This window comes from Gigantopelta aegis, chromosome 8 (genome assembly GCF_016097555.1).
Source record: "Gigantopelta aegis isolate Gae_Host chromosome 8, Gae_host_genome, whole genome shotgun sequence".
Lineage (NCBI taxonomy): Eukaryota > Metazoa > Mollusca > Gastropoda > Neomphalida > Peltospiridae > Gigantopelta > Gigantopelta aegis.
Window position 1 is genome coordinate 33429309 of NC_054706.1, and position 57288 is coordinate 33486596.

General features: G+C 37.7%; 2 protein-coding genes across 3 annotated transcripts; both read left to right on the forward strand.

The window, feature by feature from the left end:
• Positions 1-13763: 13763 nt before the first annotated feature.
• On the forward strand, positions 13764-29290 carry LOC121379430 (solute carrier family 43 member 3-like). 2 transcript variants are annotated; one of them, XM_041508062.1, is made up of 10 exons: positions 13764-14159; positions 16352-16398; positions 17306-17382; positions 21320-21412; positions 22682-22934; positions 24305-24478; positions 24589-24690; positions 25165-25354; positions 25623-25737; positions 27941-29290. In XM_041508062.1, the coding sequence occupies exons 1-10, from the start codon at positions 13765-13767 to the stop codon at positions 28058-28060; spliced, it is 1566 nt and encodes a 521-aa protein (XP_041363996.1). In that variant the 5' UTR covers position 13764; the 3' UTR covers positions 28061-29290. The 2 variants fall into 2 exon arrangements, with proteins under 2 accessions (XP_041363996.1, XP_041363997.1); XM_041508063.1 differs by lacking the exon at positions 25623-25737 and having other exon boundaries at positions 27941-28036.
• A 24317-nt stretch (positions 29291-53607) lies between these two features.
• Positions 53608-54006, forward strand: LOC121379624 (large neutral amino acids transporter small subunit 4-like). The gene has a single exon (XM_041508272.1). The coding sequence runs from the start codon at positions 53608-53610 to the stop codon at positions 54004-54006; it is 399 nt and encodes a 132-aa protein (XP_041364206.1).
• Positions 54007-57288: the final 3282 nt, after the last annotated feature.

A 57288-nucleotide genomic window follows, 5' to 3' on the forward strand; every position in this document is an offset into this window, starting at 1 on the left:
ATTTACATATACAGATTTGACGTACACAAGTAGGTCGTTTGAAGTTGTTTCGATTCTACTCTTCAGCGAATATGCTGTTGAGCGAAGTAAAGCACCAAAGCTTTGTACTCGATGACTGACAAACATCTTGCTAGCACTGTATGGTCGTCGTTGTCCGATCATCCATCGGCATGCATTATTATAACATATGTTAAGATCCTTCATGGTATCGTGTGTATATTTCACCCATAATGCACCCGCGTACAAATTACTACAATAACTCACAAATAATTGTGTTTTAACGGATTCTGAACATTTTGCAAATCGGCGCAACAACATGTTTGCACGTACACAAATGGCTCTATACTGTCATTTAATGTCATCGTCTTTCATGTTTTTGCATATAATATGACCTAGATATTTATAGTTGTCAACAAATTTCAGTACATCACCACACAAATATATCGAAGGCACATTGATCAACTTCGGAGTTTGTGGCTCAATACACATACAAATACATACCGGAGGTCCTAGTTACCGAGCTCAGCCAAGCTAAACCGAGGACTACATAGAGCACACCGTGCTTTATTAAAGCTATAATAGGCGGAATATTACCCCTCCCGACATGGTAACATCGTTTTAAAAAATATATATATTCAGTCTATTATAGCTTTATTTATAAGTTTTATAATATATTATACTTAGTGACATATTCAGAATTATATATATTTCTTACTTAATGGCCATTTTATGTTTTATATTAATTTATATATCACTGTGTGCCTTGATAAACAAATTAAACACATTTTGATTGTAACTTGTTTTTATTTCTCCTTATTGGTTAGCTCATCAAGATTAACCCCGAATGCATGTGCAAGGTTTTTGCACTAGCATTCGAGATTCATCTTGATGAACTACTTACTGATTAGCTTGGTAGTTCTATACTTGCACTCGGTAATTATATGCATGCGCTCCGTAGTTGGTTGAGCTCGGTAGATAGTACGACCCGAACGAAATTCCAACTGAGGTCATCTTTTAAACATTTGATTGTAGCTGTTGTTTTGTTTCCTTTTTAATCCTTTTGTGGAGGTAGGTTTGTTTTGCTTTCCAGCTGTTTGTGAAAATTAACAACTTGTCTGTATAATATAATAATAATAATAATAGATTTTTATTTCAAATCAGTGATCCATAGAACATATTTAAACATCACTTACAAAACTGACTGCATAATATACAGTAGCTTGTGCCAGCGATTTACATATACAGATTTGACGTACACAAGTAGGTCGTTTGAAGTTGTTTCGATTCTGCTCTTCAGCGAATATGCTGTTGAGCGAAGTAAAGCACCAAAGCTTTGTACTCGATGAGTGACAAACATCTTGCTAGCACTGTATGGTCGTCGTTGTCCGATCATCCATCGGCATGCATTATTATAACATATGTTAAAATCCTTCATGGTATCCTGTGTACATTTCACCCATAATGCACCCGCGTACAAATTACTACAATAACTCACAAATAATTGTGTTTTAACGGATTCTGAACATTTTGCAAATCGGCGCAACAACATGTTTGCACGTACACAAATGGCTCTATACTGTCATTTAATGTCATCGTCTTTCATGTTTTTGCATATAATATGACCTAGATATTTATAGTTGTCAACAAATTTCGGTATATCACCACACAAATATATCGAAGGCACATTGATCAACTTCAGAGTTTCTGGCTCAATACACATACAAACAGTTTCATTGTATTATATATACTATCATAATCTTCTGCAAATTTCTCGCAAATTGTTAAAAAAAAATTTAATTCAGAAATAGATGGGCAAAGAAGTGACATATCATCAGCAAAACTGAAGTTATTTAGAAACACCCCACCAACATTACACCCAACTGCGCATTTTGACAACTGTAGGTCAAGGTCATCAATATTAAATAATAAGGGTGACATTACCCCCACCTTGACTGACGTCATTTGTTACATTAAACTTACAGTAAAAATATGTACCCCATTTTAGACTAAACAATTGAGTTAAATACCATGCTTTGAGAAAGCAAACTACAAAAGTAGGCACGCATTTTGTCAAAAGTGTCATATCTAATGTCCAGTGATTTACTCTGTCAAAGGCTTTATTTTTGCATCCAAAAAGCAAACATACACAAGACTACCTTGCAAAATGTAAAAGTTAATAACTTCCTTAAAAGCAAATAAACACAAATCGGTGGATGTCCCACTTTTAAAACCAAACTAATAGTCCGATGTACTCAGTGATAACAGTACATGTTCCATAACTTTTGATATCACAGTTGCTAATACAATTGGACGGTAATTGCCTTTATCTGTTGCGTCTCCGGTTTTGTTTTTCACAATAGGAACACGAATAACATCTGTCATACTACTAGATACATGCCCGTGTACAAGCATGGCACTGAAACAAACTGACAATAGAACGAATAATCTCTTGGACGCATATTGGAGGTGTTCTGCTGAGAGGCCGTCATTCCCTGCTGATTTCCCACTGCTAAGTTTAGAAACAAATTCCATTACCTCATTGGGATTTACGTTCATTTCAGCAACATAACTTGAATCATTAGCAATATACTCTTCAACATATGCTCGATGATGCTGACCCGAAATATTCAAGATGCCAATGACACATGTAAATATCATAATAGTGTACATACCGATACTGTCCCCAGCTTTTACCACTCAAATCCACAACCTAATGTACACACATATAATTATATCAACCCAAAACATGATTATGCTGATCCTGATTTAACTGTACCTAGTGATATAAAAGATGTCAATTGTACGTATAGTAAATATAATACTGAAAATGCAGATGCTACCCCAAGGTGTGTCCATACAAATACTGCATTAAGTTGCGAATACTCAGTTTGAATGTCTGTGGTTTGAGAAGTAAACTAATTATACCTGATTTCTTATTATTAATATCAAAATATGATATACTATGTTTTTTGGAAAGCAAAACAGATCAAACTGACTGCATGTCAAATCTTATTCCAGGATATACAACTTACTTCAATAACAGAAAAGGTATAAGGCCCTCTTGTGGCATTGTTATTAGTGTTAAAATTAATGAAACAAACCACTCACAGTATATGTCCTGGTTTAGTATCACAGGCACTCAGACTAAGAACGATTGTAATTGTCTAATGGTTGGTGTTGTATATATTCCACCTACTGGTTCACCATATTACAAAGATGACACTTTTAATATTATTGAAAATGAAATATTTGACAATGTGCAATCAGGAAAACCACTGCTCCTGCTTGGTGATTTTAATGCCAGAACTAGATGTTCTCCTGATTACACTACAGTTGATGATAGTATTTATATTGATGATACTGATATGGATAATTTTCTGAATGACATATCAAAACTTGATAACCGTAATATCCCTAGAGACAGAGCAAGCCAGGACCAAGGAAAAGTAAATCAGCATGGTGTGAAACTACTAGATTTATCCAAGTTACATAACATTTATATTCTCAATGGCAGATGTGGAAATGATAACAATATAGGTAAAGTTACCAGTAAAGATTGCAGTTTAATTGATTATGCTATAGGTACTTACCATGTTTTTAAAACTGTTACTGATTTTGAAATATGTGATTTTGACCCACTTCTGTCAGATATACATTGTGCACTGGTACTTACATATACTTGCAGATGTAACACTGACAATAACCCCAACAATTCGGCTGACAACAGAGAAAAAGTGCGTAAATGGGTCCCCTAGTAAACGTGAGGAATTTACTAATAATATAGACAACAATATAATTGAAAAAATCTCTCTAGCTCATGGCGACGCACCTGTTGATAAAAAAACGCGTGTTAATCAAGCAGCCGATATGTTTAAAAAATCTATTTTTAGACACAGCAGTCTCGACATTCGGTCACACGCGCATGTACACAAATAGCCGGAGTAAAAGGTCACGGAACAACAGGTGGTTCGGAGCAAGATGCAAATATTTACGAACTAAGTATCACGAAGCTCAAACTTTATACGCAAAACATAAAACTGCAGATAATAAAATGAGATTAATAAATGCTAGTAAATCTTATAAGAAATCTATATTTAAAGCATATTCACAAAATAAATTTAAGACAGAAAAGAAAATGAGACAATTACGTTCAGATGACCCAAAAGATTTTTACAAAATATTTAAGAATAAAGAACAATGCAACCTGGACAAAAACACCCCTTCTATAGATATATTTTTGATTATTTCAGTGATTTAAATAAAGGCGAACCCAATGATGATAACCAATTTCATTTTGATATGGACCAGGTACTAAACGAAGTAAACAATGATTGTTATTTTATTAACGTGAAATTCAGTGAAGATGAAATAATGAAAGCTGTAAAACGATTAAAAAAAGATAAAGCAGTAGGTGTAGACAAAATAACCAACGAATTTATTAAATCAACCGCCACCTTGATCATGCCAGTCTATGTAAAACTTTTTAATACTATATTTGATCACGGCGTTCTACCTGAGGAATGGCTTACAGGTATTATTATACCAATTTTTTAAATAAAGGGAACAGACTATTACCCGAAAATTATCGACCAATTACACTACTCTGCTGTTGTTCTAAGCTATTCACAACTTTAACCGGTTAAACTTATTTATTGAGGAAAACAATATCATTAGTGAGGCACAGACTGCATTTCGTAAAGGCTATTCACCTACAGACCACATACTCACATTACATAACTTGATCGATTTCTTGAAAAAAAGAAAAAAGAAATTATACTGTGCATTTACTGATTTTCAGAAAGATTTCGATATGGTACCAAGAACGCAACTTTGGCATGAGCTATTACAAAATAACATAACCCGTAAATTTTTCAGAATTATCTACCAGATGTATCAAGGTCTAAAATCATTAATCTCCGTAAATAATCAGCAATCAGCTTTATTCCCTTGCAACAACGGTATCCGCCAAGTTGAAAATTTATCCCCTCTTCTGTTCTCCTTGTATCTCAACGATTTAGAAGATTATTTATCCAACCAGGGATGCGAAGGAATCCGAAATAAAACAGATAATCAAGGAAAGGTTACGAGCTATATAAAGAAAACTTATTTCTTGAAAATTATTTTAGTATACTTCCTGAAAAGCTATGGTCAGTTATCATAAACTTTAGAACGTCTAACCATTATTTACCCGTTGAAACTGGTCGTTGGAATAAAACACCTATAGATGAGAGACTTTGTACACTATGCGACGTCAATGATATTGGCGATGAGTTTCATTATCTTTTTGTTTGTAATTTTTTTCATGACTTAAGAGTCCAGTATATACATTCATATTACTATAAACGACCAAGTACTTATAAATTTAAAGAATTAATGAACAGTAAGCGAATCGGAATATTAAAGAAATTGGCATATTTTGTAAAAGTAATTATTAGTAACTTTAAACGTCCCTAACCAAACAAAACAAAAATATATAACTATTATTACGATGACATGTTTGCTTATAAATACTTGGCCACACATGATGTATATCCAGATTATATTTATATGAACACCAACTTGTGGTTTGTTTTCGATGTTCATAAATATGTACATGTATCTAATGCATTTAGAGTTTTTGTTATACACATTGTTCTTATAGAATTCTATTTATTGGTCTTTGTATATGTTCATTATCAACCATCTTGTCACGTGAATGTTATAAATTGTATATGTATATATTCCTCCTATGCCGTTGTATAACGGCCCGATTGTAAATAAATTCTTGTCTTGTCTTGTAATACCAATACATCATCTGTTTATACGTTTTCTGCAACATAACCTCAGTTCCCTAAATGGTGCGAACTGTATGTGCCTCATGAGTGGTATGTAATGTCCTGTCCTGCCGAGGAAAATGCACATATTAAGAAGCAGTAGTATATGTGGCAGCAGCGGTGCTTCCCTCCCTCACTGATTACACCAACTGTGGAAATAGTTAGATACAGTGCATATATATATATATATATTACTACTCAAAAGAATTTAAGGGTCAAAAATTTATAACCAAACAAGTTTCAGAGTGTATTAGATTGATGATGTAAACTACACCAAAAATGTTATTTATTGTTCCATATTTACAAAAAAACACAAATAAACGTCACTGTATACAAGAAAGTCACATGACATGCTGTCAAAGTTGAAGGTTGTCAAACATGGATTTTACACATTAGAACATTCGTTTAATAGTGTGTGAATCCACCCCTGGCGCGAATACACTCGACACATCGTTGCCTCATGCTGTTGATCAGACGTCTGAAGAACTCTTGGGGAATGGCCTGCCACTCTGCCATAAGAAGTTGACCCAGATCATGAAGGTTGGCCGGAGGGGCATGGTTATCCCGAACTCTCCTGCCTAATTCGTCCCAGGCGAGCTCTATTGGGGCCAAGTCAGGCGAATATGCTGGCCAATCCATCCTGGCGATACCTTGTTGTCTGAGAAAGTCCGTTACCACCCTGGCGCGTTGGGGTCTGGCATTGTCATCCTGCAGAACTGCCCCGCCGCCAATCTGCTGAAGGCCTGGGAGAACCAACGGCCGGATAATCTCATTCAGATAGCGGATTCCATTCAGATTGCCATCCACCACATAGAGGGGGGTCCTGTGGTGGATAGAGATGCCGCCCCACACCATGACGCTGCCACCACCGAACCGGTGACCTTGTCTAACGTTAACGTCAGCGAAGCGCTCCCCAGGACGTCTGTAGACACGAACCCGACCGTCGTTGAACTGGAGACTAAACCTGGACTCATCAGTGAACATCACTCCACCCCACTGAACACGTTGCCACCGCAGATGAAGCGTGCACCAGTGACGTCTGGCCGTTCTGTGACGTGGTAGGAGTGGTGGTCGAACAGCCTGGCGACGGAAGCGTAGATTATTGGCTCTCAGACGATTGCGTATGGTTTGATCAGACACTCGAGTTCCAGTCGCAGTCCGCAGATTGTCACGTAATCGGCGTGCAGTGGTTGTGCGTTGACGTAGAGCCATATTGGTGATGTGGCGGTCCTCTCTATTTGTAGTGCTTCGGGGTCTTCCCGAACGTGGACGATTTCGAACAGAATTCGTTGCTTGGTACCGTTGCCACAGTCGGCCAACGACACTCTGACTGACACCAAGTCTCAGAGCAACATTTCTTTGCGTATTGCCATCCTGAAGCCAAGCAATAGCCCTTCCTCGATCTTCGATAGTCAGTTGAAGTCGTACCATTGTCAAATTTGGAGTGTGCACCGTACAGGAACGCAAGCTCCAATTATACGGAAATTCAGCATTGGGAACATGGAATACACGTGCAAAGCGTGCAAATGAAGCGCTTTGTGAAAAAGCAAGTTATGGGCACTTAGCAGACCTTTCACATTCGCCCTAATTTACGTGCAAATGTAAGCATATTTTCGCCATTAGAACTAGTCGACAGTGTCAATGACAGTGGATTTTAATTCATTTATGGGTTGATTAGACCCACTTTCGTCAAAATGGAACAATACCATGCGTGACATTATGGTCTAGCTAATATAATTGACATTCAGAAAATAATGTCGAAAATATCGTCTGACCCTTAAATTCTTTTGAGTAGTATATATATATATATATATATATATATATATATATATAGAGAGAGAGAGAGAGAGAGAGAGAGAGAGAGAGAGAGAGAGAGAGAGAGAGAGAGACAAAGAGCTCTATACTGTCAGAGAGAATGTCGTTATCGTCTTTCATGTTTTTGCATATAATATGACCTAGATATTTATAGTTGTCAACAAATTTCAGTACATCACCACACAAATATATCGAAGGCACATTGATCAACTTCGGAGTTTGTGGCTCAATACACATACAAATACATACCGGAGGTCCTAGTTACCGAGCTCAGCCAAGCTAAACCGAGGACTACATAGAGCACACCGTGCTTTATTAAAGCTATAATAAGCGGAATATCACCCCTCCCGACATTGTAACATCGTTTATAATTTCCTGTTCTGAATGCTTAAATATTAAAAAATATTCAGTCTATTATAGCTTTATTTATAAGTTGTATAATATATTATACTTAGTGACATATTCAGAATTATACACATTTCTTACTTAATGGCCATTTTATGTTTTATATTAATTTATATATCACTGTGTGCCTTGATAAACAAATTAAACACATTTTGATTGTAAATTGTGTTTATTTGTCCTTGTTGGTTAGCTCATCAAGATTAACCTCGAATGCATGTGCAAGGTTTTTGCACTAGCATTCGAGATTCATCTTGATGAACTACTTACTGATTAGCTTGGTAGTTCTATACTTGCACTCGGTAATTATATACATGCGCTCGGTAATTATATACATGCGCTCGGTAGTTTGTTGAGCTCGGTAAAAAGTACGATCCGAACGAAATTCCAACTGAGGTCACCTTTTCAACATATCATTGTAGCTGTTGTTTTGTTTCCTTTTTAATCCATTTGTGGAGGTAGGTTTGTTTTGCTTTCCAGCTGTTTGTGAAAATTAACAACTTGTCTGTATAATATAATAATAATAATAGATTTTTATTTCAGATCAGTGATCCATAGAACATCACTTTAAACATCACTTACAAAACTTAGTACATAATATACAGTAGCTTGTGCCAGCGATTTACACATACAGATTTGACGTACTCAAGTAGGTCGTTTGAAGTTGTTTCGATTCTGCTCTTCAGCGAATATGCTGTTGAGCGAAGTAAAGCACCAAAGCTTTGTACTCGATGACTGACAAACATCTTGCTAGCACTGTATGGTCGTCGTTGTCCGATCATCCATCGGCATGCATTATTATAACATATGTTAAGATCCTTCATGGTATCCTGTGTAAATTTCACCCATAATGCACCCGCGTACAAATTACTACAATAACGGATATTGGAGGTGTTCCGCTGAGAGGCCGTCATTCCCTGCTGATTTCCCACTGCTAAGTTTAAAAACAAACTCCATTACCTCATTGGGATTTACGTTCATTTCAGCAACATAACTTGAATCATTAACAATATACTCTCCAACATATTCTCGATGATGCTGACCCGTCACATAATTTAGAAGTTCTTTATAATGTTCTTTAAAGGCATACTGTCACGGATTTAAGGACCTTATTTCTCTAAAAATTGATAATAAATAAAAATTACATTAATTGTTGGAAACCAAATCTAGCTATTGCATCACCTTACCTGAACCATGATGGAATAAAATGCATGTCAACCCTCTCGGAAATTTTAGTTTTTGAATTATGGACGATTGCCATAATTCAGTTATTTTTACAAAATATCATTAATAAATGGAGTATGGTGGTTATCAAGATGATTGAATAAAGTACATTTAGGAACAAATCAAATTATTTTTGTTCAGGTAATACTTTGTCAGACCATTAGATAGGTCAGTGGTCTGTGACAATATGCCTTTAAACATACCTGCAATATTCTCTTCCCGGTCACACCATCCACAGTTGTTACCAAGAGAGTTCGTTTATTATTTTCTGTAGTAATATTTTTCCAAAATTCACGAAAGTTCATGTCGGTCAAATTTTGTGCTATAGCATCTGCCTTCATTCTTATCTTTCTCATTTTAACACATTCTAAGAGGTATTTAAACTGCGTACGTGTTTTGTTCATATTTTCACATGTAAGTCCTGTTCTAGGTTTACCATTGTCTCGCCATAAGAAGTAGGCCTCTAGAGCAATGAGATGCAGATATTTGTCGAAGTTATTCCACCCAGGCACATTTTTGTGATTGTCACTATTACTTTTAATCAAATGTTGAGATACCAATTTTAATGCATTAACAATTTCATTATATCTGACTCAGCTCTATACGTTTTTATATCATCAGCAGTAACTTTTGACCAGTTTACAGACGTTGTTGACAGTATGTGATTTTTGGCCAAATTGCATTTGGTCAAACCATTCACACTGATGGTGAAATGTAATGGCAGATGATCCCATGGCGCAATGTCATGTAGTATATTCATATTAGATATTGCATTGTGTAAGGCTGTAGTAGGCAAACAGTGGTCTAGCCATGACGTTGTCGCACGCGCCTCTCTAATATATGTGTACGTGTCTGTGTCTAAAAGAACAGTATCTGATAATATATATCCATGTTCTGAACACGTATTGTATAATTCAGCACCAAACCTTGACTGCCACTTGATATTGGCATTCCAATCATCGACTATGTACACATTTGGAGTGTTGGATTCCTCTGATATGGCATGCAATTTTCCAAGGTACGAGATGTAATCCTCCCAATTTTCAAGCGAATCAGTCGGTAAGTCACAAGATAAATACTTTCAATGATGCACAATTTAATTCTAATCCTATGATTCTACTATCGTGATATGTACACACATTAACTGAACTGCCTAGTGTCTTCCCTCATAGAATAGCCACTCCACCACATGGACGTCCAGCTAGTAAATTACTGCTAGTATCCATAGCAGACACCCCTCGAGTATAAAAATCATCGTGTATGTAAGAGAGTTTTGACAAATCATAGTCTGGTAACCAGTGCTCCTGCAACAAACATATATCATTAATTCACGAATATCTTGCGTCGATGTTTTAAGAGACCGACAGTTGTATGAGCATATCTTAATTTCTTCTTTCATAATATTCATAATAATGTCGTATCACATAAAACTTTCGAACTAAACCTTCGTTTGCCCACACGTTAGGATTTTATTTTTTTTTACTATTTTTTTATTTTTTATCCCAGTGCCCCTTTCCTTTCTCTCCTTTGAATTCCATCTGATTTCATCCCGATCTGGCAACTCCTCCTATCTTTCAACTTTCGCTGTCCACCTCCACATCCCAGTCCTTGTCTCTCCAACCGCGACAGGTGCTTGTCTTTTGTGGCTATCTGTGCCACACACCTGTTCCCCATCAGCTTTTAGCTGTGGGCTTAGTCTGACCACTTCGGGGAGTGTTCAGTAGTTACTTCTGGCATTGTTAAGAGGCACTTGTAACCATCTACTATGCACCCCTACTACCGGCGGTCGTTAGTTAGTGCCGTGGGTCAGACCAGCTTTATTAGCGGCAGAGGACGAGGATGCCAGGTGGGTGCAGGGATATACACAGAGACTGCACCCGTGGAGGAAGATGAGACAGGTAGGCGATGGTGTGGACAGCTCAGAAGACAGAGTCGGAGGAAATTGACAGAAAGGGTCGAAACAGATTGAAATCATGGGAGAAATTGGAAAGTTTTTTATATTAAGATAATGAGAATGATAGGCAGAGGGTGATAGATGAGAAAGATGAATGAATGTGTGAGCCAGCTTTGACGGGATTTGAACCACTGTCGTCAGCTTGATTGTCCAGCAGCTTATCCACTAGACCACGGAGCTCACTTTAGGACTTATTAGTTTGTCGATGTTTCTGAAGTCAACAAGGATTTTAAACGACGAATAGGTGTCATATCGTGTTCTGTGTTTTTCACACCAGACATCAGTCCCCAGCACTGACCTTACGTAATCAAGTACGCCCGACTCCTTAGTTCCCTATGTCAGTCTGGTTACGAAAACGGATACCGGTGTAGATTTGACTCCCCGCAATGCTGATGACTGTGCGGATCCTATTACTACTGGATTTTTTCGCTTCAGACCAACAGACTTAAATCCCTCTGAATCAACACCGCTTCTGTGCGGAACAGCTTTTCTTGTTTTCTGTTCGCTCGTCAGCTCCATGCCATTAGATGCCAATCCAGCAGCCATATCAGCAAAACTGCGCACAGTCCCTATTTGTTGAGACATCTCCCTAGTAACATGAGATAAAGGCTCATCTGGTCGTACTGGGCTCAATTGCCTGCTAGGGGTTTTGCAATTTCGTATCTGCTGTTTTGCATGTGTTATGCTGTCATCTAGTTCACCATCTTCTTTTTCAATTATTACATTTTGGCTTTGTTTCAAGATATTAATGTCGCTAGGTGTGATTGTTTCCGCCTCTAAACCAGTGTCGTGTACACAATCGTTCACGGGTGAAGTAGTCACAATATCAGTATCTTCATCATTTTCTTGGCTTAGATCAACAGCCAATCCCACTGAACATGCACAATCTTGTTTATTCTGGAATTTACTGAGACATATCTCAGCAGTGGCCATCTGGGCTGTTTGCAAAGAGACAATACTGCCTTTCATTATTTCAAGTTCCTTCAAAATAATGGCCATGTCCATGTGGTTGTAAAGAATTGGCGGCAGTTTATTCAGATCTTTCGCAGTGAAGCATGGTACATCATCTGGTTCATTGTTATGCAGCAAATTCAAAATATGAATGTTATTCTTTTTCTTTTCAACACCCTTTCGTTTTATCATACATACACAACTTTCTGTATTATAGCAAAGGTCAAATAAGATTGGATTAGCATCCCCAACTTCGTGATCTGTGAAAACATCAGAACACAATTTTACAATTGTATCATGCAATAATACATCTATTTTGTTTATTACAAAACAAAGCAGCTCGCTGATAATAACATTGTTTCCTGTAGTTCAATGTTTTGGAGATGTCGGCAATCCACTCCCATGTAAATCAGAACTGACTGGCATTTTCTATGGTGTACTTCTGTAAAAACGGCTTGCCGCCATGTTGGAACCACATGTATTCCCGTCCTTAACAACAGTTCTCTTCTTTTTCACCGATATTTCACTGCAACAGTATTATCGCATTCTTTACATTTACATGTATATGAACTAATAAAGAAATTTACATATTATAACTGGTTAAAAATTAAAACAAAAGAAACAGGATAGTACTTGAAGATATTAAGATTGGCGGAACTCCGACAAACCACATCATACCGTCTCGCTGGCACGGACAGCTCATGAATATAATGCATGAGTAAGTTTGGGACCTGTTTTATGCCCTGAGCAAGGGCTAGGGTATAAAATGATTATCAGAACGAGTTTACTAAATTATATGATCATTTATTTATCGCAAACTGTCATTTAAAACACACATTATGTTTGATTATATTTGCTACACAGTCGATGTTAATTACAAAGACGCTGATAACCCATCATGCGACAGTTATAATTAATTTTCATCCCCTCCAAACCTCTCCCAAAGTTCCCTTGACATTCTGCCTCATATTATTGCAGCAGCACACTATGGGTATTAAAGGGACATTCCTGAGTTTGCCAGCAACACATCATGGACATTAACCTGACAGATAATTTTACTCAATAGAACCATTAGAAGTATAGATACATTTTACTCAATAGAACCATTAGAAATATAGATACATTTTACTCAATAGAACCATTAGAAATATAGATACATTTTACTCAATAGAACCATTAGAAATATAGATACATTTTACTCAATAGAACCATTAGAAATATAGATACATTTTACTCAATAGAACCATTAGAAATATAAATACATTTTACTCAATAGAACCATTAGAAATATAGATACATTTTACTCAATAGAACCATTAGAAATATAGATACATTTTACTCAATAGAACCATTAGAAATATAGATACATTTTACTCAATAGAACCATTAGAAATAACCATTTTACTCAATAGAACCATTAGAAATATAGATACATTTTACTCAATAGAACCATTAGAAATATATATTTATTTTTCCTGCTTGCCAGCAACACATCATGGACATTAACCTGACAGATAATTTTACTCAATAGAACTATTAGAAATTAATTTAATTTCCTTTTTTCTTTTCTTTTTTCTTTTCTTTTTCTTTTGCCAATAGCACATCATGGGCATTAACCTGACGGCGAACCCTCGCCTGCGGATGCTGTACGTGGTGTGGGGGTTTATCGAAATTCTGCTGTTCGGCGGTCTCATCTTCGGCTGGGGCTCCCTCGTCTACGTCCTCAAAGACGAGGGCATCTACGCCTACCTCTGCGACTGCACCGACAACTGCACCTACGGCAACACCAAGACCACGTCCACGACGACGACGACTCCTGTTACTGCGACGAACCTGACCCCAACGATCGGCGGTGACGTCAAAGGGAAAGGGTGTAAAGAGCAGGACTCGATGCTGTCGCTGGTGTTCACGGTGGCGTCGTTCTTCTCGTGTGTGGGAAGCGCCGTCATGGGACACATCAACTACAAGTTTGGAACGAGAGTCACTCGCATTTGTGCTTCGTAAGTTATAACTGAACATACGTTTATATATTTATTTTTTAGGCGCCCAATAGCAAAATTACGAGCCATGTTTATATACCGATAGTATATGTATGTGTGTGTGTGTGTGTGTGTGTGTGTGTGTGTGTGTGAGAGAGAGAGAGAGAGAGAGAGAGAGAGAGAGAGAGAGAGAGAGAGAGAGAGAGAGAGAGAGAGAGAGAGAGAGAGAGTCGGTTTATATATTTCGTTTCTGTCATTACTCTACTGATAATGAATTCACTTGAACCAGGCACGGCACTAGGATTTGTTTAATAGGAGTGGGACCTAGCCCTAGTACTCTGACGGTAATGAGCGTCATAACTGTCCAAATATCCGTCTATCTCTCTTACACGGCTAGGGTGGGACCATAAGGTTAATGTCACATTTTTCATTGGCTTTGATAACCAAAACACCTTACTTTATACAAAGTGAAAAGTAATTACATGCCCCCCCCCCCCCCCCCCCCCCCCCCCCCCACCAAAAACAAAAAACAAACCCAAGTGGGGAGGCGGGGCTCTTGGGTCGCCGCCTAATTCTGCGCCTGCAGATGTCACAGTAAGAGTTGAAGTATGTTTTATTACTTTTTTATACTATTGTATCAACATTAAAACGGTAATCTTTATCATCTTAAACATTGCTAATTTTCCAAATTCGCCCACCTCTTGAAAGCTCGTCCCCTTTCAGATATCCTTTCCTACAGGGCCGATGATGTCTGTTTTTTGCAAGGATTCCCAGTTTGAATATCAAAATACCAAACTTTGTAAGTTATTTTAGGAACAAAATTATTTAATCTATTGCCCTATTTTGGAACTTAAAATAAAAGTTCAAATATTCTAGAGGTGTGTGCGTGTGGTGTCGTGTGGTGTCGTGGTGGTTGTGGTGGTGTGTGTGTGTGTGTGTGTGTGTGCGTCTGCGTGTAGTGTGGTGTGTGTGTGTGTGTGTGTGTGTCTGTCTGCGTGTAGTGTGGTGTGGTGTGTGTGTGTGTGTGTACATTATTGGTTTTGGTAACTTATGTGATATCCATCAATAATGTAAAAATGTAATAACTACTTTCTAGAGCAACTAAATTGAAATTGTTATTTAATACGTTTGCATTAATACATTACAGTAATTTAATTATATATGTAGACATAGTGCAGGGCGCACATCAAGTCAATTACTTTTCTTTATTTGCAGGGAGAGTTGCTTTCGTCTATTTAGCAAATTTAAAATGGCGGGCAAATGTTTTATGTTGTCGTTGTAAGATTTATTTTGTTAATAAAGATGCAAGTACTTCAATCGGGATTTAGTGTGAGTACGGTAGGTTATACATTTTTGGTTTGTGTGTCCATTTGTTGCACTATTTCGGTTGAGAAACGCTTGAAACATGGTGCCACTAGTTTTGAATACCAGGTAAATATAGGGTATGTAACAATATTCGGACGTAGAAAGAACCACACTTTCTACGTCTCTTCGGACTTCAGACATATTAGCAGCCGATAGTGCTTAAACTAATTAATATACACATGTTTTAACTGCCCGATCAGGGCCCTCTTTTTCTGAAGCGATCTTAATGCTAAGATCACCGGCCTCGGTGGTGTCGTGGTTAAGCCATTGGGCGTAAGGTTGGTAGGTACATAGTTCGCAGCTCGGTACCGGCTCAGAGGGTAGGTGTAAGGCCACTACACCCTCTTCTTTCTCATTAACCAGTAATATAACCACTAACAACTAATCCACTGCCCTGGACAGACAGCTCAGATAGCTGAGGTGTGTACCCAGGACAGCGTGCTTAAACCTTAATTGAATATAAGCACGAAAATAAGTCGAAATGAATGCTAAGATTACCTTAAGTGCATAGCTACCTTCAGCACTTAAGGTGATCTTAGCACTAAGATCGCTTCGTTTTAACGACTTAGCAGGTGATTAGTGACCCTCTCTTTTTCATACTTTTCGACTTACACTATTTGCATGGTCTAACTAAAATCATTACGATTTAGCGTTTCTGACAATATTACATTCTATAAGCCGTTTCTACAAGTCGCACAGTAAGAACATGCCATTAACAAAAGCACATCGTGGCTGAACATTAAGCAGAATCGAGATAGGGCTGGCGAGGGGCGGGGGTGGATGGGGGCGTATTACGTGTTTTAGGTTTTCTTATTCAATGTTGATAAATTTATAACCGTCTTTAACAGGTTGGCATTTGTTGCTGGTTGCTTGATGGTAGCTTTCGTCAGTGTCGGTAAGTTAAGAGAGCATGTGTACGTCAGAATTATTTTTAGTGATATTGGGGATTCTACCAGTGCCATGGTGGCAGAAAGTTTCTCTTATAGCACTCCAAGTGTTTTCAGAGGTATAACGTGGGCGGGGCCACAAAATTTTGGACAGGTGAAAGGGACTCGGGGAGTGCTAACGGTCCATTGGTTAGGGGGCGCAATACTTGCCTTGCCCCGGGCGCTTGCAACCCACGCTATGCCACTACAGGTGTCACAAATAATATAAAAGTACTGGTATGTGTAAATAACGTGAACTTATATACAGTAATCAGTGATTGTGACAATGAAGCTTTGTGACCATTTCTTGACTTCGATAATTCCTAGTCTAACAATTATCTATGATATAATCTATGTTATCTATAATATAATGAGCAAGTCCTTTTTAACAATAAACTGACCGCTTCTTCTTTTTTTGATTTGTTCTGCCCACCGCCTTCTTTATACTTACCCAATGCCGGACTTCGCAAATATCTTTTCTTCGCCCAGGTCCAGTCGACTACCTTGCACATATTGTTCTAAATATTGGGTACAAAGATGAATTCCATAAATACAACCGTACTGGAGGTCGCCATGTATGTTGCTTAACAAAGAAGTGGCTGTATACACGATCTCGGCTAATGAGGGTTGGCTATCTACACGATGATCATATTTGTGGGGAAAGGCCAATATACCCCATTCAAACTTTCCCGTGGATACCACGGATTACATCTAGTATATTATTTATTGTAGATGTATAGAGAGTCTCAGTGGTATATAAATAGATAGCATCCTAGGTGTGGCAACCCCCCCCCCCCCCACACACACACACACAAAATAAAAAAAAAATAAAAAAAATACCCCCAACCTTGATACTTGGATTTCTCGTTATTTCAGATCTACCATGGTTAATATTCCCAGGACTTTCACTGGTTGGAGCAGCAGGTATTCCCTGGCTATTCACAAATACACAGGTATGCGAAGCAATCGTATCACCCGCCTTGTTAGACTCCCAATACTCGGCACCATTCCTCAACACAAAAATAGAAACTGTCCTGTTAACTGTGTTATTTTGCAATCTCGGGTATATATTTAATAACATGTATATATTAATTAAAACATTTAGAATAGATCCTCGCCCAGTTGAGGTTATTTTCTGTAAGCCGCCATTCTCGGATTTATTATTATTTCCAATCTAGGTCATACAGAAACGCATTGATAGATATTACGGAACTGCGAGGGAAAAGAAAGCTTAAAACTAATGATTTCCTTAAAGATACTCGGCACCAGGGGCGTCCGCGGGAGGGGGGGGGGGGGGGGGGGGGGGGGGATCTAGACTGTCGAGTCATGGTTCTAGTGGGTAAAAGTCATGCTCACCTGACCCCCCACCCCTCACCCCCCTTGCAATCACGCCAGTTGAGCACATTTTAAACTTAGATCATTTGTTGTCTAACATATGGGTATTTCTCTATTTTGTTAAGAGAGGAAACCCGTTGCCGCCATACATAGTAAGCACCCCTGTTGGCATATCTAGGGGCTTTTTTTATTGTGGGGTGGGATAGGGTGTGGTCACGGACATTGGTGTTGGGGGGGGGGCAATCACACTGTCTTTGATTCGTGTTATGGGACGACTGGAAAATAGAAAAGGTGGTGATTAGGGGTGGGGGGTGGGGTGGGGCATGGCCATTGAACTAGTGCTCCTAGCAACAAATAAACGAGGGATTTTTCATCCTTGGCAATATATATATATATATATATCACGACTGTTGATGTAGCCTACTAGTCGTGGTTCAGTGGTTGGGACGGGGAGTTTGTCTTACCCTAAATATTATGTATGTATCTGTTCAAAAAAGACTAGGCAACGGGACAACAAAAAATACGTGTTTTGTAGGTCTAGGTCAAAATCATCATAATAACTTGCTTTTAACATGAGCAGGTTATTATGCAAAGAGCTGATTCAATTCATCCCAGCATAATATTTACAACAGCAACAAAACAAAAACAAAACTCTGTTCATGGGTGTCCCTATTATGCAGCCCTGGATCTATGATTTGTTTTTAAATAGGGGGTTTGTATCATAAACGTAATCTATGAGTTTTTAAATTGGGGGTTTGTAACATAAACGTAATCTACGAGTTTTTATATGGCGGAGTTATAACATAAACGTGATATATAGTTCGGTCACATTAATAAACAATACTCCTCATTCTATACAAAGGTAAACATTATCACATTGGCAAAAAACGGAGGTTGGCTGTGGAGGGCTAAATCCTCACCCGCAGTGTATCAGTTGATACTGAAAACACACGCTGCTAAAACTACTGGCATTTGTTTTCCATCAATAAACATTTTGACAATGTTACGGAATTGGGCTGCATATATCACTTGCGACATGATGTAAGGTAAGGTCAGGTCATAAGGCTTAACATGCACAATTAGAGCAAGCTGTTTTAGCGCACGCCTGTCATGGGCACAGGTGCCGGTCTCGACCGGCTCCCCCGTCCTATGATATTAACCTGACATAGTCGTATTATTAGTCCGTTAATTTCAACCCTGCAATTGATGACGGCAATCGTCAAGGCCGTAGAGATTGCCGTAGAGTTTGCATTGGATATTGTAATTCTCCACCGCACGTTTTTTCCATGTACGATATTCGATTTGGGTGTGGGGTTTTTCTGTAAACATTTTTTTAATTGCAGGGCTTGCATACAGTATATGAAAATAAAGTTACAACTAAAGAAGCCTATGATCTTACTTATTCAATATGATCATAGAACACTTGCGTATCATAAGTTATGAATATGTACTCCTTGAGCTATTTTTGTTGGATATAAATAGATATGATATGCCAATCACATTGGAAAGGAAATGTTTTATTTAACGACGCACTCATCACATTTTATTTACGGTTATATGGCGTCAGTCTTATGGTTAAGGACGACACAGATATTGAGAGAGGAAATCCGCTGTTGCCACTTCACGAGCTACTGTTTTCGATTAGCAGCAAGGGATCTTTTATATGCACCATCCCACAGACAGGGTAGTACATACCACGGCCTTTGTTACACCAGTTGTGGAGCACACATTGAGTCATCGGCTTTATCGTGTTAACAACGAATATGGAATCAAACCCAGCAAATATCACGGAGTTCTCAGTTGTGGTGTTCACAGAAAAAAACCCTACTCTAAATCATCAACTTGTTATTATCTTTTCCTGCGTATAAATACATAGCTGTAGCATGTTGCCAAAGACCCTCTACTTTATTTATATAATGTAATGTGCTGTGTCAGAGTTTGTAACATGTATTCAGGTAACTGTGTCCTTCATAAATGTACCGCTATATTTCTGTTTGGCTAAATGGAACTTGAATTGGGCTAAAACATTTCTTATTAAATTCTCCAGAACCCCATAAAACACAAAAACAAACAAAAACAAACAAAAACAAACAAACAAACCTGATTACTACACCTTGTCCCTTACTTCAGTGTTCTAGCTATCATCGTCAAATAAAAATACAAAATCTTGCTTTCCTCTCAAAGCGTGTACAGTGTTGTTACGAGTCTGAATTTCTAACTAAAAAACGTTTGACAATACATTGTTAGGCCACAGTTGTGAAAGCCGATAGCAGTAACGTGGTATGTTTTTTCTTTTCTATTGTTAGTCGATATGACTGCAGACGAGCGGACAGGCAGTCTTACAAAGCTTGAATGCGAAGTAATCCTCGCGCCGTCACGCACATAACCACACACAACCTAGCAAACACCTAGTTTAAAGTAGACCACCATGATAACTTCGACAGAACGTAAATGTTTTAAAGTAATTTTTGCCTTTGCAAATACCCAGACCAAGATACATATAGTTTTAACGGATGTCAGTAGTCCTTATCAATGACACATTGATTGCATCTTTATAATATGGCACAGAGTAAACTAGCAACACTGGTTATTTGGTCTATGTAGGCATAACTGTGTTTTGTTAAAAGCATGTCTGCAAAAGCTACTTAATGAAATCTATCTAGACCTTGACATGTAATAACAGCCATTTTTAAATGCAGTGAGCAACTTGTTACAAATATATCCTTTTTTTATTCTTTTTTTTTTATTCTTTTTTTTTTTTCTTTCTAATCATTCTCTTTTTTTCATTTGTTGATTTCTTTTAATTATTTAATTTATTTATTTTAAATTACATTTGGGCATTATATTAAATGGTATAAATACTATATATAATAGAAAAAAGAATAGGATTTTTTAGTTGATCCAACCTTTTGTAAAACATTTTAATAGTTAAAGTTTTATTTTATTTAACGACACCACTAGAGCATATTGATTTATTAATAATCGGCTATTGGATGCGAAAGATTTTGTAATTTTGAAATTTAGTCTTAGAGAAAAACCTGCTACTTTTTCCTTTAGTAGCAAAGAATCGTTTATATACACCATCCCACAGACAGGATAGCACATACCACGGCACATACTAGTCGTGTTGCACTGCCTGGAACGAGATTTTTTTTAATAGTGTTTGTATTTAGTACATAAGTACAATAATACTGCATACGGCGATGAATGTACTGTTTTATCAAGCATTCACAATAATATATTTGGGTTTAGAAATTGATTGCCACCCTCCCTCCAAAAACGTTTTGTAAATTAAAACCAGCATATATATTTCTACATATATGATATTTATGAATGTAAAAACATTCGATTATATCCAGTACTTGTCTCAAAAATAAGATTTTCGTGTAAAAAAATTCCCTACAATTAAATTAGCGCCCTGCCCCATCAAAATCCTAACTAGAACACTGCTTACTCCTTACCAACGCTAAATAATTTAATCTAAGTCTATGCATAAGAAAACAGTCCATCTTGTATATAATATATGTACGTATTTCGTATTTGTTTTTCGTTCAGATTTCCATCCTGTTCACGACTGGTAGTTCTACGGTGGTAGGATTGTTATGTGGCGCCTTCGACTGTTCAGCGGCCGTTCAACTTATCGTCAAGGTTATTTCATTCATTTCAACTTATTTTCGTGCTTATATCCAATTATGGTTCAAGCACGGTGTCCTGGGCACACACACCGTAGCTATCTGGGCTGTCTGTCCCTCACAGTGAGTTATATTAGTTGTTAGTGGTTTAGTGATAGAGAAGAGGGTGTACGTGTCTTATGCCTACCTACCGAGTCGTTAAAACTCGCTCTGGGTGGGAGGCAGTACCGGGCTTAACCATGACACCACCGATCGAGGCCAGTGTCAAGGTTGTTGACAACGTTGTCTTCAGTGGGGTTACTCTACATCTCATGACATCATCTTGAGGCTGAGTAACATCCAAAACTGGTTATGTTCAAAGTCTTGGTTTTCAGAGTAACAAAAAATTAAGCTTTTTGTGTGTGTAGTTTTTTGTGTGTTTTTGTTTTGTGTTGTTGTTGTTTTTCTTAAAAAACCTGTACAAATTTGATAAGAAAGTAGTGTTATTTATTTATTCAAATTATATAGCTTTCATTATCCCTGTATGTGCCTCAGAATGAACTACACACACACACACACACACACACACACACACACACACACACACACACACACATATATATATATATATGTGTGTGTGTGTGTATGTATATATATTTCTACATGTATATGCACATGTATATATATATATATATATATATATATATATATATATATATATATATATATATATATATATACATATATACATGGCTATATGAATGAATGAATGAATGAATGAATGAATGAATGAATGTTTAACGATACCCCAGCACGAAAAATACATCGGCTATTGGGTGTCAAACTATGGTAAAAGCAAAACAAATTTGACATGGCTATATATACATGTATATATATATATATATATATATATATATATATATATATATATATATATAAAGCAGCAAAATAGTGGACTAGAACCAGAACTGGTTATTAATTGTTCAGTCTTTTAAAAAAAGGTTCTAGTCCACTATTTTGCTGCTTTATATATATATAAAGCAGCAAAATAGTGGACTAGAACCTTTGAACAATTAAAAACCAGTTCTGGTTTTCAGCTGTCGATTCGTACATTCAAGTTTTATTAGTAGTTGAATTTGTAGCAATACCTCACCACTGATTTAACAGTAGATTGTAATTTGAAAACATAAACCGTACGATTTGAACATTGTAGGATTCTGTGTATGGGATTTTATTTGGTATAGTCCATTAATTAATTATTCATACTGATGCTAATTCTGGATTTTTAACGGTTTATCTGTTTAAGCTTGCCTATGAAAATGGTTTCTCTAGACGGAACTCCTACTTGGTGCTGGTTGGTCTGCACAGTATGGTTCTAGTGAACACTTTCCTCTTCCTGCCAAAGGATTTCATCTTGAAGTTGGACGCAGAGGTCGAGCACAATGTTAACCAAGACGGCCAGAACGGGACAGTGGAAGTGTTCGAAATGGAGAAGAAGAGCAAAACAGATCCTGAAGTAGGAGAGGAAAAAGAAGAAAATGCCATTAATAAAGAAGCAGGTAACGTATAGCCACGGTGGGGTAGTGGTTAAGCCACTGGACTTAAAGCTGGTAGGTACTGGATTCGCATCCTACTTCAGGCTTCCACACAGAGCTAGTTTTAACGGAACAATGGAGAACGGGGTAAGGCCACTACATTTGCCCCGCAAACCACCAACAAACATCCATGAACCCATTATTCTTAACAAACAGCCCAGATAGCTAACGAGCGTGCTCGAACTTTAAAATGAATGTTAAAATAATATGGATTTTTTTTGGTCACCAACAGCCAATATTAAGGTACATTGACTTCTCTCTCGCAAACCACCAACAAAGAACTATGAACTCATTATCCTTCACAAACAGCCCAAATAGCCGAGGTGCGTTCTTGAACCTTAAAATGAATGTTAAAATGATACGGGGTTTTTGTGCCAATATTAAGCTAGTGGTGTATGGTGTGCTTATAACATTTTCTGAATTTTGTTAACGAGATGTTTACATTTTTATAACTATGGATCTTATAAACTAAAACATTACTTCAATTACTTTTTTCAATCATCATAACTTTATAAAGTATAATTTAAATTTTGATATTTTTTTACCACTTCATATTAGAAGATAATGTTTTCTGTACAACTGATATGAGGATATTGTTTAAATCACACATTACATTTTACGATTAAGATCTCCATAAACAACCCCATGAAAACTGGTACCTCATTATAATTAATAACATTCCAGGTACATTATAATATTATGATGGATATTAAAATTCTCATAGAATGGGACTTTAACGTAAGGTAACACAATGCACGTGAAGTCATTGAAGATCTGTGTCTAAGACTGTCGAGTTTCATAAGCACAGGCCCAGAACACATCTGATGCAGGATCAAACCCTTTCCCAGATGTCAGCATTGGTTGTGTCACACACAACTCTTATAATGACACATTTAAGCTATACGTCCAACGAATTGCATATACTTACGGTTTTCTGGGAATTCTTTATTAGGATATTAAAAAAATTAATCAAAGCTAATGTTGCCACATGTCCAGCTTACCCTTTCATTCAACAAATCTAAACGATGGTGACTGACGTTATAGTGGTTTAACAAGTTGTAATACAATTTTGGCATGACTGTTCATAACAAAAAGGCACCTAAACACAAAATCATGTTGGCCCGTGTCAAATCTATTAATGATGATCTTCAGCCTGGAGTGGGAATATGATCTGATTTCATTCATATGTCAAGGATCACTTGTGTTCAAATTTACATTCATTTCTAGACATGTCAGAAGTCACGTTTTACAATGTACTTTCATTTCATTTGTTTATTATTATTATTATTATTATTATTATTATTATTATTATTATATTTTTTGGTTTAATTTAGAGAATACAAGCAATGAGAAAGATATTGGCAAACGTACACTAAAGAGTTGTATGTTGTCCCGTGCTTATCTGCTACACGTCTTCTGGCTGTGCATTCTACAGCTGCGCTTCGACTACTACTTCAGCTCTCTCAATCCGTGGATTAACAACATCCTCGATGGAGACAAGAACCAAGGTATTAAACTTTGTAGCAACCTCTCTTGTCATCGCAAAGCTTTAATAATGTTGTCACAGGCGATATGAGAGAGACCTTTAGATAAAAAAATATCTTTTTCATTATTTCAGTGAGTTTCTACACCAACATCTCACTTTACTTGATGCTGGGCAGTATCATAACATCACCACTTGTTGGTATTTTGTATGACTGGCAGAAACGAATATTCAAAAGTAAGTTTAAAAAATCATAGTAGCCTACAACTAAGTGTTAGCGGTATATTGCAGCTTGAACGACTGTACACAGAAGCAGCTTGTTGGAGTCATTACAGCCAATTGGCATCGATGGCGCAGTGGTCAAAGCTGGCAGGTGCTGGATTCGTATGTCAGTATCAGCTCCAAGCTAATATGAGTCACTAACCGTGTATTCGAAACTGCATTCATAAATTGCATTTGTGAACTGCTGAGAACCCGAAAAATATAAAATTACATTCCAAAATTTCATCGCAGGACCAGTATAATAGCAGTCAGCCTTATTAGATTTGATTATAAAATAAATTTATAAATAGTAGTAAATGAAATTATTTGGATATATTTTTTGGTGTGAACATGTAATTCAAGTTATAAAATTTACATTGCACAAGGAAAATAAAAAAGTAATTTTGGGTCATTATGTAACTGAGATTTCCCCTTTAACTATTATTTCAGACAAACGATCCGAGAAATGTCGGCAGCTGATGCCTTCTGTCTTGCCTCTGACGTTAGCAGTTGTTCTAGCCAGTGTTCTCTCTGTCCTCGCCCTCATCCCGGTGGAGGAAATCCTTTATTTGACCTTCATCGCACTGACGATATTCCGATCATTCCTCTATGCAATGGCGGCTGCCTTTATCAGCGAAATGTGAGTCATTCGGATTGTGTTTCTATTTCTGAATTTAAACATTAAAAACATGTCTTCATTATATAAATTTATGTGGACATATTGTAGCTTATTTGAAGGATCAGTCGACTTCAGTAAACAGATTGTGGTTTTTTCCCTCTGTTCCAACCACATTACGGGGAATACTACACGAGCGACCGTTAGATACTATTTACCTTACACCATGTTGTTTCAGAATTTTATTACTTTGGATAAATCTTTGCACATTAATATTCTCTTCATTCTACAGATTCCCTAACGAATATTTCGGCTTGATGTATGGAGTCCTAATGGTTGCTGGCGGTATCTTTGGTTTCTTCCAGTTTGCCCTCTTTCAGTGGGCAAAGGCAACAGACTTTGATCAGGCAGGTTCAGCATAATAAGTACTAATTATGCGTGGCTTGATACAAGCATATACTATTATTGCTTTCTGCCCCCAATAGCCGATGTATTTTTTGTGCTGGGGTGTCGTTAAACATTCATTCATACCAAGCTTACTGACTGCTTTCTGATGCATATTTACAGGTGGATGGGGTTTTTTGTGGGGTTTTTGTTTGTTTGTTTCTTTGTGGGCTTTTAAAAATATGTATTGTCCCAGATCATATAGCAGTGTCAGGGTTGGGAGCCTCGAATCACGGCTGTACATAATATATATTAAAGTTCTAAACAACAACAAAATATGTTTAAAATAACAAAATTGACTGAAACTGATTCAGACTAAAGTTCAACACATGCATACAGTTGGACACGGACAGTGATCTATGATATAACTGTATATTTTTATGATCTGGATGAATTTGTTACCCACACATCAATCGTAACTTATAATAAATCTTTTATGAATGTGTAAGCATACTACGTGAGTGAAATGTCTTGTTGGCAAGAGCACTTTCACCATTGCAATTTTAGAACATTTCAATATTTAATTCTAATGATCTCTGTCCCGTGCTAGTTTTGATTTAGTAAACTAGTATGGGTGTGGCAGTCCTCTTTGTAGCGGTACAAGAGGGATAAGATATCCAGTAAAGGATCTCCTCGGGAGGGCTGTCCTCCTATAGACGAGGCACTAATAGAGGTTCATGAAATCAACCACTATTTTACCAAATGCCTATTCGACTCTGCATTGTGCAGATACTAGTATTCGGCCCTGATCATATATTACGGTTTTGTCGTTCAGAATTAATGGGGGGGGGGGGGGGGGGGGGGGGGGGGGTTAGCTCAGTCGGTTGAGCGCTCGCTGGGGGTGCTTGCGCTGCAGTATCGAACCACCTCAGTGATCCGTTCTCAGTGCACCACAACTGGTCAAATGGCCGTGGTATGTGCTTTCCTGTCTGTGGGAAAGTGCATATAAAAGATCCCTTGTTGCATTAAGAAAATGCAAAAGGTTTCCATTATTGCCTACGAGTCAGAATTACCAAATGTTTGACATCCAATAGCCGATGATTAATATATCAATGTCCTCTAGTGGTGTCGTTAAATATTTAGAGAGTAGAGAAAGTGTCAGATCCTGGGGATGACTAGCCCCATATCCCTAAAGTGAAATAACACAAAGTTTACTTGGTGAAAAGAGCCCAGCAATTCATGTTTAATGTGTTAACGTTTAAAGTTGCAACGAACAGACACATTGAAGGGACAGTCCTGAGTTTCCAGCCATTGTAAGATGTTTGCGATAACAGACCCTTGTTGGCGACTACTGTTTTATACTAAATACATTTTCTTGTTTAGAATATCAGTGTCTGTATAATGAATGCGTTTGCGGTCGTATACTAATGTTTGTAGCACTCAGGTTTTACTTTAATTCGTGATATATATTTTTTCATACGTACAAGATTACTAGGAGGTAAAATTCCAGTCTGGGCTACTACAAGCATTAGGACAACAACAAACACTTTGTAAATACAGACACTGATAATTTAAATACGAATATGTATTTAATTTGTATGTTACGTCATCGAAAAGCCTCTATTGGTCGGAAACATTTTACAATGGTTGTAAACTCAGGACTGTCCCTTTAATAGTTATACAGTGCTGTCAGTAAGATCACTTTATATACCAACACTACTAGATAGTCCACCCTCAAGTGACGCCCCCCCAGACCCTTCGTCGGCTCTAAATGTAACAGAAAAACTAAACCTCACACTGAGGGTGTCTGTTTAAAATCTCATGAATGGCTGTTGATTTTTATGTAACATCTAGGATTCATGTTCCTATATCGACTCTAAATGTAACAGAACAATTAACCTTCTCTAAGGGGATTCGAACCACGGACTCTCTGTACGTGAATCCAGCGCTTTACCAACTGAGCTAATACGGAAGTTCTCGCTATACTAGCTACTGCTAGTAGGAGCACTTTATACCAACACTACTACACAAATATGCAGTTATGTCTATACATCTGCAGATTCAGTATTAATATCATGTTACATTTCTATCGTGATTTACAGTAATGAACAGTACCTAAACTGTTGTTTGGTATAAACAAAGTTGCGTATAAGTAAAGGCATATACATATTACGTAATCACCACGGATATTGACAAGATGTTTTGGTTTCCTTTTTTCTTTCTCAGGTGATCATATTTCTTCTTGTGTTGACATGCACGTCGTTTGTGCACCCAGCTTACCAGTGGTACACCAGCCGTCGAATGGAGAGGCTGGCTAATTGGTATTATATTTGTTCTAAAATGTAGTCTGAATTTTGTTTTCAAACAAGCTGTTTCCATGTCTAGATTGTCTTTAAGTCTCAATAAAATAGTGTTTGCCACGTTGCCCATTCATTATTAAATACATCGTATTTACAAGTGTTTAAAAGAATATACCTTTCAATTTCAAATTTATGTTGCATTATGCCATGCACAGCGTTAATACTTAAACATTTCCTTTGTATTTTTATACTGTATATATAATATTTTATATTAATTATTAACCAGTTTATAAAATCGTTTTTATTATTATTTATCAAACCAAACATTATAATAGTTTTATTAAAATGAATTATAGTTCCTGTTCGAGTAAATATCCAATCTGTTACTGCTTCCCATAAAGTGTGTACCTTATCGGAATCGAAAAATCTTGTTAATCTTGTATATAAAAGTATTAGTAGCTAATATGTTTTGCAGTAATCTATACTGAAACCATCGAAGGCTAGAATCTTTCACACATCGAAATAGTAAAGCATAATATTTTTTCCAGTCAGTTTGTTCAAAGAAAAAGCCTTCATTACTATATTTTATCTATCCTTTTGGCTTTACATACTGAAAGTTTAAAATGTCATACATATCTCTGCACCCTTTTTTACTTTTTAATAATAGTTGCAGTTTTAATGGGTATATAGGATTTTTCACTGTGTTAAAATGATCGTCTTTTAACTGATATAATTTATATATAAATGATTTGACAGCATTTATTAATGATGCATAGTTGATAAAATATGTAGTTATATGGTATTTTTCAACAAACTGGTCATATTTAAAAAGAATTCCATTTTCGGCTAATAAATCGTTTATAATGCTTTTACCAATATAGGTTTTATACAAAAATGGTTTATGATCTATTAATATTTTACTGTTAAGCCATGTATTTGTTCCAAGTATGTCCTCTACATTATTCGGATTTTGTTTTTGTTGTATTTCTGCCCAACTTTCCAGAGTATCTTTCAAAAACATATTTTTCATGTGCAATGTTTTACGAACAATAAAATTATCCCCATATAAGATTAGATCCTTTGTGGATATACCTGTAACTGATTTAAATAGGGTTATCCATTTTGAGTTTTCTTGAAACAATCTTCGAACCCATACACATTTTAAAGCTATAAGAAAGTTATCTATGTTTATCATTTTTATACCACCATTTTTGTAATCTTATGTTATTAATGTTCGTTTCACCTTTTCTGGTTTATTCTCCCAAATAAATTTTAAAAATAATGTATTAGTTGTTTTATTACTTTTTCGTTTGGGTTTGGTAATACCATTAAAAGGTTTATCATAGTATTTCACTATTTTGTCAGCATGCAGTTTGTATGAACAACTTTAACTAGGTCATGTGTAATACCCAAACATGAATCTACATATTTACTGTTGACAATGTACATGACTGCTTCATGGTAGCAGTACGATCATAGCCAATGTCCTTTTGACTACTTTAAATTAAATTTTTCTTATGGTAACAGTTTTGTTTTTCAGATTATAGTACATATCTATATATTAAAGGATCATCAGGAGGTAGAGATATGGCCTAGCCGCAACAAACAATTGCTGTGTCTGTGCCAGCATGAATGGTGTAATGCAAAAAACTCAAAAAAGGTTTATGACATAACTGATATAATACAAGCTCGACAAAAGACAAAATAAGAAAGACAAATTTCCAAGGCAGCAAAGAAACCACCGGATTTGTCAAATATGTTCTATACCTTGGTATATACATAGACATTCAAACCGACGTAAGTTATAAGACAAAATGGATGTCTTCAGCTTTCCAGAAGCAATATGTCTTTTGTTTCACCTTTTGGAATTTACATATCACATTTTGTGAGGTATCTTGGGACAAGCTCAGCGTATCTCAGTTGCAGTATGTCATATTATTCTTGTACAGAAGTTGTTTCATCAGAGTTATAATAGTCAAGAACTCCTGAAAGATTTCAAAACAGTTCATGGTTGACATGTAGAGGATATATCAGATCACAATTATTTACGCTATAGGCTATGTTTCTATATAGCATTAACGGATATAGCACTTTTATTAGTCAGACCTCGTTACAACGACCGTCGTTACTACGACATATACACTATTCGACCACACATTGTCGAGAACAAACTTACATCAATGTTATTCTGTTCATTACAACGGAATTAACACCTTCCGACACCGACAGATCAAATTAGGAACAATCGTGCATCCGACATCTAAACACACATCTTTACAAGGACATTACATAATCACATATGCCGTAGCACGTTGGCAGTACACACAGTCGTTTGGCATCATTGATCTCGTCTGGCCGACAGTGTCACATGATGTCCGAGTTACCGATGTCGGCTAAATCTGTAGACGTGTATTGCTTTTGAAAATAAGCCTTTTGTCATCCAATTACAGGATTGACTTCTAACAATAAAGTCTACTATTTTATCATATTATGTAAACGAAGTAGGTACCAATCGTAGATGTCTTTAACCAAGAAATGATTAGAATAACAGTGAATGCGTCTTATTAATAATAATATATTTAATAATGGTCTGTGACCGATCCCTGTCAGAAGGGCTCACTGACGGGGATTGGTCACAGACCATTATGGACCATTTTCTATTTCTCATTCCGGCAAGTGCACCACGACTAGTATATCAAATGCCGTGGTATATGTTATCCTGTCTGTGGGATGGTGAAAATAAAAGTTAACTTGTTACTGATGCAAAATGTAGCGGGTTTTCTTTCTATGACTTTATGTTAAAATTACAAAATGTTTGACACCCAATAGCCGATGTTTAGTAAATCAATGTGCTCTAGTGATGTCGTTAAACAAAGTGACTCAGGGACGAACGTTGTAACGAGATTTGACTGTATTATCAGTAGATGCCTGCATGGAGGCAACATATTCTGAAAAGGACAGCTCTTCCAAAATCCCAGGATATTGGTTTAAACAAACACACCCATTAAACCTGGCCGGCGTACACCCATTTTACAGTAAAAGTATTACATTTGCATTGATTGGAATCACCACAAAAAATGTCGTCAATGTCAGCAAGTTACACATGTTTGCAAACTATATCCATTCCCATGTTAACTTCAGTCTAATACTTGGCACTACAAAACTGTCTGCCATGAAATAGTCAAACACCAGACTACTTGTGCAGATACATTTCTGGATTTTCGTCAACTAAATGGGAAAATAACTGTGATCTGTGGCCAGTAAGCTGATGTGTCTGCATATCCCATTCTGACTGTACATACCTCTTCATGTTTTTTAAACATCTTGCACAGAATGTTCATTGTTTAAATAAATATAACTGACTATTGGCTCTGCTCATATTCGGTGCCACTTGTGTCGAAAAGTATGCTCACTTTTTGTAAACACCTGATATCACCGTTTTTACAGTAATTCATGACAGCATGCCATCACAACTGTCTAAGTATATATTATTCAGTAGTCTGCAGTATTGTCCTGGGAAGTGGCAATCATAGGAACTGTCATAAACATCATCTGAACTAATGCCGTGTGCAATATTATTTTGAAACTCTTATTGTCATTCAGATTTGGTTGGTTGGACAAGAGTGTGAATGGCAGTACCCCCAGGAATGTAAAATGTGCAATGTTACACATAAACAGAACTTGATGCATGTGTATCAGGTCCATCTATAAATGACACTTCCCATATTTGTCAAGCAGGTGGTACTGAGTCTACTTTACTAGGGAACATAATTTGTTTTTAAAAATTGATTTTCGAGGAAGCAAGTTCTTCTCGTCTGTTGAATTCTTCGAGTCTGCTTCAGGTGGATTAATTGCCTTTTACTATATACGTGTATGCATGACAGTTTAGGTGTGACACGAGGAAGATCTACGTCACTGTTTGTTCAAATGTAAACATTCTTTGCAAGAAGCCATTTTTAATTCAAAGCGCAGGCTCGTTTCGAATGGGAGCGAAGAATGGAGAATTAAGAAACAATTTTGATGTTACTGGAAGTGTAAATGTTATATTTATTTGTAAATGCAATTCATTTATTACTGTTGTAACTGGATGTTTGAAAAATTAGCAAAGAACCTCCCTAAAAATTGAGCAGAATTCATTTTCTACTTAACTGCTAACTAATTAATTTCTTTGTGACATGATATCACATCATGCTATGTGGGTTGTAGGAGGTTATTATGCTAGTAAAGGAGGTGTTAGCAGGCAGAGATTCGATCTTATTTATAGGTGTACGGGCTCCCATTTTTATCATATGCACTTTCTCATAGACATGACTTTGATGTACTAATCATGGGTCACTGGTTGCCCATAAATTATGCTCCATATTTGATGTGGGACCACGTGGGCTATTATAAAAATCAGGGTGAACATTCTGATACCTGGCAACAAGTGAGAAAATTTACCGTATGTACAAAATCAACAATTTTGGTTTCTTTTTCACCATGTTGATAAGCATTGATAAGCTTCACCACCGCCGTTGAGAGATGGCGTTATAAAAATACTGTAATACCAATACATCATCTGTTTCTACTTTGTTTTGCAACATAACCTCAATTGGCTAAATGGTGTCAACTGTATGAGCCTCATGAGTGGTATGTAATGTCCTGTCCTGCCTAGGAAAATGCACATATTAAGTAGCAGCAGTATATTTGGCAGCAGCGGTGCTTCCCTCCCTCACTGATTACACCAACTGTGGAAATATATATATATATATATATATATATATATATATATATGGATGGATGGATGGATACACAGACAGATAGATATACACATACACATACACATACACATACACATACACATACACATACACATGTACATATATAATACACAAAATCTGTGTATACTTATGAACATCAAAGGACATATTCTACATTCCACAATTCTGTTTGCGAGGAACTACTTACAACCTAATTCTCGTGTGTTATTACCTGTTGAATCATGGATAACATTTGAAATTTAGCCAACCATTCACATCTACATGTATATGATGTGTTGTATAACATCGTAGTTTCATGTAGGGTGTGATCGGAGGTCCTATTTACCGAGCTCAGCCAAGCTAAACCGAGGGCTACAGAGAGCACATTGTGCTTTATTAAAGCTATAATATGCGGAATATCACCCATCCTAACATTGCAACATTGTTTATAATTTCCTGTTCTGAATGCTTAAATATTAAAACATATTCAGTCTATTATAGCTTTATTTATAAGTTTTATACTATATTATACTTAGTGGCATATTCAGAATTATATACATATATATATATATATATATATATATATATATATATATATATATATATATATATATATATATATATATCTTACTTAATGGCCATTTTATGTTTTATATTAATTTATATATCACTGTGTCCTTTGATAAACAAATTAAACACATTTTGATTGTAACTTGTGTGTATTTGTCCTTATTGATTAGTTCATCAAAATTAACCTCGAATGCAAGTGCAAGGTGCTTGCACTAGCATTCGAGGTTCATCTTGATGAACTACTTACTGATTAGCTTGGTCGCTCTATACATGCGCTCGGTAGTTGGTTGAGCTCCATAAATAGTATGACCCGAAAGAAATTCCAACTGAGGTCATCTTTTAAACATATCATTGTAGCTGTTGTTTTGTTTCCTTTTTAATCCTTTCGTAGAGGTAAGTTTGTTTTGCTTTTCAAATTAACAACTTGTCTGTATAATATTATAATAATAATAATAGATTTTTATTTCAGATCAATGATCCATAGAACATATTTAAACATCAGTTACAAAACTGATTACATTATATACAGTAGCTTGTGTCAGCGATTTACACATACAGAGTTGACATACACATCGTTTGAAGTTGTTTCGATTCTGCTCTTCAGCGAATATGCTGTTGAGCGAAGTAAAACACCAAAGCTTTTGACTCGAAGACTGAAAAACATCTTGCTGGCACTGTATGGTCATCGTTGTCCGATCATCCATCGGTATGCATTATTATAACATATGTTAAGATCCTTCATGGTAAATTTCACCCATAATGCACCCGCGTTCAAATTACTACAATAACTCACAAATAATTGTGTTTTAACAGATTCTGAACATTTTGCAAATCGCCGCAACAACATGTTTGCACGTACACAAATGACTCTATACTGTCGTTTAATGTAGTTATCGTCTTTCACCAACATTACACCCAACTGCACATTTTGACAACTGTAGGCTAAGGTCATCAATATATATATATAATATATATTAAATAATAAGGGTGACATTACCCCCACCTTGACGGACGCCATTTGTTACATTAAACTTACAGGAAATATATGTACCCCCATTTTACACTAAACAATTGAGTTAAATACCATGCTTTGAGAAAGCGAACTACAAAAGTAGGCACGCATTTTTTTCAAATGTGTCATATAATGTCCAGTGATTTATTCTATCAAAGGCTTTTTTTGCATCCAAAACGCAAACATACACATGACTACCTTGTGAAATGTAAAAGTTAATAACTTCCTTAAAAGCAAATAAACACAAATCGGTGGATGTCTCACTTTTAAAACCAAACTCATAGTCCGATGTACTCAGGTATGTTCGTGATAACAGTACATGTTCCATAACTTTTGATATCACAGTTGCTAATGCAATTGGACGGTAATTGCCTTTATCTGCCTCCGATTTTGTTTTTCACAATAGGAACAAGAATAACATCTGTCATACTACTAGATACATACCCGTGTACAAGAATGGTACTGAAACAAACTGACAGTAGAACGAATAATCTCTTCGACGCAGTATTGGAGGTGTTCCGCTGAGAGGCCGTCATACCCTGCTGATTTCCCACTGCTAAGTTTAAAAACAAATTCCATTACCTCATTGGGATTTACGTTCATTTCAGCAACATAACTTGAATGATTAGCAATATACTCTTCAACATATGCTCGATGATGCTGACCCGTCACAGAATTTAGAAGATCTTTATAATGTTCTTTAAACATACCTGCAATATTCTCTTCCCCGGTCACACCATCCACAGTTGTTGCCAAGAGAGTTCGTTTATTATTTTCTGTAGTAATATTTTTCCAAAATTCACGAAAGTTCATTTTAACACATTCTAAGAGCGTATTTGAACTGCCTACGTGTTTTGTTCATATTTTCACATATAAGTCCTGTTCTAGGTTTACCATTGTCTCGCCATAACAGGTAGGCTTCTCGAGCAATGAGATGCAGATATTTTTCGAAGTTATTCCACCCAGGCACATTTTTGGGATTGTCACTATTACCTTTAATCAAATGTTGAGATTCCAATTTTAATGCATTAACAATTGCATTATATAAACTATCAATAGCATATAGATGACCAGATATATTGCAGTTTGGTGTTCACGAGAAATTGCATCATTAGGAATATAGATTTGAGACAAGGAAATCTCTGACTCAGCTCCATATGTTTTTATATCATCAGCAGTAACTTTTGACCAGTTTACAGACGTTCTTGGCAGTATGTGATTTTTGGCCAAATTGCATTTGGTCAAACCGTTCACACTGATGGTGAAATGTAATGGCAGATGATCCCATGGTGCAATGTCATGTAGTATATTCATATTAGTTATTGCATTGTGTAAAGATGTAGTAGCCAAACAGTCGTCTAGCCGTGACGTTGTCGCATGCGCCTCATTAATATATCTATACATGTCTGTGTCTAAAAGAACAGCATCCGATAATATATATATATCCATGTTCTGAACACATATTGTATAATTCAGCGCCAAACCTTGACTGCCGCTTAATATTGGCATTCCAATCACCAACTATATACACATTTGGAGTGTTGGATTCCTCTGATATGGCATGCAATTTTCCAAGGTATGAGATGTAATTCTCCCAATTTTCAGGCGAATCAGTCGATAAGTAAACACACAAGATGAGTACTTTCGATGATGCACAATTTAATTCTAATCCTATTATTCTACTATCGTCATATGTACACACATTAACTGAACTGTCTAGTGTCTTCCTCCATAAAATAGCCACTCCACCACATGGACGTCCGGCTAGTATATTACTGCTAGTATCCACAGCAGACACCCCTCGAGCATAAAAATCATCGTGTATGTAAGAGAGTTTTGACAAATCATAGTCTGCTAACCAGTGCTCCTGCAACAAACATATATCATTAGCATCACATAATTCACGAATATCTGGAGTCAATGTTTTAAGAGACAGACAGTTGTATGAGCATATCTTAATTTCATCTTTCATAATATTTGCTAATGTTGTATCACATAAAACTTTCGCCTCATTAGTTTGTCGATGTTTTTGGAGTCAACAAGGATTTTAAATGACGAATAGGTGTCATATCGTGTTTTGAGTTTTTCACACCAGACATCAATTCCCAGCACTGACCTTACGTAATCAAATACGTCCGACTCCTTAGTTCCCGGCGCCAATCTGGTTACGAAAACGGGTACCGGTGTAGATATGACTCTCCGCAATGCCAATGACTGTGTGGTTTACTACCGGCTTTTTTCACTTCGGACTAACAGACTTAAATCCCTCTGAATCAACACCGCTTCTGTGTGAAACAGCTTTTCTTGTTTTCTTTTCTCTCGTCATCTCCATGCCATTAGCTGCCAATCCAGCAGCCATATCAGCAAAACGTGCTGTCCCTGTGTGTTGAGACATCTCCCTAGTAACATGAGATAAAGGCTTATCTGGTCATACTAGGCTCGATTGCCTGTTAGGGGTTTTGCAATTTCGTATCAGCTGTTTTGCATGTGTTATGCTGTCATCTAGTTCACCATCTTCCTTTTCAATTATTACATTTTGGCTTTGTTTCAAGATATTAATATCGCTAGGTGTGACTGTTTCCGCCTCTAAACCAGTGTCGTGTACACAATCGTTCACCGGTGAAGTAGTCACAATATCAGTATCTTCATCATTTTCTTGGCTTACATCGACAGCCAGTCCCACGGAACATGCACAATCTTGTTTATTCTGGAATTTACTGCAACATCTTAGCAGTGGCCATCTTGGCTGTTTGCAAAGAGGCAATACTGCCTTTCATTATTTCAAGTTCCTTCAAAATAATGGCCATGTCCATGTGATTGTAAAGAATTGGCGGCAGTTTATTCACATCTTTCAGATTGTTCAGTGTTATGCAGCAAATTCAAAATATGAATGTTATTCTTTTTCTTTTCAACACCCTTTCGTTTTATCATACGTCCACAACTTTCCGTATTATAGCAAAGGTCAAATAAGATTGACTAAGCATCCTCAACACCAGAACACAATTTTACAATTGTATCATGTGGTAATACATCCATTTTGTTTATTACAAAACAAAGCAGCTCGTTGATAATAACATTGTTTCCTGTAGTACAATGTTTTGGAGATGTCGGCAATCCACTCCCATGTAAATCAGAACTCACTGGCGTTTTCTGTGGTGTACTTCTGTAAAAACGGCTTACCGCCATGTTGGAAGCACATGTATTCTCGTCCTTAACAACAGTTCTCTTCTTTTTCACCGATGTTTCACTGCAACGGTATTCTCGCATTCTTCACATGTACATATATATGAATTAATAAAGAAATTTACATATTATAACTGATTAAAAATTAAAACAAAAGAAACAGGATAGCACTTGAAGATATTAAGATTGGCGGAGCTCCGACAAACCACGTCCTACCGTCTCGCTGGCACGGACAGCTCATGAATATAATGCATGAGTAAGTTTGTGACTTGTTTTATGCCCTGAGCAAGGGCTACGGTATAAAACGATTATCAGAACGAGTTTCCTAAATTATGTAAATGTGATCATTTATTTATCACAAACTGTCATTTAAAACACACATTATGTTTGATTATATTTGCTACACAGTCGATGTTAATTACAAAGACGCTGATAACCCATCATAACGTTAAACACATATAGGAAATTTATTATATTTTATTACAATTTCTATTATCACTACTGAAAAGTTTGTTTCGTTTAACGACACCACTAGAAAACATTGATTTATTGGATGTCAAACATTTGGTAATTTTGACATAATATTATAGTCTTAGAGAGGAAACCCCTTACATTTTTCAATTAGCAGCAAGGGATCTTTTATATGCACCATCCCACAGACAGGATAGCAGATACCACGGCCTTTGAGCAGTTGTGCTGCACTGGTTGGAACGAGAAAACAGCAATCAGTTGAATGAATCCACCGAGGTGGTTCCATTCTGCGGCGCAAACAACTCAAGCAAGCACTTAACCGACTGAGCTAAATGCCGCTCCTAAAGGTAATAAGTATGAATGACCCCTACTTATTATTATTATTATTATTATTATTATTATTATTATTTCATTATAATAATACTGTAAATGTAAAAGGACACATGGCAACCAATTATGAAACTGTTTTTGAAAATTGCAGAAAAAGGTAGCTGAGGTGTCAATAAACAAGGAAGAAATATAAGGTATGTGATTTTAGGTCAAGCATGACATTATTCAGTCATTGTTAATGATAAATGAACACTACGATTTGAAAATAAAAGTGTATTTATATGCAACAGTGAACGAAAACTAGGTCTGTCAATAAAATTATACTGACACTGAAACCATGATTGATGAAAGAAAGAAAGACATGTTTTATTTAACGACGCTTTCAACACATTTTATTTACGGTTATATGGCGTCAGACATATGGTTAAGGACCACACATATATTGAGAGAGGAAACCCGCTGTCGCCACTTAATGGGCTACTCTTTTCGATTAGCAGCAAGGGATTTTTTATATGCATCACCCCTACAGACAGGGTAGTACATACCGCGGTCTTTGATATACCAGTCGTGGTGCACTGGCTGGAACGAGAAATAGCCCAATGGGCCCACCGACGGGGATCGATCTCACACTGACCGCACATCGAGCGAGCGCTGTACCACTGGGCTACGTCCCGCCCCAATTTGAATAAATAAATAACACTGCTTTCTTATCTCATTTGTTCAGGGTTTTTAAAAAAACAAACAAAAACACCATTAATACTTTGTTATTCTGAAAACCAAGATTTTGAACATACGTTTTGAATGTTACTCAGCCTCGTAATGATAGCATGAGATGTAGAGTAACCCCACTGAAGACAACGTTGTCAACAACCTTGACACCGGCCTCGGTCGGTCATCGGACATAAGGGTGGTAGGTACAGGGTTCGCAGCCCGGTACGGGTTTTAACACGACTCAATTGGTAGGTGTAAGACATGTACACCTTCTTCTCTATCACTCAACCACTAACAACTAATGTAACCTCGCATCTAAACCTCCCCCAAAGTTCCCTTGACATTATGCCTCATGTCACCCCCCCACATACACACACACACACACACACACACACACCCTCCCCCAATGGATTTTCTGGATCCGCCACTGTTATATGGGAGAAGAAGTACGAAAATAGGCAGAGTTAAATCTTTTTTTATAGTCACAGTTTTACTTCTGAGTAGCAAACTGTTGAGAAGTATAGATACATTTTATTCATTAAAATCATTGGAAATTAATTTAATTTCTTTTTTGGTTTTTCGTTGCTGTTTTCTTTTTTGTTTCTTTTTTCTTTTGTGTTTACTTGCCAGCAGCACACTATGGGTATTAAAGGGACATTCCTGAGTTTGCTGCAATTTTTAAGATGTTATCAACTAACAGAGACTTTTTAACGATTGTAATTACATATCAAATATATTTTTCTGCATAAAATATTAGTGGCTGCATATTAAACGTATTTCTGATCATTCTAATATTTGTACTACGTTAAATTTCATTTTATTTCCTAAAATGTGAGTGTGTTGGTTGTAAAAATTTTTAGTTTCATCTGGGCTAAAAATGCATGCAATTTTATTTGATGTAGTAACACCGTGTCAAGTAGCCTTGTGCTTGGAACATGTATGGGGTACCTGTAAAAAAAAGTACTCAAATTTTGTGCGAAACTAGGGGTGCTGTAGAAACATCTGGTTATACCGAAAATGAGCCATGAAAGGTTCCATTTTCTGCAGTTAATACTTTAAGGTAGGGGTTGTAGTACTGATATTTATGTTTTTAAACACAAACGTTAACATGATCGCCTATGGGATTTTAATTGGTATAGTCCAACCTATACACACCTTCACCGCGAAGTCCATCCCCCCCCCCCCCCCCCCCACGCAAGAGGTATCGACCGTTTTTTAGAACATCGTCTCGGTCCGTTTTCGTGTTACACAACAGCTCCCAAAAATTGTGCGGTATGATGATGATGATAACTAGTTTAACGTACCCATATACCACTAGGGTTTCGAACATGCCCATCCTGAGTCCGACCTCCGATAAGATCGGTGGCATAACTCGTGATGTGTGTGTGTGTGGGGGGGGGGGGGGGTTTGGGGGGTGTAGTGTTGAAAATGGCCCGAATTTTGAAAATAGCAATTAGTAAAAAGGTTAATAGAATATAAAATAAATAAAAATAAATTTACACGCCAAACATAAAACGAATTGACTGCTCGCCCGAATATTTATATAATTTGGAGCATTTTAGAAGGACAGTCCAAAAATAAATAAGAGAAAGAAGAAAGGATCAGATTATTTAATAATATTTTAAAAAAGAAGTAATTTCGACATATCATTTTGAACGAAGGTCTAAATGTTTAAAGTCCGATCTGTATGTCCACGTGAGAGGCCTCGTTAAGGCCGTTAGGGTGTGGAGGTTGGCCTGCGGCGAACTGATGAGCGGAGAACCGGCAAAGGCGGGATGAAGTGCTTCCATCTCTGGTCGGCGAGGATGGTTATCACCCTCCGGTAGTCGTTGCCGAAAAGGGCCTTGACGATCCTGTGGATGGTGTGGCTATCCATCTCTCTAACCAGGACCGCTTGTCGGTAGACTCCTTCTCGGCGCTGAGTTAGTACCAACCCCGTCTTGCCGGATGTAAACTTGATGCTGTGTAGCTCGTAAGCGCTTCCATCAGGCAGCTGTTTTAGCTCTGGTTCCACTAGTCCGCCCATCAGTGATGCCGGATCCGAGGTGTCCCCCTACACGAACTTCAGGAAGCCGGACCTGATTTTCCCGATCTGAACTTTCCAGACGGTTTCCGAGTCGGACGGGGACGGTGCTTCTGAAGGTGGAGGCCTTGCCTTGTCAGGCTGGTCGCTCGGCTGAGCGACGGCCTTCCTCTTTGCAACGGTTCCTGCCCGGATCGCCGCCTTCCGAACTGGCAAGACTGGTGACAGTGGCCAGTTACGTGTAGGCGGTGCAGTAGAGGGAGATGGAGGTCCGTCTGCGGGCGTCTCGCACGTCGTCGCGTTGAGAGCATCCCTCGGTGTTGACGGCGGGTCCGGATGAGCTGGTCCTTTCGTCTTGGGCCCAGCCGGGGGCGGCGACGCAGAAGGGACCGCCGCTGGCGGTTGAGCCGCCAGTTTTGTTCCCCACTGAGCCTCCCCTGGCGCACGTTTCTTCTTCCTCCGTCCTCTTCCCTTCCTCTTCTGCGAGTCCGAGTTGCCGTACACCAGTCACGGTTGCCTGTGACCCGGTGTACGCGACGCGAAATTCAGCGATCCAAAGCTTGCAATCAAGCCCCCAAGTGTGTGTGTGGAGGGGGGGGGGGGATGTTCAAGTCGAGAGCACAGGCGATAGCGGCTAGCTTCGTCGAGAGTTAGCTTGGAGGTAATCGTGCGGTAAGTACATGGACCTATATAATATGTGAAAATTATCGTAGGATAATGATTTGCAATAGATTCAGAGTAAGTAATCGCGTTTTTTATTTTAAAAATATGGTAATAACTGAATTTTTTAAAATAACAATTAAAAAGAAAACATTCCACGTACTTTAGCAGGGCGGACACTGTGACTGTTGTGTAGGCAACGACCCGAAACATTGTTTTTGTCGAAAAAATCGTTAAACAAATTATTTAATGCAAATAAAATGTTGTATTCAGGATGTAATAATCACAAATCATAAAACGATCCTATATTGTTGATAAAAATATATATATTATCGCCGTTTCACCCAGATACGATACTTCGCGGGACCAACTGCCAGTGATTTCTTCTTCTTTCACTCCCTATATGAACATGTCAGAAGAAGTTGCACAAATATAAATTCATGATTCCGATAATAATGTTTTCAACGTTTACTTGTGTGACATCTCAAGTGATCTGTTACGGTAGGGCGCACATTTTCTACAGTGCGTCACGCATAAACGTTTCACGTTTTTGACTTCTCCAAAATTTCTTAATCAGTTCCAACTGCATTTTGTGCCACACATAAACACATTCTGACCCCCCCCCCCCCCCCCCCCCCCTCCCTCCTCCAAGTGCCTAAGCGAGAGGGCCCAAAATGAAGAAAACAAATGAAGCGGCATAAGCGTACGGGCTCTCATTTTTGTTGGGGATGCAGGCAGATTTTTGTCAGAGTTAAACGAAAATCCCCGAATCTGGATAACAACAATTATTCATATTAGCTTTACTGCCAAACAGCAGGACCTTAGCTAGCAGGTAGAGGCAATGGTGTGTGTGTGTTTTATTTTTTATTTAACGTCACCACTAGAGCACATTGATTTATTAATCATCAGCTATTGGATGTCAAACATTTGGTAATTTTGACATACTAGTAGTATTAGAGAGAAAACCCCTTACATTTTTCCATTAGTAGCAAGACATCTTTTGTATACACCATCCCACAGACAGGATAGTACAAACCACGGCCTTTGATATACCAGTCATGGAACGAGAAATAGCGCAATGAGCCCGCTGATGGGAATCAATCCCAAGCCGACCGCGCTTTACCACTGGGCTGCATCCCGTCCCTGGTGTGTGTGTGTGTGTGTTTGTGTGTGTGTGTGTGTGTGTGTGTGTGTGTGTGTGTGTGTGTGTGTGTGTGTGTGTGTGTGTGTTTGGGGGAACAATAGAAAAATAGTTCATTGATGCTGATGTTTCAAGTATGTAACCTCCCTGAAATGGCTGCAAAAATGGTGTCTTGCACCTTCCATGCTCATTGGTTCATTATTTAAATCCTAGTTACAGCTCTGAACAGCTATATAGAGTTGAAAATGAATCACATCTTTTTACATGGATTATAACTAATATTGTGTGTGACGGAACATGCTCTTATCTTTTCGCCTGTGGCGATGTTAATTGTTTTAGAGGGCCGTGTGCACTTTTGTTACGTAATACCTCCGCGCGACTGTACCCCCTAATACACACTTAGACCAGTGGTGGAGGCCATGTGGCCAGTAGTTACGTAATAACTCAGGTAGTGCGGTTTTACGAACGTGGTTTCTGGCGAACTAGGCGACAGTAAGTCTGACCATCTAAGAAAAAATACCGTCTCTGGGAGTTGTGGGAATATCACATGATAGGTGAGGTACCGCGTTGTGCCCCCAGGCGATATTCGCTGTCTCTCAAATGTTTGAATAAATAGATAGGATTTTAGAGATATCGGGGACAAACATTGGAAGTATCCAGGGGAAACGGACGTCGTCCACTGAACGATCTATATAAGTTCAGTCCGGACGTGGTAAATATATTTTTCTGCTCTGTTATTTTATTTTAATACTGTATTATACCAATATTCTTTAGACAGTGTCTACGGTAATCTGACGAAGTAAATTGTAGGCTTCACTGTTCTAACATATTAAAGCTTAGCCAGTCATCCTAGAGGACCTAGGTAAACTGTAGGTTATTGTCTTTATTGTGATAGGTACCAGTATTAATTCTGTATTACAAGGTTACTGAATGAGTAGTTAAGGGTTAATTAAAAATTAACCAGTTGGGAATAGAGTTGTAATTCCTTTATTAATTAAGTTCCCCTGGCAGCGTTTCTCAATTATCACACGTGTGGGTGTTGTATCACGGTGAAGTGATTAGAATATTGTGCAAACTAGACACCTAGAGATTAACTAATTAAGTGATTAGTTCTGGGTTGTTATATTTGTTGTTGTTAATTAACTACTGCGGCAAGTACATTTATCAGCGTAGTGTTAATACAAATTCCAAAGTGTATTGTGTTTTGTTGTGTTTTCTAGTGAACTAAACGTGCTATATACATATATTTATATAAGATCTTATCTCTGATTATACCTAGAGCCAAGCCACTCGGGTATTAGACTGCCCGATACAGAGAGATCTAATACATATACAGTTAGGAGAGATATTTGGATAATCGTGTTTTATTCAGTTACGGGTATTATAGGATCCCCGTGACAGGAGTAAAAATTGGGGTGCTCGTCCCGGATCTGAAACAGGACATGCATATTTAAAAAGTATTGTTTGTAAATGGGGGCTTTATAAATTATTTTTACAAATTAACTAGAAGTAGCAACGTTGTTCACTAGAAAAAATTTAAATAATAAGTGCGTTATACCTAAACATGGATAAGAATTTGCTGGATAGGCCTACGCACAGTGTAGTGGAGATAAGTGAGCATGTAAGGCCGAGTTAGTTGAAATCGCAAGTGGGCGGGAAATTGATTTAACATCAGCTAAAACATTAGGAGATATAAGGACAATTATTATCCAGGAAATTTTTGGTGATAGTCCTGTTATGGAAGAAAGTGAGATTGTTCCAGAGATAGAGATAAATGACTTGAGTATGGAACAACAGTTAGCCTTTAAAAAGCTTGAGTACGAAAGAGAAGAACGTGCATTAGATAGAGAGAGAAAAAGAGAAGAGAGGGATAGAGAAAGGAAGATAGAGAGAGAGAGAGAGAGAGAGAGTTAGAGTTAGAGACAGAGACAGAGAAGAGAAGAGAGAGAGAGAGAGAGAGAGAGAGAGAGAGAGAGAGAGAGAGAGAGAGAGAGAGAGAGAGAGAGAGAGAGAGAGAGAGAGAGAGAGAGAGAGAGAGAGAGAGAGAGAGAGAGAGAGAGAGAGAGAGAGAGAGAGAGGGATAGAGAATTCCAGTTAGCAAAATTAAAAGTGGAACATGAGTTAAAGTTGAATACTGAAGAAGTTAGACGAGAGGCAGGAAATGGGTTTAACATGTCGGAGGCTTATAGATCAGTGCCTGTATTTGACGACCAGGAGGTAGATATGTTCTTCCAATTTTTTGAACGGGCCGCTAAGCAGCTAAATTGGCCGCAGTGGACATTGTTAGCCGTGTCTAAGTTTAAGGGGAAGGCTAGCGTAACTTATAATTCAATGAGTGATGAACGAGCAAGTCAGTACGACCTAGTTAAGTCTGCAGTGTTGAGGGCTTATGAGTTACGACCTGAGGATTATCGTTTACGGTATAGCGAGTTGAGAAAAACGCAGGGTCAGTCTTATAGTGAGTTTGTGGCTAAAAAAGCAGGGTTATTTGATAAATGGGTGGTTTCTTATCAGGTAGGGTCATATACCGAGTTACGGGAATTGTTGATCTTACAGGACATTAAAAATGGATCACCAGTTAGCTTACGTATTCATTTAGAGGATCGTGATATCAAAAGAATAAAGGAGGCAGGCATAGTGGCGGATGATTACGTGTTAATACACAAAGCTCAGGCAGCACAGGGTAGCTCTGTACAACAGGGTGGTAAGAGGAAATTTCAGCCAGGTTTTTCCCGGGAAAGTAACTATCGGGGAGAATCATCTAGTTGGTCAGCTAGTCAGGCAAGGAATGCACCTTGTGGGCAAAGTAAGGATAAACCTGCATTATCAGCCAATGCACGAACTTTTCGTCCACATTGCAGTTACTGTAAAAAGGATAACCATCTTGTCGGGGACTGTTTTAAAAGGAAACGCGATAATGCGCAAGTGGTCGGTTTAGTGAGGTCAGCTCCGTTAGCGAGAGAGTTAATGGTTAGTCCCATGGCAGAGAAAGTAAACCCGTATGTGTCCACTGGTATGGTTTGTGACGTAAAACAAGAGGTGAGTCCTAAGGCAATATCAATCTATCGGGATACAGGGTGTACCCAATCTCTTATAACGTCAGATTGTTTAGCTGGTATAGAGAATTCAGATACAGGACGTAGTTTGGCCTTAACCTCGGTTACTGGAGAAAATATGGTTGTCCGATTACATAACGTTTTCTTGTGTTCGAAGTTTGTGACGGGACCAGTCGTTATGGGTGTTGAGAAGGACTTGCCTTTTGAAAACATAGGAGTTTTGTTGGGTAACGATTTGACTAGTCAGTGTTGCCAGCCGCAAGGGGACCAATTGTTAATTGAAGACAGCCCTTTACCAATAGAAGAGTGTGAGGTTGATGAGATTAGTTATCCTGCGTGTGTAATGACTAGGGCTATGGCCGGAAGGGTAGCACGAGACCCAGAGGAAAATTGTGATTTGTCTGATACGTGTGTGAGCCATTAAATTGGAGTGGATGAGGTTATCAGTAAAATGGTAGATAAGTCAACTGAGGAACTAAATGTGGTGGAACTTGTTGACCTCCCGCAGAGGGTAAATGAACCAGTTGTGTTTGATAGAGGGGTCTTACCTTGTAATAGACAAGAGTTAATCCTAGAGCAGGGGGCTGATCCAAATTTGTTGGCAGCTCGCACTACATTGTTAACTGAGGGTGAGGTGGAGGATCAGATGTCAGGTTATTATATGGACAAGGGAGTATTAATGAATAAGAGTGTGGAGAAAGTTGTGCCTGATAGTGAGGAATGTGTGACAAGATGTAGAATTGTGGTGCCCTCTAAGTACCGTCCATCAATGTTATTGTTAGCACATGAGGACATGTTTGCTGCCCACTTAGGGCGGAATAAGACTCATAGTAAACTTGCCTCAGAGTTTTATTGGAAGGGAATGTTTGCAGATGTCAGTAAGCATTGTATGTCATGTCATGTGTGTCAGGTTGTGGGGAAACGAAATCCGGTAATTCCTCCCTATCCCCTGCAGACGGTTCCCATAGTTGGGGAAGCCTTTTCAAAAGTATTGATAGATGTCGTGGGGCCATTACCGAAAACGCGTTCAGGCAACCAATTCTTATTAACAAGTATGTGCTTAACTACGCGTTTTCCAGAGGCGATTCCCTTAAGGAAGGTTACTGCATCTGTTGTAGTTAGTGCGCTGCTTAAATACTTCACGTATACGGGTTTACCAGGGGAAATTCAAAGCGACCGGGGTACGAACTTCATGAGCAAGTTGATCCAGCAAGTACTGTCTATGTTAGGTATACGACAGATTCGTTCTGCTGCATTCCACCCTGAGAGCCAGGGCGCAATAGAACGTTTCCACCAGAGCATGAAAACTATGCTCCACTGCCATTGTTTCGACAATGGTACTGACTGGGACCAGTCAATCCCTTTCGTGTTGTTCGCAGCACGGGATGCAAAGCAAGAATCTTTAGGATTCACTCCATTTGAGTTGGTATATGGGCATTCAGCCCGAGGCCCTCTCAAATTGGTAAAAGATAGTTGGTTAGACAAGGATAATGCCGAAAACCTGCTGATTTATGTAGGGAGAGTTAGAGATAGGTTGTGGCAGGCGACCGAACTAGCTAGGAAACATCTGAGCTATGCTCAGAGCAAAATAAAATCAGTGTTTGATAGGAAGGCTAAGAGTCGGGAATTTAAACCAGGGGATAAGGTGCTGCTGTACCTTCCCATTAAACGGGGTTCATTACAGAACAGGTATTTCGGTCATTATGTTGTGCACAAACGGGTTAATGAGACAGGGTATGTGATAAACACTCCTGGTAGGGTTAGGAAAAGTAGGTATTGTCACATCAATTTGCTAAAAGGTTATTTTGACAGACTGCCGATAGTTCCAGTGTTACCTGTCCAAATTGAAAGTCACTCAATTTCCTGTGATGACGTCAAAACTGCAGAGATCAAATTAACCAACAGCCAGATTCTAGCAGACTTGAGTTCTTATCTACAGCACCTTGACAGCCCCCAGCGAGCAAAGTTGACTACGTTGATACAAGACAATGTTTCCATTTGTCAGGACTTTCCAACGGTTACCAATACCTTAATCCAGGATGTGCGCTTGGAACCCAACGCTACACCGATTCGACAGCATGCCTATCGGATAAACCCTGTAAAACGTGCAGCACTGAAAAAGGAGATAAATTACATGTTGGAACACGACATTCTGGAACCATCAAACAGTCAGTGGGCATCACCTGTTATACTGATTCAAAAGGGAGATAACAGTTTCCGGGTGTGTGCTGACCTACGTCGCGTGAATCAACTCATCAAGGCAGATGCCTACCCTCTACGCCACCTTGACGATTGCATCGACCGAGTTGGACACGCTCAATACATCACCAAATTGAAGCTAAGGACATTCTGGCGATCATCACACCTGACGGCCTCTTTCAATTCCGAGTGATGCCGTTTGGTTTGAAGACTGCCCCTGCTGCCTTTCAAAGGATGATGAACCATGTGTTATCACACTTAGAAAACGTCAATGTGTATCTGGACGATGTGGTGTTAGCCACCGACACTTGGGATGAACATTTAACTGGTTTACAACAAATATTCAGTCGCCTACAGAAAGCTAACTTGACTGTGAACCTGGGTAAATGTGAATTCGTGAAAGCTTCAGTGACCTACTTAGGTCATACTGTCGGACATTATCCTGCACCGACCAACCGCCGTGAAGTTCGCCGGTTTCTTGGTATGGCCGGTTATTACCGTCGTTTCTGTGCTAAATTTGCGACGGTAGCTGCCCCTCATCACATCGCTGCTAAAGAAGGAATCGAAGTTCCAGTGGTCAGATGAATGCGAGAAGTCATTCAACCGTCTTAAGCAGATGCTCTCCTCGTCTCCCGTGATGGCAGCACCAGACTACCGAATGCCTTTCAAGCTCGCTGTGGATGCCAATGACGTGGGAGCTGGAGCTGTGCTGTTCCAAGAAGACGAAAATGGACTGGACCATCCTGTAAGTTTCTTCTCCAAAACGTTTGACAAACACCAGGTGAACTATTCCACTATAGAGAAGAAAGCTTTGGCCATGGTACAAGCTCTGAAGCATTTTCAGATCTACGTGAAATCGGCATTGAATCAAGTGGTTGTCTTTACTGATCATAATCCGCTTACTTTCATTCACAGAATGAAAGCCACCAACCAGAGAGTTTTAAGATGGAGTCTTCTTCTGCAGGAATTCCCAATTACCATTGAACATATCAAGGGCACATCCAATGTAATCGCTGATGCCCTGTCCCGAAGTTGAACGTTGTGATAATGTGTTGACGTTCTTGATTGCTGTTTTTGTTCTTATATATTTATTGTATACCAGGGACTCAGAGACTCAGAGTGATTACTTGTAGTCACCTTATTACTATGTGTTATAAATGCCCGGATGTGTCGGTTAACGCACTTTTTGTTTTGTTTAAATGTAGTATATTTCCCTATTCTTAGAGCAGAGGAAATATCCTTTTTGAGGTGGGGGTGTGTGACGGAACATGCTGTTATCTTTTCGCCTGTGGCGATGTTAATTGTTTTAGAGGGCCGTGTGCACTTTTGTTACGTAATACCTCCGCGCGACCGTACCCCCTAATACACACTTAGACCAGTTGTGGAGGCCATGTGGCCAGTAGTTACGTAATAACTCAGGTAGTGCGGTTTTACGACCCTGGTTTCTGGCGAACTAGGCGACAGTAAGTCTGACCATCTAAGAAAAAATACCGTCTCTGGGAGTTGTGGGAATATCACATGATAGGTGAGGTACCGCGTTGTGCCCCCAGGCGATATTCGCTGTCTCTCAGATTTTTGAATAAATAGATAGGATTTTAGAGATATCGGGGAGAAACATTGGAAATATCCAGGGGAAACGGACGTCGTCCACTGAACAATCTATATAAGTTCAGTCCAGACGTGGTAAATATATTTTTCTGCTCTGTTGTATAACCTTGATGTGATTGATGTGACTTTAAATATTTTAATACTGTATTATACCAATATTCTTTAGACAGTGTCTACGGTAATCTGACGAAGTAAATTGTAGGCTTCACTGTTCTAACATATTAAAGCTTAGCCAGTAATCCTAGAGGACCTAGGTAAACTGTAGGTTATTGTCTTTATTGTGATAGGTACCAGTATTAATTCTGTATTACAAGGTTACTGAATGAGTAGTTAAGGGTTAATTAAAAATTAACCAGTTAGGAATAGAGTTGTAATTCCTTTATTAATTAAGGTCCCCTGGCAGCGTTTCTCAATTGTCACACGTGTGGGTGTTGTATTACGGTGAAGTGATTAGAATATTGTGTAAACTAGACACCTAGAGATTAACTAATTAAGTGATTAGTTCTGGGTTGTTATATTTGTTGTTGTTAATTAACTACTGCGGCAAGTACATTTGTCAGCGTAGTGTTAATACAAATTCCAAAGTGTATTGTGTTTTGTTGTGTTTTCTAGTGAACTAAACGTGTTATATACATATATTTATATAAGATCTTATCTCTGATTATACCTAGAGCCGAGACACTCGGGTATTGGACTGCCCGATACAGAGAGATCTAATAGATATACAGTTAGGAGAGATATTTGGATAATCGTGTTTTATTCAGTTACGGGTATTATAGGATCCCCGTGACATTGTGTCAGAGTAAAATGATGGAAATACATGGTGTAAAGGTTTTAGGCCAGCTCATTTGCCCAAAATGCTGTACTTGGATAGTATTTAAATATGTAAAGGCAAATAGATGACAAGTGTATATAACTTGTGAATGCCCCCGGGGTATGGATGGAGTTCACAATAGTATATAGAAATTGCATTTAAACTAATGTGTGACTGTTTCCGCCTCTAAACCAGTGTCATGTACACAATCGTTCACATGTGAAGTAGTCACAATATCAGTATCTTCATCATTTTCTTGGCTTACATCGACAGCCAACCCCACTGAACGTGCACAATCTTGTTTCTTCTGGAATTTACTGAGACATCTTAGCAGTGGCCATCTTCGCTATTTACAAAGAGGCAATACTGCCTTTCATTATTTCAAGTTCCTTTAAAATAATGGCCATGTCCATGTGACTGTAAAGAATTGGCGGCAGTTTATTCAGATCTTTCGCAGTAAAGCGCCCCTATTATGGGAAGGGTCTATATGGAAATATAATTAAGTAGAACAAACGCAAAACAATTTATTGCAATTTATTAAATTGTATTTACACAAACAAGAAAATCAGTTCATTTTCATTGGTTGGCTATTATTTATTCATTAACACTAGGATATTATGTTCAATTAAATTTTTGTTAGTAATAATCACAAAAAGAGAGAAAGAAAGAAAGAAAGAAAGAGAACGAGAGAAAGAAATTACAATGCAAGTGACTGAATAATTTAATTTATAAAACAACAATAATCGGGGCCGAAACGACTAGGGTTATGGGGCCGAAACGTCTGAGGCCGAATGTGTAGCGGGGCCGAAAGCATTAGATACATATTATGTACATTAAATGCACTTTATTAACAAAATAAAAATTAGTGCAAATCGAAACATGGGGCGAAATGACTCGGTTAGAGGTACGAATCAACCCTGTTCAAAACGACTCGGGTGAACTAGTAATAAGGGTGAAACGACCTGTTACCATATTATTTTGGTAACTGCAAACTTAAAAATTTCATCAATGTGTTATATAACAAAATATCAGAGTGAAAAGATTTATTAGAAATTACTCCGATTGTGTGATGCAGAAGCCCTTGTCAGTATTAATTAAATGTGTGGTTGCTGAAGTGATGACAGCCGAGTACCTCGCCCCTGGTTTCATTGAAAACTGGTCTGGTAGACGTGTTCAGAGTAACGCTTCCCGCCGAGGCCAATTGTTTGATTGGTATCACGGTTCATCGAAAAGGCACCATGACACTAGCTGTATTTGAAAGACTTTTACCGATGCTTGTCAATTTGACGTTTTCAATATTTGCACTAGTAACGGGTAAAAACCCTGCTGGCTCAACACACAACATGAGCGTATAAAACGATTATCAGAACGAGTTTCCTAAATTATGTCAATGTGATCATTTATTTATCGCAAACTGTCATTTAAAACACACATTATGTTTGATTATATTTGCTACACAGTCGATGTTAATTACAAAGACGCTGATAACACATCATAACGTTCCACACATATGGGAAATTTATTATAATTTATTACAATTTCTATTATAGTCTTAGAGAGGAAACCCCTTACATTTTTCCATTAGCAGTAAGGGATCTTTTATATGCACCATCCCACAGACAGGATAGCACATATCACGGCCTTTGAGCAGTTATGTTGCACTGGTTGGAATGAGAAAAAAAACAATCAGTTGAATGAATCCACCGAGGTGGTTCGATCCTGCGGCGCAAACACCTCAAGCAAGCGCTTAACTGACTGAGCTAAATGCCGCTCCTGAAGGTAATAAGTATGAATGACCCCTACTTATTATTATTATTATTATTATTATTATTATTTCATTATAGTAATACTGTAAATGTAAAAGGATACATGGCATCCAATTATGAAAATTACAGAAAAAAGTAGCTGAGGTGTCAATATACAAGGAAGAAATATAAGGTACGTGATTTTAGGTCAAGCATGACATCATTCAGTCATTGTTAATGATAAATGAACACTATGATTTGAAAAAAAGAAGTGTATTTATATGCAACAGTGAACGAAAACTAGGTCTGTGAATAAAATTATACTGACACTGAAACCATGATTGATGAAGTAAAACGAAGAGAAAGCAAACCAAAAACAGAAAATCTCAAACTATGTTACATTGACAGTGAATAAAAGATGGAATTGGTGAGTAAAAACGTTATTTTACATGAAGAGTGGTCTTAGTGTTACAAAACGTTATATTATACAGAGGCGGATCTGGCCCCCCACTAAATTTTGCGATAGTTATAATTAATTTTCATCCCCTGCAAACCTCCCCAAAGTTCCCTTGACATTCTGCCTCATGTCATTACCCCCCCCCCCCCCCGCCCCCTCCCTCCAAATTGATTTTCTGGATCCGCCACTGTTATATGGGAGAAGAAGTACGAAAATAGGCAGAGTTAGATCTTTTTTATAGACACAGTTTTACTTCTGAGTACCAAACTGTTGAGAAGTATAGATACATTTTATTCAATAAAACCATTGGAAATTAATTTAATCTGTTTGGGCTTCTTACAAATATTAAGACGACCAGAAACACATTGAATATACAGACACTGATATTCTAAATAAGAAAATATATTTAATATGTAAGTTTAATCGTAGAAATATTTTATTAGTCGGAAACATCTTACAATGCAGTAAACTCGGGAATGTCCCTTCAACCTGATGGCGAACCCTCGACTGTTGAGAAATATAGATACATTTTACTCAATAGAACCATTAGAAATATAGATACATTTTACTCAATAGAACCATTAGAAATATAGATACATTTTACTCAATAGAACCATTAGAAATATAGATACATTTTACTCAATAGAACCATTAGAAATATAGATACATTTTACTCAATAGAACCATTAGAAATATAGATACATTTTACTCAATAGAACCATTAGAAATATATATTTATTTTTCCTGCTTGCCAGCAACACATCATGGACATTAACCTGACAGATAATTTTACTCAATAGAACTATTAGAAATGAATTCAATTTCATTTTTTCTTTTCTTTTTTCTTTTCTTTTTCTTTTGCCAGTAGCACATCATGGGCATTAACCTGACGGCGAACCCTCGCCTGCGGATGCTGTACGTGGTGTGGGGGTTTATCGAAATTCTGCTGTTCGGCGGTCTCATCTTCGGCTGGGGCTCCCTCGTCTACGTCCTCAAAGACGAGGGCATCTACGCCTACCTCTGCGACTGCACCGACAACTGCACCTTCGGCAACAGCAAGACCACGTCCACGACGACGACGTCTCCAGTTACTGCGACGAACCTGACTCCAACGACCAGCGGTGACGTCAAAGGGAAAGGGTGTAAAGAGCAGGACTCGATGCTCTCGCTGGTGTTCACGGTGGCGTCGTTGTTCTTCTGTGTGGGAAGCGCCGTCATGGGACACATCAACTACAAGTTTGGAACGAGAGTCACTCGCATCTGTGCTTCGTAAGTTATAGCTGAACATACGTATATATATATATATATATATATATATATATATATATATATATATAGATATATATCTGTGCTTCGTAATAGCTGAACATACGTTTATAGATAGATAGATATATATATATATATATAGATAGATAGATAGATAGATAGATAGATATAGATAGATATATAAAGATAAAAGAAAACAAGTGTACAGTATATATGTATTTTAAAAAACAATTTAAAGAAATAATGATCCTTTTACATGTTTCAGTCTGTACTTATCTTCAGAAAGGAACTAAATAACTGCTAAATATGACGTCATACATATTATGACGTTACTGTAGTAGAAGGGGATTGATTTAATTACGTCATTGTTGCTTTTATCTAATGAAGAGCATTAAGAAGTGGAGAAAACTATATAATAAAATACATTTCCTTTGTCTTTCTTTTCATTTCATCATTGGTATCTATGTGATAAAATGGGAAAATGGTGAATTTAATATCTTTTTGTGCCGCACATGTATTTAAATGTGAACTCAAGGGTATGCATCTTGTTTCAGGTTGTTTTATTTGCTGTTTGTGTACGCGTACTCTGGCTCTCAGCTGAGTGGTATGACCAATGTATTGTTCTTTGCAACCTTGGCATGTAATTACATAAATAACATTGTTAACCGAACAATCCATATCCCTATGTACCCAAAATAAACCTTTGTGGTTGAATTGTATATGTGTGCCTTCTAAAATATGTTGGCATGTACCACAGTTACTTCGGTTACACTTTTTGACACTGCATTTATGTTCTACTGTTGTAGATTCAAATCGTGCTTTTGTCAGTATCTGTTTCAAGTTTTTGCTTTGTCTCTTACTATTTATAATTGAAATAGAGTCTAGTATGGATGACATTTTTTCATTTTGTTTTAAAATGTGCAATTCTGACAAGATCTTTTTATATATATCGGGGTTCTGCGGGTTATGGGTGGATACAAATGCCAGCGGCCTTTTCGCTGAAACGATTTGTTTTGGTTTTAAAAGATATTTTCTAATACTACCGCCTTTTCGATACTATCTGATATTAGCTGTTTTGGATAACCTCGCGTTTTAAGATACATGTTTAGTTTTCTGAGACGTTGATCACGTGTTTGTATATTTGACACAATCATACAGATACGCCGTGCTAGGTTATATGGTATACTTCTTCTCGTATGACTCGGATGACAGGATGAGAAAGAAAGGTACTGTTTGCTATCAGTTGGTTTGTAAAATATATCAGTTTCTATTATGCGTCCACACTTGATTACTAAAGTGTCTAGAAAAGGAATTTTCTTTGCGTCTGTTTCCATAGTAAAGTTTATGTTACTATTCAGTGTGTTAAGTAACTCATGAAATAATTCCAAACAGTGTTTGGACAAAGGCCACAGTATGAAACAATCATCAAGAAAACGTTTCCAGTTCTTCTTGAAATATAGCTGAAAGTCTGATCCAAATATATTTGTAATTTTAGTTTCTAATATTTGTTCTAGGTAACCTAAAGTCAGTGTGGCATAAATTGGTGCCATTTTGGTACCCATTGCCGTCCCTTTAATTTATTTGTAATGTTTCCCATCAAAGTAAAATATATTGTTTTCCAATATATATTTTATGCTTTCTACAATTAAAGACTTCTGTTCTGGATATTTGGTTAACCAGTATGACACTGCGGTGATTCCAAGGTCATGTGGTATGCTGGAATATAGTTTTGTTACATCAACAAATGTTACCAGTACGCTTTCTTCCGTTGTTTTTTCTGGCAGGTTGTTGATGAAATCCATAGTGTCTCTTGTATAACTGGTTACTTTTAATAAAAATGGTTTCAACAATATATCAATGAAATTGCTCAGTCTGTGGGTTGCACACACTGGGCCAGCTACAATTGGCCGTAACTGTAAGTCATTGGGATGCAATAATTCTACATAACTTTTCTGTGCTTCTCTGCACATAGAATTAATAATCTGGCTCTTATGTACTTTAGGAAGGCCATAAAAATTACTCTCCTTACATTCAAAATTTGTTAAATAATCAAATTCCTTTTCGGTCAATTCTCCCTCAAATCGTTTTATAAATGTTTTAAGTTGTTTAAAATTGTTTGATTTTACCTCTGTAATTTCTATGTAATTATTCTGATCTTCAATTATGGAAAGAGCCATTTGTTTGTATTCAGCGGTATTCATGATAACAATTGCACCACCCTTATCCGCTTGTTTAATAACAATAGACTTATCATTTGCTAAATTTAATAAACATTTTCTTTCACAATCTTTTATATTTGAATTTGATTTAGGATTGTTATTGAGAGGATATTTTGAAACTACTTCGATGTATATATATATTTTTATTTTATTTTATTTTTATCCCACTTCCCCTTTCCTTTCTCTCCTTTGAATTCCATCTCATTTCTTCCCGATCTGGCAACTCCTCCTATCTTTCAACTTCTTTCACTGTCCACCTCCACATCCCAGTCCTTGTCTCTCCAAACGCGGCAGGTGATTGTCTCTTGTGGCTATCTGTGCCACACACACGTTTATATATTTTACCATGGGTCCAGCTTCTGACATCGCCAGCCATTGTATCTGTAGTCATAAGCGTATGAGACAGGGGGTCGGAGGGAATATCATAATTCTATAAACTTCAGTTCTCTACGTTAACTTTTCTGTCCTGTATCTAGATGGCGCCTGCTTCTATTTTTTTTAGGTGCCAAATAGTAAAATTAGGAGCCATGTTTATATCCTTATAGTGTATGTATGCATGTGTGTGTGTGTGTGTGTGTGTGTGTATGTGTGTGTGTGTGTGTTGTAGTCAGTTTATATTTCGGTTATGTCATTACTCTACTGATAATGAATTCACTTGAACCAGGCACGGAACTAGGATTTGTTTAATAGAGGTGGGACCTAGCCCCAGTACTCTGACGGTAATGTGCGTCATAACTGTTCGAATGTCCGTCTATCTCTCTTACACGGCTAGGGTGGGACCATAAGGTTAATGTCACATTTTTCATTGACTTTGATAACCAAAACTCCTTACTTTGTAGAAAGTTAAAAGTAATTACATGCGCCCCACCCCAACCCCCACCCTTAAAAAAACAAAAAACAAGTGGGGAGGCGGGGCCATTGGGTCGCCGCCTAATTCCTCGCCTGCAGATGTCACAGTAGGAGTTGAAATGTGTTTTATTACTTTTTATCCTAGTATATCAAAATTAAAACGGTAATCTCGGTCATCTTAAACATTGCTAATTTTCTCTCCAGATGCTAAGAAATTGCGT

Coding starts and splice junctions, on each gene's coding strand:
- LOC121379430 (XM_041508062.1), top strand. CDS start 13,765: ATGGGCATTAACCTGACGGCGAACCCTCGCCTGCGGATGCTGTACGTG. Junction 16,399..17,305: donor GGTAGCTTTCGTCAGTGTCG/GTAAGTTAAGAG, acceptor TCGTTATTTCAG/ATCTACCATGGTTAATATTC. Junction 25,355..25,622: donor GCTGCCTTTATCAGCGAAAT/GTGAGTCATTCG, acceptor TTCATTCTACAG/ATTCCCTAACGAATATTTCG.
- LOC121379624 (XM_041508272.1), top strand. CDS start 53,608: ATGGGCATTAACCTGACGGCGAACCCTCGCCTGCGGATGCTGTACGTG.